The following is a 72,089-nucleotide window of genomic DNA, read 5'->3' on the forward strand; positions in this document are numbered from 1 at the left end:
AATAAATATTAAATGGTGATGATGATTTCACAATAGTGCCTTACAGTTACCTCCTAGATTTTGCAAAACTGTATAGGGTATTTCCTGATACTGTAAAATACGAGTGTAGTGCCATTTAGTAGAAAATAATGGAAAATCAATTCAGAATGAAAGTACTTTCAGTTGCTGTGGTCCTTTATGGTCTTCCAGCTTTTCTTCCCAGGCCCCATTTTAAGTCCATTAGCAGAACTTCTTTTTCAACAAAGAAAGAAAGAGAAAATGTGTGTGTGTTGGGGTGGGGGGGGGGAAGTTCTATATGCCTTTGTTAAGCAGGACTGCCAAAACTCTCATCTCTCACATAATCCCTTATAATTCACTCTTATATATGCTTAATTACATTGAAGGTAACTGTATAAATTATATAAATTGCATAAATTGTATAAATTACAATTCAAGAGGTGCCTGGGTAGCTCAGTAGGTTAATTGTCCAGTCAGCTCAGGCCATGATATGGTTTGTGGGTTCAAGCCCCATGTCAGGCTCTGTGCTGACAGCTCAGAGCCTGGAGCCTGCTTCAGATTCTGTGTCTCCTTCTCTCTGTGTCTTTCCCCGACTTGCACTCTGCCTCATTCTGTCTCTCAAAAATAAATAAATGTTAAAACACTTTTAAAAATTGCAATTCAAAGGAATCAACTCATTTTTAAATGCAAGAAAAAATGGTAAGAAATTGGATAAATCACTGATTATGAATAGTATTACGTACTCTTTGATAAACTGTAAGTATTGACAAACTTCCAGGCTAATCTCCAGATTTTGTCTCTACTATTCTACTTATCACAATGGATTAAACACCTATCTCCCTTTTAATATATAAGATGTCAACTTCTTGAAGGCAAGGCCTATATTGTACACAGTTTCACACCCATAGTACTTGGGAGCTTGTGGGTGACTAATCAGTCCCCCCTCAATCTTCCTTAAATAAATGACTTTTATTTCATAGAACTTGGAGAATAAACAAGGACCTGTGTTCTAAATTCTTTCCCACTGAATCTTTAATAGCACTAAAGGTGTTTCTCATCTTGGCAACTGGAGTGCTGAGGATTCCATTTGTTCAGCATAGGAATTCAAGAACTGAAGATTCCCACTAGGAATATAGGCCTTCCATTTGCTCCAGGACAGTGATCCTAACCTCCAGAATGTACTGTCCTGAAAACAGTACTCACCAGGTTTTCTGAATCTGGATTATTATGAATGTCCTTATGTTTATAAACTCTACAGATACAGTTTATGGACTTATGTTTATCAAGACTGCACATTTGTATAAATCTTTAAGCAAAGGGAGAGGAAAGGCAGACAAAAGGATGAGTTAATACCTTAAGTAGTATATTTGTATAAATAACATTTTGTAGTATATGGAGTAAATTTACGTATTTTACAAGAATTCTTCTTTATGTATCAACTGAATCTGTTACATAAGTCTTACAGATACTATGGCTGTATAACAAATTACCCCCAAATTTGTTGAAACACCCATTCATTATGTTCATGGAATCTATGGTTGGGAATATGGACAGGCCACAGTGGGTTCAGCTTGTCTGCTGACATCAGGGCTTTAGCTAGAAGACTTGAGGCTGGGAATGGAATAGTTTGAAGAATCATTCACTCATGTGTCTGGAAGTTGATGCTGGCATTGAGCTGGGCCTCAGTTCCTTTCCATATGGACCTTCCCACATGGAATCTCCATATGGGCTACTTTGGGACTCCTCACACTCTGATGACTGGGCCCCGTCCCTTGAAATAGCCTAGAGAGGTCATACTTGTTGTGATCTAGCATATGAAGCCATGCCTGCCACATTCTGTTCATTTTGATAGTCACAAAGTTCCCCTCAGGCTCAAGGGGAGGGAAGATAGATTTCAGGTGGTAAGTGGCAAGGTTCTGGAAGAGCATGTGAAACCATAAGTATTACTATGGCTATTTTTGAAAATGCAGTCTGCCACATAGGGAATGATATTCCCATTTTATGGAGGAGAAATTGAGACACAAAAAGTTTACGTGGTTGCTCAGAACTTTCAGTGTCTATTGTAGAAGTTCCCAAACTGCTGATTTTTAATTCACCAGTAAAGAGAACATAGCGCCTTAATTTTACCCTGGAAAAATAGAGAGTAACATGAAAATAATTTCAAAAATATCATTAACATACAGTCACATTTCATAAGGACACTAGTATCCTTTTTTGTAAGTTAATCTGAGATGCCAACATAACTTTTATTCACTGACTTCTTTATCTACATCTCTAGCTAGGTTTTCTTCAGATTCAGATTTCAGGTTCCAAAGTATACTCCTACACCTGCCTCAAGTTCAACGTTTTCCAAAGCAAACTCATTTTTCTCTCAACCTCCATAAGTTTAAGGAAGTTCCTCCATAAGGAGATTTTCCATTTCTGTTGATGTCACTGCCGTTCTTCTTATTGGCAGGAATAGGGTTTTGGGGTTGTCCTTGACTCCTCCCTGTCCTTCAATCCCACTGTGACTAGGTATTTTAGACTCTGGTTTTGTAATGCTTTTATTTATCTATCCACTAATCTAGGAAAATGGGAAAATAACCTGTTATTGGAGAAGACATTTCAATATCTCAGTCACTTTAAGATCATTTCTGTTGTCTCCTTTCAGGAGCAGGATATCATTATTTTAATGTTCTGTTTACTTGTTTGTCTCCTCCAGGAGGCTATGAAGAACTGAGAGCAGGAGTCTTACCTTATTCACCTCCAGTTTCCTAGTATCCCAGTGTAATACATGATGTAGTCAAGGTATGTTTGTAGAATTAGTAAGTGATCTACTTTATCTGTACTAGTTAGGAAAGACTATTAACTCCCATGACAAAAACCCTAAATTCAGTGGCTTAAAACAATAAATGCTTACTTCTTGCTCACATCATGTTCCAGTGGGCAACAGTGTGATAAAGGGCTCCTTTATATCTTGGCTCCACTATCTTCTAGGGAATCTTAAATTTTAACAGCCAAACCTAGAGTGCTCTTGCAGTAAATTCTGGGAAATAGAGTCCCACTGGAGATAAGTTTAGTTATCATCTAGCCAATATCACACAATCCTTTCAATGATATACTTATCTTTATAATAGTCATCTTGTAGATCTGCTGGCCCTCCCCCTCCCCCTTTATTTCCATTCTATCTCCCCGCGCCCCCCCCAACCTCATTTGGGGAGAGTTTACCTGTTTTTGGCATAAAATTGTTTGCCAAGTGTGACACAATTGGGGTTAGATCATCTTTTGGGGGGGGATTTGGGCTCAGAACCTATAGGTGGCCCACCAGTTTCTCAGTGTGATGAGATTTGTAACCTGTGAACCCAGGAATGTCAGGATATCCATCATTCACTAATCATGTGAACTGAGGACCAGAGCATGTCCACAGAAAAAGAAAAATGGAACAGATATGCATGGAGGAACTTGGATGAAAGCAAGATGGGGGAAGAGAACTGGTGGTTGCCCATCCCCGTTTCTATTCTTTCCTTAGGCTGACAACTTCCTGCCTGTACCCTTATAATGAATAATCCTTTGGAAAAATTTGGAAAAGCCAAAAAAATATGCTAATCAGAAAGACACTTTCTGCAAAGAATTTGAAGCAGGTCAAAAGGAGAACTCATATAATTAAGTTCTCTGGAAAAATCACAGAGGTATTTAAGTCTCTGTGTAGGGTCATATTTTGCTCAAAATCTCCTGGAAGTCAAAATAAATAGAAGAGATAGTTATTTATGTCACTCTCAATTTCAGAAATGAGGAAACGCATACCTGTCTTTGGATAGTAACGCTCTGGTAGCACTGTTAAGGAGGGAAAAAAATTTCCTCTACTTTACTGTGTTCTTTGGCTGATAAATTGAATTAAGACAGATTAACAGAAGAAAAACATATTTAATTACAAATGTGTGGGAGCCCCATAAGAATATGAGACCCCACAGGCAGCCAGGCAATTGAGGCTCATATACCATCCAGAGCTAAGGAGAAGGGGGTAGGGAGTCTGAGACTTCCAAGAGGAGGAAGACAATTTACAGGAAGATGGGAAAAACAAGTATTTGGTAAACAAATGTTTGCCATACCATACAAAGACAATGGGACACAGAGAGGAATTTGATCTCCAGACCAGGCTGAGCTTCCCCCAGCTTAACCACACCTAGCCCATATTCTTTGTAGTTATCTCTGGTGATAGGTCTTTCCCTGGACCAGACACTCTGTCTAAATTCTTTTAGGCAGATAAGGGAAAGGGAAAGCTTTTCTCAAGTCTTTGGACCTTGATTAACTTCAGCTCAAAATAATCCACATGCCAAATTGGCAAACTCATTCTGAAGCCCTTCAGCACTAAGCTCTAATAGTAATTTCTTAGGCAGTGGGGTATAAATGATTCATGTGGGAGAGTCCACAGCCTTCTCTCAATCCACTGAGACTATCAAAGAGGATCCCCGTTCTCAGATGTTAAGATAAAGGCCAATACTTGGAATCTTAGAACAATTGTAACTTCATTATAGCTACTATGCATGCCCTTATTGTCTAATATTTTTAATGGCTTTGACCTATTTGTATATTCTCTGATCTTGAATCTATTTTCCCCCATTTGGCCACATTTAATTTTATGCATTAGAATTCTTTACTTCTATTCTCTCTAGAACATAAAGCACCATGAGAACAGGGACCTTGTCTTGTTCACTACTTTGTTCCCAGTGCCTGCAGGCATTCCAGGCCTATAACAGATGTTCAGTAAATATTTATTGACTGTGTGAGTAGTGAGTGAATGAATGAATGATTCAATGGAGACAAGTGGAGATGGAAGAGTGCAAGAGAAGTTGGGTAAGACTGAAGTTTGGGGGCCTTGTGAAGAGAACAGCTAGAGGTGTGATGAAAACAGTTTGGAGAGAAGAGGGAATTTTAATAAGTATTGCTGAAGGTAATGTGTTTTGATCCTTGTATCATTATTTTTTAAAAGCTAAAGTAACTATTTTTTCCACTTCCCTTCCCCCATGGTCTTCTCAAGTTCTACATATGAAACCATATGATATCTGTCTTTCTCTGACTATCTTATTTCACTTAGCATAGTAGACTCCAATTCCATCCATGTTGCTGCAAAAGAGTTGGGGGGGGGGTGAAGGGGGAAGAGAAAAAGGGTGATGGGCATTGACGAGGGCACTTGTTGTGATGAGCACTGAGTGTTGTACGTAAGCAATGAATCATGGGAATTGACTCCCAAAACCAAGAGCACACTGTGTACATGTATACATTGTTTTTTATCCAACTTGACAATAAATTATATTTAAAAAATAAATAAATAAAGTTGAGCTCATATGGGCATGCATATACATAAAAAATAAATGAAAACTAAAGTAAAAAAATTTTTTTTAACTTACTGAGATATACTTCTTCTACTGATCTATTTAAAAACAAAAATTTGACTGGAGCACCTGGGTAGCTCAGTCAGTTAAGTGTCTGACTCTTGGTTTCAGCTCAGATCATGATCTTGCATTTTGTCAATTCAAACTGTGCATTGGGCTCTGGACTGACAGTGCAGAACCTCCTTGGGACTGTTCTCTCTCTCCCCCTCTCTCTGCCCCTTCCCCACTCACTCTCTCAGTCTCTCTCGAAATGAATAAGCTTAAAAAAATTTTTTTTAAATAAAAAAATTGATCAGATGAATTCCATCTCAACTAGTAAAACTCTTACCTGGTTTTCCTGGCTTATTCAGATGTCACTTAATTCATTTTGTTATTCACCATTTTGGAGGCATATATCATGTGTTGAGTTTCTATTGGATTCCAGGGAAACAACATAAATAATATATTCCTACACTCAATTAGGGCAATGATATAAGTAATCTAGTAGTATAGATCAAAACCTTTGTGGCAGCAGGGGATGGGTCTCAAACTTAGTAGGATGTGAAAGTGTCATGGGTCAGCTTCTTAGAGGTAGCTGCCTTTGCAGTCTTGGATGTATGAAAGAAGTTGCTAACTTCAAAAAGCTGTAAGCATCTGGGTATGACTATATAACAATGAATATGTATGAACAGTTGGAAAAAGAGGCTGGATCACTGTTAGATTTTTAAGTAGGAGAATAGAAATTCCATCTTTGTATTGCACTGGGGCAGAGTGATAGAGAACAGATCAGGACAGTGTTTCTCAAATTGTGGACCCAGATATCAGCATCAGCATCACTTGGGAATTTTTTAGGAATGCAGAAATCAGACCCCACTCAAGACCTACTGAATCAGAAACTCTGGGGAGTGGTGTCTGGTAGTCTGTATTGAACAAGTCCTTCAGGTTATTTTGCTGCATACTAAAGTTTGAGAATCACTCAGTGAGCATGAGGTTGAGAGGGTGAGAGACTATAGGCAGAAAGGCCTAATAGGAACTTAGAATATCCCTGGTGAGGAACAGTGAGGTCATCAACTATAGTGTTGGGTATGGTATTGGAGAGGCAGGCATAGACAGATTCAAACACATGTTTCAGATGGTCAGATAAGTCAGCACTGTAGGGAGACCAAGGAATAAGATATAGGTTGAGAGACAGACTTTAATGGAGGAAGTAACAATGACCTGTGACTTGAAATGGATCAGAAAGATAGAATGAGATGGAAAGGGGAACAAGTCAAGCAAGATCTAGTAACCAGTAACCGCAATGACTGCACAGTGTCTCTTGTTGTGACTCCACATCACCTCTGTCCATCTAAGTGGCATTCTGCCTAAGAAAGATATCCCCAAATGATGCCCTTGTCTCATCTCACAAGCCAACAGAAACTCCAAGCCTCAGAACTAAACAGCTTCCCAGCAACCCCATACCCTACAGCTAAAGAATCTGAACTCTAAATAATAATTTGCCACAATGTTGAGTTGCTTGCCAACACAATAGCCATCACCCTTCTTCCTATATCAGCAAATTAATATTGTTCTGGGTGGTCATATGCCCAGCCCTTAGGGTATGAATTATAATTGACAAGTCAACCATAACGATGGCTTTCCTTTTTCTCTGAGGTGACCTTGTTCTAGCCAATGAAATGGGAGGGTAGCTAAGTCTGCCGGGGGCTCCTGGGAAAGACTTTACTCCCTGTTAAGACAGTAAAATACCCTTTGCCCCTCCCCTGCTTTGTACTTTGGGTACTGTTGTGTGAGGGAGAGGTGCTTGAATGAAAGGACAAACGAGAGTAGAAGGCAACACATACAGGATGGCAGAGCAGAGAGATTAGAGAGAGCTTGGACTAGCCTATGTTTTGTCTTTAAGCCACTCTTAGCTGTGTTTTTAGCTACTTACAGCCAAATGCATTCCTAATTGATGACTCATTCTTCACTAGCAAACTACCGGAACTAACCTCAGTATGCCTCTCAGCTCTGTTTACCCCAGACATCTAGATTTTTTGGCCTCATTTGGAAATCTGATATCCATTCTGCCTTTTAAATTTTAATCTGGCCCTATCCCTTCCCACACTCTCTAACTTTACCTCTGTGTCCTCCGCATGCAGCTTCTGTGAACTGCAGACTCTCTGCACCCTCAACTGCTTCATCTCCTTATTCCAATAGATAGCCGATTATCCCTAAGGTCTCTGTTTCTTCCGTAGTATTCTCTAGTAGAGGCCAATTATTTTTGCTCTCATATGGGCATTCCACAGTGCTTCCAGTGTCCATGTCTTCCTCATTCTCCATTGGCATTGCCACTAATTCCTTTTTTTCCCCTAAAAAAATCACAGCTCTTTAAAGTATATGTAGTAGATGGCTTTGGACTTTACCACCTATTTCTACCCTCAGTTGTCATCTTCTATCAAATTCCAGGATACCTCTAATATTTTTTGATAACTGTGGCCTCTGGCTCATTCTTCTCTCAACCATTTTCCCTATTGTTATTTTTGGTAACCTCAGCATATTGATATATGTGGGCCTATTATTTCCTAGACTCCTCGAATTCAATGATTTGTCCTCTATCCTACTCAGCTATAACTATGAGGAGGAGAAGGACAATCAATGGGACTTGGCCAGAAGTTCTCTAGACTCCTAAACCCAGCCCTCCTTTGAACTATATCATGATGCCTTCACAGTCAGTCAGTATTTATGGGGGCATAAACTCTGACATCTCTGCATTCAGTAATGGCTAACTCCAAGAAAGATAACTGGGTGCAAGTTGTTTTGTTATTGTCTGAAGGTCAAGATATTCTGGGGGGAAGTATCATTGAAGAAAAATCAATAGCAGCCTTCATAAATGTCAGAATAAAATGCCATTCAAAACTTGTATAAAAGGTTAATGATATCTTATTTTGAGTGTTTCAAAATACATGATCAGATTAAATAGAAGCTACAATGTCATGTTTTTCCCCATGAAAAGACAAAGTAATTAGCTAAAGCTATTTAAATATCCTGATAAATATATGAAAAAGTTGTCATTGAACATTTAAATCAGGAGAGGTCAGGAAAGGGCAGAGTAAGAATCTGTGGTAAAATGCTATTTTATGGAGACATTGAGGGAGTCGCAAGTTTTCAGAGGAATTAAGCGAATACCCAGGAGACAAGTTCAGATATGCCAGGGCATCTTGAGACAAAGGCTTAATACCGATCTTGGGTTATGGTGTCTCTTTAGTAACCATGGTGAAGCTGGATGAGCTTAAATACTGTGTGTTGGAAATTCCTCGAGAATGAGTCAACAGTGAATCTCTTGCGGGTAAAATTGGGCTGAAATATTTCAAAGTCAGATTTGGAAATCTATGCTCGAAGACTTCAGAAATATCAGCTAGAGTTGGTTAAAGGACAAACCTCACAGGCCCTTATTAAAAAAAAAAAGATATTCTACAACAGGCTAGTGTGTCTCTTGAGCAACTTGTATTTCTTAATGGGATCAAATAACTGAAATCCACTGATTTCTCAAAATTATCACTGAATCCATGTGTTATAAGCAAATTTCTGCTTAGAGATGAAAGGATATGCGCAGATTCTGTGAATGAGTTCATGATTAATCATTCTAAAGAGTCATATTCTTCCAATAAGGATGATAAATGTATTGTCTCAGTTTTCTTCAGCAACTGATGTATCGTAATCTTCTTCTGAACTTTCTGGGTCAGGAAAGAAACTCTTCTGTTCTCAAGTACTCACTGCTGAGTAGGGAATAAGAGAATCAGAAGTCACCATTTTACCTTTTAATATCTAAGATGGTGGCTTCAGCAGATGGGAAAAAAACATTTCTCTTACTCTCTGTGGTGCCTTCATCATGGTTCATATTCTGGTACCTTCTCTTTCCCAGTCTAGTCCTTCCAGGGTGAGTGTCTGTCTGCTGCTAACTGTGTAGACATAGTTGTTAAATGCCTGCTATACTGAGTACAAAATGATAAGATAGATCTCTATTAGAACGTAAATGGAATTTGGACGATAAAGATTTCCATTTATTGACCCATGAGAAATTAGTAGACCCAAAGCTTATTCTTCAATGTCTACTTTTTAAGAAAAACAATGCAGGGATCCAGATAAAAACATTTATTACTTCCCTATCTTTTTTCTATTGCAAGGGGAGGATTTAACTTTGGTCCCTATATCAAGTAAACCATTGTTTAGAATTGAAGAAAATGCAAAATATAAAATGATGGTGGTGAGGGAGGGATCTCACTTTAAATGCTAAAGGAAATACTAGAAGAAAAAGAAATCTTAGAAAATCTAGTAACAATCTTAGTCTTTTGTTAAGTGTTTATACCACAAAGTATTGAAGAGACTTTGTTTTTCCAAAAAAAAAGCAAAACCAAAACTGATTAACAATTAAAAATGGCACTCATTCTCTTGTATTACATTTCATTATAGTTCATTCTCTTGTATTACAAGACCAAACTAAAAATTAAGTCGGGGTAAAGAGTAAAAACCAGTGGCTCTGTATTTCTCAGGTAAAGTAGTTTATTCTTTTAGGTAATGCCTAATATACATGCACTAACCATACATGATTAGTGAATGATGGATTTGGTCAAATTTCTTGTATGGAAATTTCTTTAAGGCTATGGGCAGACATGTAAAGTGTAGCCATGTTAATATGCAGGGGAGTTGCTTCAATTTATTCCCATATAGCCATGCCTGGGAAAGTTAACTTATTCAACTTTGCGACAAAAAAAATGGTATGGAAAATGTATTTTTTTTCATTTGAGATAAAGGTAAAAAGAGCAAGCATAAAGTGATATTTATAGACAATGATGGACATTTGTGATACAAGCATTTAAAATTGTATGTAGGATTAGATTACTCCTTTAGATAAGGTGAAATGTGTTCAAGCCCCAAAAGATACTTTTTCATGACTGGGGAAGGCATAGTGCAGAATAATGTATAAATGTATATATCTGTATGTTAGTGATAGTGTGTGAGCGGTGGGACGGGGTATGGAATTTAAGAAAAGCGCCATCAGCCAGACAATCATGAGGTGGGAAAAAAAAAAAATCCAAAGCGAACTATTTTGAGTATGTGCCAGAGAAAACCACTACTCCCACTATGATAGAAATACTTTAGACTGGAAAAAAAAAAATCTCATGATCCACTAATACCAGAAAGAATTAATCTCCCACTATTCCACACTTGCTTCCTTTTTCACATTAGGTTGCCATAAAGAATTGTTAGAAAACCAAAAAACAATTCAAGTATAAGACTAATATTTATGGGATTCATCTTCAAAGAAGATAGCTTAACTTCAGTGAAACTTCAGTGAAAATGACTTTCCTTTTCTGAAACAGAAAACTCTTGCATGAATTGAAAACCAACTTAAATGCCTTGATTTATTTAAAACTTTCCCTTCTCCATCATGAAAAGCCTAGTTTCTGTCTTGTCAGAAACAGCCTTTATTTTTGTATGAGGTTTTATCCATGGAGACAACGCCCCCTGCTGTGACAAGTGCTTAATTGCAAAAGTATTTTCCTTTTTTTTTTTTTTTTTTTCTCTCAGAAAGGCTATTAAGACTAAAGGTGCAATTGTTGAAGTGAAAATGACTTTATTTTGAATATACATATCATTCATTCAGTTTCATTTTTATATTGCATAGCCTTGTATGGAAGTATATAGGGAAAAATAAACAAATATCTAGGCATGGAAGTATACAAAGAAGACATTCAATACATATCCTTGAACAGGCTTAGTAGCGTTGTAGGACAGTATCCATTAGAAAAGAATGGGTTCATGCAACATATCTATCCAAACAATGGTAGGCAAGTGCAATCAGTACAAGTTATAGTTTTTTGGGTACAAAAAGTATACATGTTCTTTGGATTGAAAACATAATATAAATGAATGGCTTGGCTTTTATGTCTAAGCCAAAAATCATCTATAGAAGTAAGATGTGTGGATGTCACATGTGACAATAATGTGCTTAAGGCCACAGACAGAGGTCACCAGCTGACAAAGAGAATGCTGAGGTAGGGCAAGTAAAAAAAGAAGAAAAAAAAAAGAAAAGGAAAGAAAGAAAAAGAAAAAGAAAAAGAAATGCAATAAAACCACCTCTGCCTATTTTAGAAAATAGCAAAGGCATTAAAATGATAACAGCTCTCCATACTATGCTGCATTTCTATTTTCTGTCAAAACAATTCACTGTGAACCACTACAAAGTTCAGTGAATAAGATAAGGCAACAAATGTAAAGCCTTGGCATTAGGGCAAGTTTAATTTCCTTTCATTTTACACAGGAGGGGGGAAAAGAATACAGAACTAGAAAATGCGCATCTTTCCATTCAACAAAACTAATTTTTAAATGTTCATATATACTGTGTTTGGCACAAGAGGGATAGGCACATGAAGATTAATTAAATCTCAAGCTTCCACCTCCAAGATTTTACATATGGAAAGCTAAGCAAAGATAACAGTTCTTTACTGTTTTAAAAATCAAATGCTTAAGCAGGTTTTAAAAATTGAGATGAAAAATATTGATAAGGAAAAACAGCAAAGAAAGATACTGAACAAAATCTCCTGGTTTCCTTTACAGTTTCTTTTTTTCCCGTTTATTTTTTCCAAATTGCATTTTACAGCAGAAATGCAGACCACTTAGGATAGCTATGGCTCAATATTGCTTGGTGCTTTCCTCTTAAGACATCATCTTCTTACACTCCACTGAACAGAAAACCATCCCTTCTACTGGCATGAACTTCTGCCCAATGAGACACTTGCTGCAGCAGGAACACAAAAAGCACTCTGTGGACGCATGCCAGCTGAAGTTGTTATAGGTCACCCTCTGCACTTCAGGATCAATGGCATTGTGGCATCCTTGACAAACCTGTTAAGTCAATTACACAAATAAGAGAAGAGGATGAGAGATCAAACTGTGATGGTAACATTCTCATGTAGGAACAAACAACACATTTCTTTCAGATGGTAAATTTAACTGAGAATGGCCACCTCAAGAATATACAGCTGAGAGTGACCCTTCTGGTTAACCTTTTTAGCCAACTTAATTGGGGTCTAAATGTAGAGCACTGTGAGGAATAATAGGTGAAGGCCAAAAGGTGATCTGATGCTTGTAAGATATCCCATGATGTTTGAAGCAGAAAAGTCTTGATGGCAAGTTTCAAAGCAGTTTCCTTTCAGCGTATTCTACTAGACTGCATCTTAGTAATTATAAAAAGAAGTCTTACAATTTTTCTTATAATACCAAATGCTGGTGAAGATGTGGAACAACAGGAACTCTCATTCATTACTGGTGGGAATGCGAAATGTATAGCTACTCTGGGAGATATTTAACAGTTTCTTAGAAAACTAAACCTACTTTTATCATAAAATCTAAAATTGTGCTCCTTGGTATTTACCTAAAGGAGTTGAAAACTTAGACCCACAAAAACCTGCACATGGATGTTTACAGGATCTTTGTTCATAATTGCCAAAATTTGAAGCAACCAAGATTTCCTTTGGTAGGGGAAGGGATAAATACACTGTGGTACATCCAGACAATGGACTATTAACCAGTGCTAAAAAGATATGAGGTATCAAACCATGAAAAAAAAAAAAAACATGGAGGAATAAATGCATATTGCTGAGTGAAAGAAGCCAATCTAAAAAAGCAACATACTGTATGATTCCACCTGTATGACATTTGGCAAAGGCAAAACTATGGAGAAAATAAGAAGATTGTGGTTGCCAGGGGTGGGAAAGGGAGGTGGGAGACAGGAACAGGTAGAGCACAGAGGACTTTTAGGTCAGTGAAAACATTCTCGATGATATTATAATGATGGATGTGTGTCATTCGCCTGTTCTACACATTTGTCCAAACCCACAGAATATACAACACCAGGAATGAACCCTGAGGTAAACTACGGACTTTGGGTGATTATGATATGTCAATGTAGATTCATCCTTGGTAAAAAATGTAGCATTCAGGGGCGCCTGGGTGGCGCAGTCGGTTAAGCGTCCGACTTCAGCCAGGTCACGATCTCGCGGTCCGTGAGTTCGAGCCCCGCGTCAGGCTCTGGGCTGATGGCTCAGAGCCTGGAGCCTGTTTCCAATTCTGTGTCTCCCTCTCTCTCTGCCCCTTCCCCGTTCATGCTCTGTCTCTCTCTGTCCCAAAAATAAATAAAAAACGTTGAAAAAAAAATTAAAAAAAAAAAAATGTAGCATTCAGGTGAGTGATGTTGATAATGACTGATGTTATATATGTTTGAGCACAGGGGTTACACAGGAAGTTGCTGGGTCTTCCTCTCACTTATGTTTTAAAACTAAAACTGCTCTTAAAAAATAGTCTTAAAAAAAGATTTTTCCTCACTCTTTAAAGCTTTGAAGTAGTAATTTTCCTAGCTTTACCTCTGACACATGAGATTATTAACACCACTAATTTCTAGACAGTATGAAATGAAAATCATGTTCAAGGTAATTAAGGACTCAATTAAAAATACTGACAGTGTTTGAGAATAATTAGTTTGCACTAAAAATATAACTTGTAGTTAACTGGTTTCTGTTCTAAGTCATAATTTATGTATAATCTAATATTGTAAAACATTAATACTTACATTCTTTGTACCATTCAGTGTATGTTATGTACAAATAAATATATGGCATACATACACATTCACACCCAGACACATACATAATTTTCTCCTTTAGCTGAGCATGTATATGAAGAAAATACATGAACAACCCTCAGTATTATAGGAGAAAACAAAACTACCCTATTAAGACCTCCAAAACACTAGACAGACCATAGGCCTTCTTGTTTATGCATGTTCTGAATGAATGTGACCATCTAAAGGTTTTGTTTGAAGTATTTTTATAACAAGTGAAGAAAGGAATGAATTGTCCTGCATTACATAAAAATGTCTAATCTTCCGCACCTTTGGTTTCTTAATGTCTGTCAGGAATCACTGAGAGCTGACGGTAGGTCATTTAACCTGACCCTCCTTACTTAGGAAGACCTTAAAATGTGGCTACTGTTCAGTAGGGAAACTGGTTTAGGGTATGATGTGAGGCCTTGTTACAAATATCCACTTTGAACATGCAATATACTTTCCATACTTTATAGAGCTACACGGCTTCTAATTACAGAGACTATAGCTGCTTAATTCACAGGTTATGTCAACCTAGTGTTTCCTGAGAAGCAAGGGAGAGATTCTCTTTCCATGGTCAATACACTCTTCCTGAATACAACAAAAATGAGTGTTTTAATTACAAATACACTCTTAATTTGTAGCTATACCAGGAAAGCAGTTGCTTTTGCAAATATTCCTATCTTGTAGCTTTCTGTTTAGAATGTAGTTCTATGTAGTTTTTATGTTTCATATTAATTTTTCAATATTTTAAACACGCTTGTATAAAACAAGCATGTCACACTCAATTTTTTTTAATCCCTTGCTTTTAGACCAAGACATACCTTTATTTCATTCCTCTAATAATATTTGTGGATCTTTTTATAATCTTTTAAAACTCATGTTGATTTTAGAATTTTTTTATATTTATTTATTTTGAAAGAGAGAGAGAGAGAGAGAGCTTGAGTCGGGAAGGGACAGAGAGAGAGGCAGAGAGAGAATCCCAAGAAGGCTTAGCATCATCAGAGCAGAACTTGATGCGGGGCTCGATCCCATGAACTGTGAGATCATGACCTGAGCTGAAACCAAGAGTTGGACGCTGAACCCAACTGAGCCACCCAGACGCCCCTTTCATTTGTGATTTTCAAAAAGAGATAACTACTATTCAATTATATATAAAATTGACGGAATTGTTTAGATTTAAAAAAATGAACTAATGAAAGTTGCCTAGGCCTCATTGAGGGTCTGGGGATTATGGAAACAATCAGGGGATAATGTGTTTTTCACTTTCTGCTTGGCATTTGATTTTTCTGGGTTCTTAAACCTCTGATATTTCAATTAGTTCTTATATCCTTAAATTTCTCCTACTTCTTTTAGTTTATTTATACACAATGTGAAAAAGCTAAGGACACTGGTTGTAATGAGCTCTCTGGTGGGAGGTTCCTGTGAGATCTCAGAGATGTGAATTCAGGGGGTGGCCATTTGAGACCAGAATTTCAGAGACCATGCAGTGACAAACTAGGTGTATTGCCCATTACCCTCTTTCCAAGTTAATTTTTATCTCAGAAATGCCCTGTTTTGAGTTCAGTTCTTGCCTTCAGGTCTATACATAATTTGTTTGTTTGTTTGAAGATTAAAAGATTTTAGCAGACTGATGCTCTGGACTAGATAATCTTCAAAATTGTACACCATTTAGTGTGTGGCATGGGTAGCTCTTTTTGCCATGTGCTGGCTTGTTCAGGCAATGGAGAGAAATGTTCATTTTACTTTTAGACAAACGGCACCAGTGCATCTTACTGAGAAAGTAAACTTTCTAAAAGAAATCACACAATATTGTAAAGCTAAATAATTTAGACTCTCTCTCTTTTAATAATATCTGTGGTTATTAGTTACAATATAATGAAGAGAAACTTCTAACAGTTAAATAAAGCAGCTTCATCTATTTAAAGGTTTATTCAGTAAATATTTATTGAGTATCTACTATGCTGTTCTAGTGTTGGAAGTACAAAACAAAGCAAACAAAATTTCTGCCCCCATGGGGTCTGCATCCTAGTCCTTGAGACCAAGGTCACACACCCCTACAATAAAATACATATTATGGTAACCCTTTCTTTTCCTTTAGAGAAACTGTAGGAACAAAATTCAGAGAAGCAGTTTTTAGCTAAATTATGTACCAGGCCACATGGTGATTCATTATCTTTTCCCCAAGTACAATGAGGGTCCCTGTTGATCCCAAAGATAATGAGAAATATTAGAACACAAATCAGTCACTCAAACATTTCCTAAGGGCAGACATTAAGGACATGGAAATAAAAAGGCAAGCTCTATCCACCAGCTACTTATAGTCTAGGGGAGGAGACAGATGGGTGGCATTAATTACATACAGATGTGACTCATGGGAACACAAGAGAGGCATTGTGGCCAGAGAAAAGGGGTGGAGCTTGGGGCAAAAAATCAAGAAAGGTGTTCTAAAAAAAGTTAAGCCTACGTCAATTCTGGGGGAATATACAAGCATGTCAGGTAAAATAGGGAATAGGAAGGAGGGCGGATCAGACAAAGGAATTAGTGTGAATAGAAGACCAAGAACAGAAACTAGAAAAGGAGTAACTTTGAGTTAGATAACTAGTAGAAGAGGCTGGGCAGGCAAGAAAGGGCTAGATCGGTTAAGAAAAGGCTTGATGATTACGTTTGTATTTCAGAAAGATTATCTTCCATCATAACAGAAGGTGGCTTTGCACAAGGTGAAGAATGGAAGTGGGGAGACCAAATTTGAGGTCACTACAATAATCCGAATGACAAAAAATAAAGGTCTGATGTTGAGTAGTTGTAACTGTGAGGATCTGAGATTTACTGATAAGGCAGAATTGACAGAAAATGATGGACTATACTCGGGAATGTATAAAGGTTGAAAATTTTGGCACTGGCATCAAAACTAGTTACTTTATTTTCCGTAGTATCACACTCCTGGAATGATATAAATATTTCATTTTATTCTTTTATGCTTTACTTGATAGCTCATGGGAATATTTAGCTAGTGCATATTTTCCTGCTTATAAAGAAGTAAATGTCTATCATTTTAATACTGCTGGATTAAAGGGTTTACCATATATGGTCAATTTTCTTTATATACTCTTTATCTAAATTACTTATCTCTTGGCCATCATGCAATAGCAGCTCTGTGTAAGCAGGGTAGAGCTAAGAAAAAATATGTATTTATTTTTTATGTATTTTTATATTATATTTTATAAATATATTTATATTTTAAGTGTATTTATCATTAAATATTTGAATGTTTGGCTGATGCAAATAAATCTAAACACACAGGTCAAATTTTGTTATACTAAATCAATTCGCAATGAGGGTTTAAGAACTAGGCATTGTACAATCTCTAGGTTAAAAATAAAAAATGAAGCCTTAGTGGGGGGCTTTAGGAACATGAACAGAAATCATAAACACTCAAATACAGCTAAGGAATATGAACAGCCCCTAAAAATATTAATGTAAATGACTCTGATCTATATGATGAGAATCAATCAATCTCATTCCCATTAAAGAACTATTTTTTAGTGGGGATTTGATTACTAAGTAGTGCTTATAACCTACAGAATATACTGTACAGATAGAAATCTTGAGGTAGCTCACAGTGAATGTATGTATTGTTTTTGAATTACCTGAAATTTAACACCCTGTGGTCGGGATTACATGTTTCCTACTTAAGGGTATTACCGTCTGTTTCTCATTTGTGAGAGGGTCAAATAAAGGCATAATGTAAAGTCCTAAAGCAGGTCAAGGCGACCATATGCCTAGAATGCTCCTTACCACAGCATGATTCTTCACATAGCAGGGCTTACACACGGGCTTGTCATTGACCATCACGTATATTTCCCCAGCTAGGATGTTGTCACAGTCAAAGCAGCAGAAGTGTTTCAAATGCCAATTTTGGTTTTCTGCCTGGGTGTACTCATTGCTGAATATTAACTGAAAAGAGGGCAAAAATAAGATGAATCATATATTTTCCTTTTTGGTACAAACGACAAAGCCAGGTTCTTTAGATCGATAAAGGTTTTAGATCCACAGATAATATCAACCTACTTTCCTGGGCTCAAAGTCTAAAAATAACCTAAAGCTTACACTCGGCTTATTATTTAGTTTGCACAAATCAATCTTTTATGTTTCTAGACGGTCTTTCATTAGTCAACACAATTAACACGGTCACTCAGAATGACTGAAGTTAAAAGATTTTCTTTTCCACTCATCTCCTCTGCATGTAAATAAAGCAACTGATGCTTGGTTAATTCATGTCACCTTTCTGCTAAGGATGGCCTTGTTAGATGGTAAGGGGACTCTATGGAGGTACAAGAAGTAGCCTGCCTGCGGTGGCCGCAGAGAACATACCTCATCACAGCCAGCACATCGTGGTTTCTCACTGTCACAGTAATGTCTGCCACAGTATAGCTTCCCATTCTTCCAGAAATAAATCATGTCGACCAGGAGTTCCTGGCAGGCACTGCAGACGAAACAAGCCGGGTGCCACAGTTTATCGTAGCCGGCTCTTTCAGCGTAGATGGCTGGGTCACCCTCCTTCATACTCAGTTTGCAGCAGTAGCAGGACTGAAAGGGAAGCCATCCAAAACAATCTGGTCATCGTAACCTGGGCATTTCTCATCATCAGTTTACCAGGAATTCGGAGAAAAAATTTACAAGAGAGATGATTTCTACTAACATTAGTAATTTGTCCATGGAGACAACCAGGTGTTCTTACTTCCAGGAAGTGGGCTCTCTTGGCTTCCTCCAGTCTCTTCAAACCTAATTTTTGTGCCCTGCTGGTAACAGAGCACTGTTTCCTGAATTAAAGTCACTTACAGAAAAGGGCTAACAGTAATTTTCACCACAATTTTTAAGGGGTTCTCTCAAAATGATTACCTTAGAGCTTATCATTACCTTTTCTTGCTAAGCCTTATTGGTTGGATCTATGGGAAATATATTACAGTAAGTTTGGCTCTTACTTTTTGTTCATCTGTATCATAATTCTCTTCTACTTTCAAGGCATAAAAAAAAGACCTCAATTTCTCTAAGAGATTTTTTAAAAATATGATTGACTATATAGTTGACCCTTGGACAACACAGGGGTTAGGGGTGCTGACTCCCCAATGCAGTAAAAAATCCATGAATAACTTTCTTTTCCACATATAAATTTTGACTTCCTCAAAACTTAACTACTAATAGTCTACTGTTGACTGGAAGCCTTACCAATAACATAAATGGTCCATTAACACATATTTTGTATGTTGTATGTATTATAAAATGTATTCTTACAATAAACTAAACTAGAAAAAAGAAATTATTAAGAAAATCCTATGGAAGAGAAAATACATTTATAGTACTATATTGTATTAATTAAAAAAATCTGTGATAAGTGGACATGCACAGTTCAGACCCGTTTTTCAGGGTCAACTGTATACTCACATAAATTTAAATTTGAATTTTAGGCGTGTTCTCACAAGCAAAACTGAGTTAACCAAAGCATATATTATTCTTGTTTGTGGGAAGAGATAAACAATTAACACCAAAATTATGTTTAGAAATAGATTCTATATTAGTATGTCATATTCCAGCATGACACCAATGCTAACTACCATGTACACATACAACTCCCAATTATCCTTGGCAACAGATAATCAGAAAACCTCGCTTTAGACAGAGGTTTCCAACATGATGATTTGCTAAAATAAACCCAAACTGAATTTTAATTTATTTCCTTCACCTACCCTTTTGGAAAAAGAAGAATGGCTCCTCAAAAAAAATGCTCAAAGAAAGGGAAATAACCAGTAAATACACCAATTCAGCCAATGGTGTGACCTCTCTACTTACATACTGAGTTCTTTTGGGTTCGGCCGATTTGCCCTCCATGGCCCCCACTGCTGCCGTGGTGCTTCTGTCCCCTCCAGGGAGGAGCATTCTGTTGGGGCCTTGTGTGTCCATCTCACGGGGAAGTTTGACATCTCCTACTCCCAGAGCCTCACTCTTATATTTCTTCACAAACTGTTCCATCTCCTTCACCTCTTTGGGAGACAACTCATGGCACTTTGAAGGGTCTTGATCGTGTGCAGGGAGCTGCTTTGCCAGCTGCTTCTTTCGGTACTGTGCCCCCTCTGAGCCTGCCACGGGCTGCTTCTCCTTCGGCAGCATCTGCATGTATTGCCTGGCCTGAGCCACAAGGAGACCAGTGTTAACTGGGAGATGGTCTGGCCATTAGACAAGCAATATTTTGTAATACACATCAGAAGCGAGTTATTTAAGAAAGAAAAGTGTTTTATCCATTTGTAACAGTCTTCGTAATATAAATATGTTGAGATGAAAACACATTCAAAAAAGGTACAGCAAAAAGATTTAGTTCAGTAAAAATAAACACATTTTTCTCCATGATATGAAAGCTTTTTTTCAGCTTATAAAAGATTTTGCTTACTAATGTCTACTTGAGCTAAATATACAAATGTATATTTGCAAGAGAACATCAATTTTTAGAAGGCACGTTTAAATGTTTAGAATGGCCTGTATAGATCAACAGTGTTCTCACCATTATAAAAAATATTATCACAAGGTTCACTTGAATGATTTTAACTAATCTTCTTAAAAGACTTCCAAATGTCATATTTAGTTGTTATTAACAGTAAAGGGAGTTTGACACAAAATTGCCCCTTTTTTGGCCTTACATAGTAAAATATACTGTTTAACATTGTTTCATTCTAAAAAAAATGACAGAAAATTCTATTCTTTACATATTCTTTGCTATCTTAAGAGAAATCTCAAGAGTAAGCTAGAAGTTACTAGATTTATACAAAGCATCTGTTTTCATCTAATTATTAAGAATGTCAGAGCATTCGCTCAAAAAGATTAACGTATCTAAGTAGTCAAGAAATTCTATGAAGTATCTAATCTTAGTTTTAAAAAACCAATAGCAGTTGGAAGTCAAAGTAACGAGAACCCCAGAAAAATAATGGACTTGGGGTTGATTAGCTCACTAAAGGATTGCCCTAAATAAGTAGCCTCAGAACTTTAACAAAGAGATGGCCCTTCCCCTTATTATTTACCAATGCCTGATTCTGGACAGGAGGAGCCCACTCATAGGTAACTGTATTGATGGAGACGTTCTTCTTGGCAGCAACTGGATTGGTCAGTATCATAACATTGCGTTTATACATGGGAATTCCATCTGTTTTTAGCTTGGCAATCAGGGTGGTATATTTGGTGTCTTCAAAAAGTTTTCCCACTTTTCGATCCTCTTCATTGCTCAAGAGGACGTCATGCTCTTCTTGGCCACACTTGCAGTTACGACATATTTTTCTATAAGTTTGGAGATAAGTAAGCAATAACTAATTATACCTAGTCAATAAGTAAATATACTCAAATATTTATAGTTTATAAAATACTTTTATATGCATTCCATATAATGGTACAGAAAGGCAAGCCACTGGGTGGGGATTCTAAGTACCTATCCATAAATTTAAGCAAGGAAACATAAAAATGTACCTTCACTTTATAAAACCTTAAAAAGTTAGGTTTTGATTAAGTGTATGCTCAAGGGGGCATGTCTGAACATTACTCATTTTCTTAAATAGATAAGTAAATAAAATCACCAAAAACACTATCATAGAAAGAGGTTTCATATTTTATTGCATGGTAACATTTATTTCATAGTCATTACCCAAGTTTTTTGTTTTTTTGTTTTTTTTTTAAGTGAGAGGGAGGCTGATATAACTTTTCTGATTAAGGACTATTATCCTAGATTTAGCTTTAGCTTCCGTCATTTCCTTTCCTGTCCCCTTTCTATTTCCTTTCCTCTCCTTTTTCATTTCCTGTTTCCTTTTTCCTTTCTCTTTCTTTCTTTTCCTTTCTTTTACTTCTTCAAACACTCAGTGACCACTTACTATGTGCTTTCTTATGTATAAAAAAAAAGATAAATGAAAGTCTCTGGACTTTTCAAGAAATGAAATGAAAGATACCACTAAATGAAAGACACCGCTCCCCTTCCCCAATCTGGTCTAGCAGGTAATCATTCTTTAATGCAACACATATGAGTGTCCATGTGCTAAACAATGTGCTTTATTGATATGCCCTTTTACTGCATTTGTGATAGGAAAGAAAAGTACAAGGCACTTTGAGAGGGTATAATTTTGACTTGGAACTGGTGAGAAAAGGACTCCATAAAAACAATATTCCATAAGAAAGTAATATATTTAGGTTGAGGTCTGAAGGATGTATAAAACAAGCATGAAATATGTGTGTGTGTGTGTGTGTGTGTGTGTGTGTGTGTGTGTGTGTATTTGAGATGGGGTAAAGAAAGAAGAAGAAAAGCCTCCAGATATTGAGTAGAAAGAGTATTTGTGGTGGTCCTGAATTAGGAAAGAGCTTGTGCCCTTAGGTCCCATGGTCTGAGAGGGCTGGTATGATTGCAGTGAGGTAAATAAATGGGGAGTGACAAGGTTGGAGAGGTAGGCAGGCATGAGATCATGCAGGGACTTGTAGGATACATTAAAGAATTTGGCTTTCACTATAACAATAAGCAGGAAGCACTGAAGGCTTTTAGGTAATGGATAACACAATTAGATCTATCATTTTCAAAAACTGTAATACTTATAATATGGAGAATGGATTAGGGGTAGACATAATTGGAAGTAGGGAGACCAATTAACATGTCAGTGGTGCATCCGGTTTGCAATGGCACGGTTCTAAGTAACAGGGACTACTTCACAAGTGGAATTTATCTCTTGGATGGTTGTTGTTGTAGTCTACATAAGATGTGTTATAGCTTGGACTAGAGTATTTAACAGGGCAGATTAAAAAAAAAAGTAACAGATTTAAGATCTCCTTGAATGTAAAACTGACTAAACTTTGTGGTTCATTTGGATGTAGTGATGGTAAAGGGAAGGCCCAGTCTGTCAAAAAATGAACCCAGGTTTCCAAGATGAGTAAGCTGGTAGAAGAAATGTAACTTATTAAGACAATGAATGTAAAAGAAGAATAGATCTTAGGTATTAGGGGAAGGTTGATGAAAGTCCTCCAAAATTCAACTACTGAAAAGTTTGAAATGCCTATGAAACAGTATAAAGGTATCAAGTAGATTGTAGGATATAGAGATCTAGTGTTAAAAACTGTAGCCTGGTAGAAAATATAAATTTGGGAGTCAGGGTATGACACATTTGCATATAAGTTGAATAGATCACTTTCATCTCCTGGGCAAGAATAGAGGGAAAAGGTAGAGGACTGGAGGAAGGAAGGAGTCTGGCAAAGAAGCAGAAGCTGGAGAAGGTGACAGAGGAAAACAGTGAAGTAGAGAGACTTTGTGGTGTTAAAAACCTAAGCTGGAAGTAAATATAGGGCAAAAAGAATATACAAATCAGAGGGAGGACGTGAGAGTTTTATTTTTTTTTTAAATTTTTTTTTTTTCAACATTTTTTATTTATTTTTGGGACAGAGAGAGACAGAGCATGAACGGGGGAGGGGCAGAGAGAGAGGGAGACACAGAATCGGAAACAGGCTCCAGGCTCCGAGCCATCAGCCCAGAGCCTGACGCGGGGCTCGAACTCACAGACAGCGAGATCGTGACCTGGCTGAAGTCAGACGCTTAACCGACTGCGCCACCCAGGCGCCCCGGACGTGAGAGTTTTAAAAGCCATTCGAATATTCTTACATTGTTCAGGAAGATATTGAAGATGTAGATTAACATTAGATGTTGTTAAAGCATGTGTTTTAAACTATCTAGAAAACTAAAGAAGGAAATACTACATATAATTTCAAACATATAGAGAAAATGGAATGACAATATAAAACTCAATTAATTAAACAGAAGGCAGTAAGAGAGGAGGAAAAAAAGAAACTTAGGACATTAGGACATTTAGAAAGCACAAATTAAGATGGTTGATATAATCCAAATATACCAAAAGTCACAATAAACAGACTCAATTCTCCAGTTAAAAGACAAAGGATTTCAGGCTGGATAATACAACAAAATCAAACTATACACAACTCGGAAGAAGCACTTAAAATTTAAGGACACAGAAAGGATGAAAGTGTAAAGATGTAAAAAGATACATCAGGCAAATACCAACAAAAGGTAAGTTAGGCACCTATATTAAAATCATGCACTTTGGACTTTAATGCTTTCATCTAATCTGTAGTAAAGAGTGTGCCGGGGCGCCTGGGTGGTGCAGTTGGTTAAGCGTCCGACTTCAGCCAGGTCACGATCTCGCGGTCCGTGAGTTCGAGCCCCGCGTCAGGCTCTGGGCTGATGGCTCGGAGCCTGGAGCCTGTTTCCGATTCTGTGTCTCCCTCTCTCTCTGCCCCTCCCCCGTTCATGCTCTGTCTCTCTCTGTCCCAAAAATAAATAAAAAATGTTGAAAAAAAAATTTTTTAAAAGAGTGTGCCTACATAGTGACAGAAGTTTAAAACCACCTCTATGCTGTAACGATTCTAAAATTAATATAGTCTAATAACCTAAATTCAAATTATATAAGCAAGACACCAAAACTTTAAGAAATAGACAAACTTATTATAGTAATGCTAAAAAATTAGAAATAAAGATTTGAGTAACACAATAAGCCTGATCAAGCAGACACATAAAAAATATCTTATCCAGTGACTGGGGAACACATTCTTTTGGGGAACATTTGAAACACTTCAGAAAACTGAACACATACTGTGCCATAGACAAAGTCTCAAATGCCCAGGAGGGGGCGCCTGCATGGCTCAGTCAGTTGAGTTTCTGACGTCAGCTCAGGTCATGATGTCATGGTTCATGAGTTCAAGCCCCATATCAGACTCTGTGCTGACAGCTCGGAGCCTGAAGCCTGCTTCGGATTCTGCGTCTCCCTCTCTCTCTGCCCCTCCCCCACTCACGCTCTGTTTCTCTCTCAAAAATAAATAAACATTTAAAAAATAAAAAAATAAAAAAATAAATGCCCAAGGAATCACCATCAACCATATTATCTGAACAGAATATAATTATGCTAGACATCAACAGCAAAAAAGTAACTAGAAAGTAATTTTGGGGTGCCTGGGTGGCTCAGTTAAGCATCTGACTTCAGCTCAGGACACAATCTTACGGTTCGTGGGTTTGACCCCCACATTAGGCTCTGTGCTGACAGCATGGGGCCTGCTTGGGATTCTCTGTCTCCCTCCCTCTCTGCCCCTCCCCTGATCTCTCTCTCTTTCTCTTTTTGTCTCTCTCTCAAAATAAATAAACTTAAAAAAAAGAAAATACTTTTAAAAGACTCCTAAAAAATTTAATATTGAAACAATCACAATAGAAATGAAAAGAAATAGCATTTTTGGGAAAAAAGAAAACAAAACTATTACTTCTTGAAATGCAGAACACAACTAAAGGGGTGCTTAGGAGAAAAGGGACAGCTAACATGCTCAAGTTAGAAAGAAGAGAGAATAAAATTAATTAACTCAGGAAGTTAAAAAAAAAAATTAGAAAAAATAAGCCTGAAGTACATGGAAGGAAAATAAAGATAATAGCAGAAACTAATAAAGCAAATGTTTGTTTCTTGTAAGATGCAGGAAAAAAAACATTCAGTACATTTCAACATCCCTTCTGATTATATTTTGTTTATTCATTTTAGCTATAGAAGGAAACTAGACAGGATTTTAGAAAGGGTTTCTGGAAAAAAGCTCAAACTCAGCACACATCATGAGTGCATTCATTTTAGGATGTGAAGCAAGGAAGCAACCTTGCCATCACTTCATTCACAGTCCTGTGGGTACTAATCAGAGAAGTAAGAAAAATCAAATAGAAGTAATAAGGATTCATCAGAAAGGAAAAGTTAAACCGTTGTTAATCACAGATGCAATGATTGATCAAACAAATGTGTTAACATCAGTAAGAGTTTAAGAAGCATTCTGGATTTAAAATGAATAAAATTGGATTTCTCTACACCAAAAAAACTAGGAAAAACAACTAAATATTTACTAGATTGATCTCTTTACTAGATAACAAATTATTAAATAATTACAGATTTTTGTGTCCTGTTTTCTTAAGGTGAGGTGTCCAAACCAAAAATATCAGATCTGACATGTGCAGTCCCAGAAAGAGATTGAGACAGAGAGGGACAGAGTCAGAGATATAAGTCAAACTAATTTCCTTGTGCACAAATTGGTCAGAAATCTTTATTTGGTAAGCATCTGAAGAGTCTGCAGATTCTAGTTCAGCTATAAAAGACGCTTATATCTGGTTATCTCATACTCCCACCCAGTGGAAAGGAGTACATTGTTCTATTACAGTATGTTCTTCATTCTTGTTCATCAGTTAACAAAAATGATATAATTATTTATAAAACCATCACATTACTTTTGGATCAAGTTTAAAATCATACTTTACTGAGGGGAAAATGGCAGGGTGGGAATTTAGTTCCTAATATAGATAAATAGATCCTTATATGGCTGTGAACTATAGCATGCATCCTAATAATTAGTAAAGTGACTATCGGAGGAAGTAATAATGTTACAAGGATATGTGATGAGAGGTATGGATTTCCTCTGGAACTGTTTATTATCCAGTTCTACTCCAGAACAACATGTACACCAGAAAATAAGGGGAACTAGATTTTAGAATTTGAAAGACAAAAAAGCACCCGAAAAAGAAAGCCTTCTGGTTTTTAATTCACAAGCTATGACAAACTGTAACATGAGTAAATAAATTATATTTACTATGAAAATGTTATACATAGAAAGGTATATTAACCAATGATATAAGAGCCATCTCTATACTTTTTCTTATTACTTATATCAGCTATTTTTGGGAGATTTACATTCTGAGACTATATATATTTTCCCCATCCACCCCTCACCAACCCAACATACCTTATTAAGCAAGTAAAATCGGTTAAAGCAATATACCAATAGCAGCAGGAAAAAGAAGTTTTCAGCTTTCAAAGTGGGGAAAACCTGATTGATTCATGATAGCTTTTAAAATCACAAGTACATTATAAACCCCATCTGCATCCTTGCCGCAACATGGTGGTCTGTGGTAAAGAGCACTTGGCGGGAATGTGACTCAGCAGGGGTGGGATGGTTTTTCAGTTAGAGTTGTCATCATGACAACAGCTGGAGTGACCACAACTCTTCCAGACCCCTTACCCTGGAGCTCCATTTTTACAACAAAAAGGGATAGCCACAAACCACAATTCAAGAAAGAAACCTATAAAATCTGGGCCAGGTGCCAGGAACTATCCATTACCGAAACGTATACTATTTAATACTTAAATCTATGCTATTTACTAGTTTAAATTTTTTTTTTTAATAATTAATTTTGGGGGTTTTTAGTCTACAGTGTTTTACATTTGAATCGCCCATATTTAAATTGGAAAACCTTATTTTTACAAATATCTTTTAGGAACTTTTAAACTCATTAGGAAGACATCCTGTAAGTTAATTGAGAGGAAAATTCTGTTGAGGAATTGGGGGATTTTCTTGGTATCCAAGAAAAAGCATAAGAATGAGTAGGATATTTATCACATAATTAATTTCAACCTGAAATAATGCAGATTCCATCCTTAAGAAAACGAAGAACTTTAAAAAACTGGTTTTATGCCAACTTATAACAAGACAACAATGGCATGGGTGAGCACAGTACTCACGTTGCTGGGGTATGTACAAACATGTATGGTTTGTTTAGTATCTTTCCTCAGATGCTCCACCAGTAATTTTTGATGATATATGCAGACAGATAGCCTGTTTACTACATTTATTTGATAGCAGTTTTGGGGGGAGTTGTAAGTCAGTTACCATACTTAGCACAGTCGCCAAATCTCTAAATCTTCTAAACTGTCCTAGAGCACTTGTCCCCAAATTCTCCATAGGATGTTAATAAAAGTTATGTGGGGGAAGAAAGAAGGGAGGCGAATTCAGAATCAAGTTTATTTAAAATGATCTTTTTTATGACTTTTTAAAAAGATGCAAATGTAGTCTGAGAGAGTGAGAAGGGGAGGAGGATTATTTGTATGAAAAAGTTCTCTGTAAAAAAAAAGTTGAGCGTGTTAAGACACACACACGCAAAGGTTAATATGAATGACAAATCAGGACTGTAAACTCAGATTTTTACATTACAACTTCAGATTTCTTGAGCTAAATCCAGGAGAGGGAATGCCAAACTGTACCAAAGGTACTGCCTCAGAAAAATACATAGATTTACAGTTTCACGCTGAAAGCAGGCAAGAAACTATCCTCCATCCCCAACCCCAAAGAGAAATTATTTTTGTATCACTATTTGTAAAATATATATATATTTTTTTTGTTTTTACAAGGCAAGTAGTAGCAACTGGAGTGCTCTGACATGCTGCCAGCACTCACAATGATTTAAAGGTATGGTCATGGCACTACTACAAACCATATTTTAAAAGGGCTGGAAGCTGCCCGTTTATAAGAGGGATATACTTATATGGACTTAAGCATGGGCCTCTTGTTACAGAATTCAACACAAGGATTAATCCATTTATGGTGTGGAATTTTTAGTTTTCAGTCAGCCCTAAGCCAATCGGAAATTCTCTGAACAGATGTATGCTATATTCAAGTAACATTTTTCTTTTAAGATGCTACTGTTTTATTAGATGGATTTATGGAAGATAAGACAAAAGAATAATTTTATTGCTTATGTAATAAATGATCTATTTTTCCAAATAATATTACTATACTTTCATATGAAATAATTGATTATAAACTTGAAATCTTGGGTTTGCATCTTAACATTTCATAAATATTTGTTAGCTCTAAATATTACTTTTACTTGACAGTGTGTCCAGAAGATAGTATAGCTCTTATTTGGTAAGTATCAGGCATCCTCAACCTTTTATTTTCCCCTAGTTTTGTAATTATTGATGGAGTGAAGAAAGAGTGCTCACAGATAAAGCATCATTGTCCAAAAAAGACATATATGTCACAAAAGCACCACACTGTAGAGAAGAGAGCCTGGTGCAGTCCAAAGTTCACTGGTCATGAGCGTGTAAACATGGGTTCTAGTTTCTGTTCTGCTGTCTAGAGAGATGGTGAGGAGGAAGGTTTTGGCAAGCTTTGAGTCCAAATTCTAGCTCTGCCACCTATAAGCCTTGCCTTTGGTAAGTCATTTAACTTCCCTAAGTGTTTGATTTCTCATATATAAAATGGGAATACTATCACTTATCCCAAAGGATAGTATGAAGATTAGTAACAACCAAGTACGTAAAGTGCTATGATAAGCAGAAGTTTAAGACAGCCCCTATGACCTGCATTCTCTGGTGTTAATCTCATGATTATGTTACTATGGTATGGCAAAGAGAAATTATCTAGGTGTGCCAAATCTCATCACATGAGCCCTTAAAAAAACGTAAGTTTTCTCTGGCTGGGAGCAGAAGAGGAAGTCGGAGAGATTTAAGGCACAGAAAGGATTCCAAGCACGTTATTGACTTTGAAGACAGAGATGGCCATGTGCCAAGGAATGTGAGTGGCTTCTAGAAGCTGGGAACAGCCCCTGACTGACAGCCAGCAAATAAACAGGAACCTCATGCCTACAACCACAGGAAATGAAGGAAATGAATTCTACCAACATTACAAATGAGTCTGGAAGCAGATTCTTCTCCCAATTTCCAGATTAGACCTCAATCTGGCCAAAACCTTGATTTCAGCCTTTTGAAATCCTAAGCAGAGCATCCAGTTAAGCCTGCCTTGACTTCTGACCTAATGCATAAATGGATGTTTAGTCAATTAACAGGTGTTGTTTTAACCTGCTAATTTGGAGTAATTTGTTGTGCAGCATAGAAAATCATTACAAGTGCTTATTAGCATGTGACACATAGGACATTTTTATAAATTATATTTCTTATTAATAATTAATAGGCTCAAATAAGTCATTTTAACTTCCTTGGGTTTTAGGTCATTGATCTATAAAATGAGGTTTGGCTAACTGAGTTCCAAGTTTTACTCTAAACTTCCATAAGTTTAAGAATTTATTTTTAGTTTTTTATAACTGTTGTGACACACCTTGACAGGCAGCCATGCCTACTGAATCTCTTCCATTCACTCTCTACATTCATTCCGCACCCTTCTGCATGGTACCCTGGGCCATGCTATAGGAGGCTGACCCCTAAGGACTGCAGCAGTGGGCTACCTTGTCCCCAGCAATGGAAGATGCCAACAGGAAATCTGAATGATGAAGACAGTAAGGTCTTGTTTATTTGCTGGCTCCTACAAATATATAAGGTGCCAAGGCCAAAAATGACCCTTTACTTGGGGGTATGCAGAAGTAGGAAGAGGGTGGTAAGGACTGAATTGTGTCCCCCCAAATTCATATGTTGTAGCTCTAACCCTCCATGTGACTGTATTTGTAGATAGAGCTTTTAGAAGATAAAGTTAAATGAGGTCATAAGAGTCGGGTCCTAATCTGATAGGACTGGCGGCCTTCAAGAAGAAGAGAGAAGATATCTTTCTCTCTCCATATGCATGCACAGAGAAAAGGACATGTGAGGACACAGAGAGAAGCTGGCCATCTGCAAACCAGGAAGAGGTTTCTTACCAGAACCCAACCATGCCGATACTGAACTTCTTGAACTTCTGGTCTCCAGAACTAGAAGACAATAAATATCTGTTGTTTAAGCCACCCAGTCTATGGTATTTTGCTATGGAAACCTGAGCTAATACAGGGATCAAGGAAGAGTTCTCAGAGGTAATGCTTGACAGAGACTTGAAGAATAGGAAGGACTTTTGTTTCATCATAGTGAAATGTAGGGTTTTTCTAGCTGACGGAAACATACCAAAAAACACACAAATTCCAGGGAGCAGCATATATCTCAGCAGTTAAAACAGAGGCTACTTGGAAGAGAAGTGGGAGAGGAGACTGGACAAGCAAGCAGGAGTAGAAAGCAGTGAGGGTTCTTAAGCTATTGGGAAGTACACAACAGTATCCATTTTCAAGACCATTCTTGTGGCTGAATAGAAGTCAGGCTGGTAAAATGTGGAGAATAATTTAGCTCTGATTTTCACAATGTGCCCCATGAAGCCCTTAGAGTCCTAGAAGTCAAGGGTTACCATGAAGATAGAGGAGGAAGCTAAGTGGACAGGATCCTGGGACTCCATGTCCACTGCAGTCACAGCAGTCTGTGGCCTTGGACCAGACCTGGGATCTTCATTACACTCAAGACAACCAGACTTCAAAGACTATACTGAAAATGGCTATCTGGAGGTCAAAAGCACCTGCCCTCCAGCCTTCCAGCTGTGGTGAAAAATTCAGAGAATTACCAAGAATTCTGAGGGAGAGATGTGTCCAGATTCATGCCAGGAAGAAGACAGATTTACTAAGTAATATCACCTGAATGAAGCATATAAACTCAAGCTAGGTTGGAGGCTGTGGCAAAACCATAGTCTTTTATGGCTCTTAACAGATTTTCAGAGTCTATCAAGGTAAGTAAATGAAAAAAATTAAAATTAAAAAGTGATTTTCATGCCACAGAAATCTGCTCTTCTCTGACATTTTTTTAAATCTGAAAATCTCAGATTATAGTGATCTGTAATAAAAAAATAATACAGCACAAACAATAATTACTCTAAACCAACCTTCTGCTTTAGAGAAAAGATGCTATCACTTAGGAATGAGCTTTAAAAATCTCATTAGCAGTTTTTGGCAACTGTATGGTCAAACTAAAAAGGTTTTTAAAGATTTTTTAAGATTTTTAAAGATTGTACAGTTAGAACCATGCCCAGCAGAGGGCACTGCAACTCTCTCCACAGCCCACTGTGAGCACCACTGAATGGTGTGCACATCAGGAGCTGAAATATTCTAGTCCATGAAAACTATTTTGTGTCTAGTGACTTAACGTTTCAAAACCACAACAGACATGTTGCCTAACTTCTATGTCCCTTAAAAAGGTGGCACAGGGAAGAGCCATGAAAGTCTTGTAATTAAAAAACTCCCTGAAAAATTTGAGCTCCCTACAAATAAAGAACTGTACCATCATTTCTGCACGGGCTGAGGTTTCCACTACCTTCATTATTTGAAACAACTGCCGTTGTTTCCTAAAACTTGCTAAATAAAGTAGCTTTTAAAAGAACCTAATATCTCAAATTTTAATTGTTTATATTCTCCTATAACTTACATTGTACACAATCCCAATAGCTGATGAAATTTTTTATTCTAGGGAGTTTTCCATGGAAATATGCAGCACAGAAATTGTTCTCGAGTAAGATTTATTCTAACCAGGCATCTGACATCCTAATAATGTATAGTTGATCACTTTAACGTTTTTCTTCTAACAATGATGTGCTGATTCTAATTTGAACAGACTTAGATCAACTACCATTATAGTCTTGACAGCCATTGATGAACAAAATTTACATTCTTCATAAGAACAGGTTTAAAATACCAATTTTTAGGTTTATATAACATACACTATTACTTTAAAATATGTAAATAAGATCTACACAAAATTCACATTTTGATCCACCAACATTTGTTCTCCATATATTTGAACTTGATACAAGCCAATGATGGCAATGAATTATTTTTTTAATTCAAGTGTTAAAGCTAAAAATTTCGAAGAGTCCTTAGATACCAGTCTATGTCCTGACAACCAGCACATGAGTGCTTAATCATATTTATTGTTTATTGCAAATATATAGGTAAAATGTGCAAAGTTATCAATTTTTAAGAAAAGAATTATAATTAATAAACAGTCCTAGAAGATCACCATAAACTTATCTGCCACTCAGGAAAGAGACATAAATTCAGTATTCTAGACTCATAGGAAATCTGAAGGACAGCAAATAAACAATTTCAAATATAGTTACAATGGTCCAATTAGCTCAGTCACACTTAATGGTAGGAAAACAGAATAGCTTTAGCCTTTATTTTTTAGAAAAGAATATGACAGATCTACAACTTAACAACCATGCTAGAGAATTTATAAGAGATCGCCACTGTCTGAGGAAGCAGTGCCAAAGAGCAGAAATTACTAATGTGGCTGTCATTTTCAAAACATTACCTCCAGAAGTGTAGTTCGAATCCTTCACATTTTTCTTTGCATTTTAAACAGGGAGCTCCAAATCCTTGCTCATGACCTAAGCCCATCTGTTAAGTAGAAAACAATGTGTGTTATAACATTTTTTAAAAATCTGAAAAATTCAATAAACTGTCCTTCTAATTCTACTAACCACTCCTGTTTTTTTTTTAATTAAAAATTTTTAAGATTTCTTAAAATTTAAATCCAAGTTAGCTAACACATAGTGTAATAATGACTTCCGGAATAGAATTTACTGATTCATCGCTTACATATAACACCTGGTGCTCACCCCAACAAGTGTCCTCCTTAATGCCCATTACCCATTTAGCCCATTCCCCCCACCCAATACTGCTCCAGCAACCCTCAGTTTGTTCTCTGCATTTAAGAGTCTCTTTGGTTTGTCTCCCTCTCTGTATTTATCTTAATTTTGCTTCTCTTCCCCTACGTTTATCTGTTTTGATTCTTAAATTCCACATATGACCAGTCCTGTTGATAGAAGTTTCAAACAAATCTTTTATGAGTATCACATTGTTTGGTCAATGAGGACACTTAGGTATGGATATGGGGACTCCAAATACCTACCCAACATACCTTGTATTCTTACTGATTTTTTCATGAAAGGAAAAGCATCAGAATACAACTGTTTAGAGGACTACAAATACTGCAAGTTGCAAAAAGTCATGAATTTATTTCTTTGGTCACTAAATGCCCTGTATGCAATAGGAACAGGGAGTTGAAGAGCCAGAGCTTGGGAAGCAAGCCTGTCCCCAAATGACATATTTTTTTTAGCAAACAAGGAATATAAAAAAGACTTTAGGAATTATGATTCAAATAATTTTATTTCATTTATTATTTATTATTCATTTATTTTATTAACATATGGTCAATTTTGTTCATTATTTCTATGTTTAGTATATTCAAAATGTTATTATTTATAAGTATAATAGCAATAACATATGTTGAATGCAAGGAATAGAGGTAAGCACTTATCAAAACCTTATAAAATCTCATAAGCAATATTATTCTCTATTTTAGAGATGACAACTGAAATTCAGGAAGGTTACAGAACTTGCTTAAGACCAACATGTAAATAAATGGTAGAGAAGTGATCTGAGTCCAGGTCTTTCTGACACCAAAGCCTGTGCTTTTATGCCTGGGGTGGGAATAGAGGGGGTGTACTACTGCCCTAATTATAACAATCTATTTTTTAATCATAATAAACAACAATCCTTGGGAACTTACTGAGACATGACTTAATAAACAAAAGAGGAAAGAGTGCAGATGAGGGAAGGACCCAAGAAGGCAATGTAAGCTCTTTTACCCAACTATTGATATTAAAGATCAGCCCACTTTATATCATCCCATCGGCAAATCACCAGCGACCAGGCTACTCTGTTTTAAATATCACATCAGTGACTCCCGACAAATTCCTTAGCAGCTAGTGCCTGGGGTAAGAGTTCAAGCTGGACAAACAATAGATTTTCTACCATGGCACCCTTTTGTAACTTTGCCAAGTTGTGTTTTTGCTACGTAATCTAAACCACACTGTAATTTGTTCCTTGAAAGCTCAGTCTGACCATGCCCTGAAGTTTAGATGAAGCCCTTCCTTTTTTTCTCTGAAGAAAATGACCACATCCTCTTACCATAACGAAGATCTACCCAGCTGCTCAGGGGAACCCACATTATTTTTAAGTCAGACCATCTCAAACTGTCCAGTATTAACTAAATTTCATCACCTTTGCCATGCCCCCATTACCAATTTTCAAAAGATGTTGAAATTATATACTTTAATACTAGATGGCACTTTATTATTATTATTTTAAGGAATTAAATTGTTTCCTTGTCGCTAGTGATCACAGCTCATACTACGGAAGTAAAATGGGTTAAGCAAAAGAGAGAGAGGAACGGATTATTTGAATTTTCTGGTCTTTTGTAAGGAATGTAATTAAAGAATTTTCTCCATTACGATATCCAGACTAAAATGAACAGCAAATCTAAAAAAGTGTATTCTTTTTCAAGCTCTTTCAAGTTTTCCATTACAGGAGAGTTAAGAATCCTGAATCCACCTGGTGTATGGATTTCCTTCATACGGTGTTCCATTCATCTCCTGCCAAACTCTGCTCCCACATGAAAATTAAGATGACGTTATTAAGACTTAATCACATAGCTTAGCTCAAATCAGCTGCTTCTAAACTCTCCTGTGCATCATTCACAGTAAGAAATACATTTATCTCATGACAGATATATGCACACACATATGGAATTAAATTAATAATGAACAAATTCTTACCTGCCTTCAAATCTGAATCACCTGGTCTGAGCAATACTGGCCTTAATAAAATACAGCAAGCACAGTGGAAAAATACCATCTCGTTCTCGAATTCTGAATGAATTTTGGAAGCTTAGCTAATATAACCAGAACCCTACTTGGTCAGCAGAGATATGACAGTAAGGCCCAGCGTAGTTCATTGCCAACATAAAGTCAGCATTGGAAAGGGCCAAATTGTTTCCTTCCTACCTGCTTTTTATTCCTCTTAGTTATCAGTTTATCTATTAGGATTATTAGAACTGGTGATGTTTCATGAACATGTCTTTTAAAGTGGCCCACATGCTCTGACTGCTGGACAGGCCTGGGCATCCCCCCTGGTGTAAGAGGCCGGGAAAGGAAAATCAAGAGAGCAGTTCTGCCCTGGCTGTGCAGCTAGTCAACAGCACGCTGATCTCACACCCCATGTGTGGCAGGCCCTCCACTCAGTGCCTTGGTGGAACTTCCCTGCGGCTTCCAAAGATTTCCTGGCCCATCTCTGTTTACAGGGAAAGGGCTACAAATGCAGGTGCCTGAGCGCTCTAGATCGGGAAGATATGAATCTGTCAGGAAGGTTAGGAAGGCTGTTTTGAACAAATATTGCTTGAACTGCGCTGAAAGGATGAGCGGCTCCTAACTCAGTGGGGAGGGGGAGGGGGAGGGGGAGGAAGCACATTCAAGGTGAGGGGACAGTTATGCGAAGGTCTGTGGCAGAAGCCGGAATTGTTAGAGCAGGGACACCTCAGAGCACTCAAAAGGTGATAGGACCAGACTTGCCACAGGCAGAGTGGGGTTTTGTTTTCACCTCATCTTTTCCTTTTCCCAAGGAAAAAATAATCTTCCAAGGATGAGACTGGTAAGGAAGAAGCACTAGAGAAAGGCACTGGGTGGGGAGTTGGGGAGCAAGAGCACCCACCCCTCAAGCTCTGCTGGCCAAGCCACAGAGGGGACCCCTCAGGGAGATTAGAACACCTGACTCTGAAAGAAGAAGTAATCTGAGAAAATGGCTCTGCAGCCTGCCGGGAGAATTCAGAAAGCACTGCTCCCGTGTTCTTCCACCCACTCTGGCTTGCCTGGAAAGCCAGCTAAGTCTCCATACAGGTTCCTCCTACCACGGTTTATGACCACCTGAAGAAAGTTTCCCTCCCACCTCTCCACACACACACACTTTCATCTTCCCCAAACACTCAGACGCAAGTTGTGAGGGGACTCTGAAAGTATCATAGAGAGGGAACAGGAGCATGAAGGAGAGTGGAATGAGATCATGGCAGTATGATACACTCTCCTGCCACAATTCAATGAAAGCAGTTCTACTTAAAAATAAACCCACAATAAAAAAGACACCTAGTTTTTAAAACCATTGTCCGCAGCTATCATGATTAGTAAGTTTCACACTGGGAATGAACTTGTTTTCCTAGAGGAATTTCATTAAAAGAAATTATTTTTATAGCTATAAATATATAGGTATAAAAAAACCTGCTTGATTCCCAGCAATGAAGATCTCTAACCCATGCCACTTACTGGGTGAGAACTTCTTCCACATTCTTACCCTCTTTATAAACCTCTGTTAGGAGAAAAAAGCATAGTGCCACTAATAACAAAGAAATGTGGTTCACACTCTAGTGTGTGCCTAGTTCCACATCTAGAATGCAATGTGTTCTCTAATCCTGTTAAATCCAATTTATATGATAAAATTGTACCAGAGCAGACATATTTCTACTGGTATGAGGCAAATTTCTTCCGTTTCTGTTTCTGCCACAACTTAGGCATCTAGGCATCTGTTATCCTTCCTTTCCCAAGTCAAACATATCACGTGAAGGCAAGTGTACAAATTCCACTCTATAGTAAAATGAGTTTCAGAGCCAGAGCTGCCTCGAGCAGTTTCTCTCCTATTCCAGACCTTTTTGGTCAGAGGTCACAGAAGCTGAGATTCCCTGGCTCTTCCAGTGCAAGAGTATGGAACTCTATTTACCCTAAGGGCTCAGCCAATTTCTCTCCCTCCTTCACTTCTGTATTGAGGATTCCCTGAAGTGCAGGACCCAGGACTCTTCTGCCTAGACTTCTTCCCTCCCCTTTATTCTTAGCACAGGCTGAACCCTCTGGTTAGCATCCTTCTTTCCTCAAGAGCCTTGGTGGTTACTCTCAGACATCCAGATCTTATAGGTTGTTCTCTGCCCAGGTGTCCGCGCTTGAGAATTCTTGGTGAGGCGTAAGAACAGACAAGGTGTTACTTGATGACACCCAGAGTGTGTGCAGGGGAGGGAGGGCCCAGAAAGTGCTGGCAACCTGGCTGTTTAGAAAGTGAAGTCCAGATCCCTGGACTAATATAAACACCAAGATATGTGTGCTCATAGGTAGTATGTTGTGAGAATTAGTCATCCCAGGTATTAAGGAAATGATCAAGAACGACTTGGCTAAAAAGAGAACTGTGAAAATGTAGAAAGAGCACTCAAGGGAGTTGGAAAACTGTGGTCTGGTCCCCAGGTGTTACTACTAGGCCTAGGGATTTCAGAAGTCATTTTCTTCTCTGGATTTCCTCATGTGGATAATGAAATGAAGGGATTGAGTTAGAATAACTCTAACAAACTTTTTAATTCTAAAATTATGACTGTAAATCATGTTTCAGATTAACTTTACCTGAGTTTGTTATTCGGCATAGTCATCTGCTCAACATCTAAACACTAAATAGACAGTAGTCATTTGAGAAAGCTAATAGATTATTGCCTCTTATTGGTCAGAATCCTTTGGAATTCAGTGTGGAGGAGTTGTTTATATAGGAAACAAAAAAAATTAAGTTCTGAGAGCTGAGATACAGTTCTGTTACATGTAATCATTTTAGTAGCAAATGTGATATGGTATTCCCTGCAGAATCAACACTTGGTGCCTAAAAACACATGTTTTTCATGAGCACACAGGTCCCAGAGCTCTCTACCTACTTCATATAATTTTAGTAACACATTCTGGCCAGCGTCAATACAAGGATATGACAGATTAATTTTTCTTCTTCAGTGTCCAAAAAAACAGATCCTTTGGATTGACTATATTTGGAAAAGCTATGGTCAGGCTTTAGGAATACCTACCAAGTCAATTGAAAAAATAAAAATGACTATAGTATTTATCCTGAAATGCTAGTCCTAGACAAGTAAGATTTTTAAAATATCCTTAACTATAGGCTCCAGAACTTACATTACCATGATCTGTGCCTCCAAACACCCCTTGTCCCCTGCTTAGTATTCTAGGATAAGAAATGGGATCAATTTCTCTGTATTCATAATTTCAGGTAACCAGATAGGTTGGCAACATTTCAAGTGACCCTTCTGACCCAGGAAAGGCTATTGCATGTCAGATACTTTAAAGAAAAAGGAAAGAAGGTTACGGAACATCTGGTATTTCAAACATGGTCTGAGTTGATTTGGAGATAATTTGAATCTGGAAGATATTATGCAGCATTCAGGGTGAGATCATCTGATTCATGCTGTTTTCATAACCAAATTTCCCTCTGGAGCAAAGAATCATATGTGGTTACTAAACAAGCAAGTGTTACTAAGACTTCTTTAATCATTTTGGAATGAAGCAGACCAAGGTAGATTATATGAAATATACATAAATTCTCTCTCTCTGTACATGTACATGCCTATTTACCTACTTATCACATATGATATATATATATATATATATATATATACATATATTCATATTATATTCTTAAAGAGCATTTTAGATCTTGTTTATATAAATGAATATTCTGAACAAAGGAACTACATTTCCAAAAAATGATCTCTCTCAGCACATAGCTCTTTTAGAAAACTGATCTGTGATCTGTGAAGTTCTCCCCACCTGAATCAATTCATTTTGATTAATTTGTGACACAAAAACTTAAAATGTTTTCCATTTTTTGTTCTTTGGCTGCTTTCCAAGCTCTGTCAACAATGGCAATACCCACCTCCACTCCCAGAAAAAGGCTAGGTTACACAGAAAACCAGACTTAAATATAAAAATAGAGGTATCCTTCAGCTTTTATAGTTTGGCAAATTTCTTAGATGAGAATACAAAGAGATAATTTATTATGATTAAGAGCTACTATTAATCATTTCTAATAAAATTGCTCTATCTTTTTCTTTGCTTATAAGAACAAAAACTGTGCATCTCTCACTAAAGTTTGAAATACATAAGAGGAAGAATGAAGAAAGAGACATCACCACTCACCTAGTCACACAAACTGGGGCCCAGAGTCCTCCTTATCTCTGTCTAGCCATGTTTACTATGCTCCAAGTCTCGCTGGTCTGTCCTCTAAGAACTACATGGTTTGTTTCCTCACCTCCACTCCACTGCTCAATGTTCAAACTTCTATCAGGTCAGCCTGGGACCACACTTTCCTAGCTGACCACTCCATTTGAAAGCATCCTATTGCCACTCTCAAAATTATTTTAATAAAACCTAAAGATGATCACCACATTCCACTTGTTAGATGAGTTCAATGAATTCAATGAGTTCAATGAATTCGACATGCCTTAGCATTGCAGAGAAGTTGGTTTTCAACCCACACCTCCCTTGCAAACCTCTGCTTCCAGAAAAGCTTTTCCCTTTGCTGGATCTCATTCCCTTTCCCCTCCATCTGGCAAAATCCTACTTTCTATAGACCTAATCCAAACATCAGTTACTGCGTGATCCCCTTGTTGGACTATTCTCAGCCAAGTTCTAAATTCCTATCAGTCTATTATTTAGTCCCTTTCCACTATGCTATGACTATTTACACATCAGTTTACCCCATTAGACTACAAGTTTCTTGCTCATATTTGAACTCCTGATGCTTGTCATAGAGGCTGAGCTTGACAGAAATGCCAGAAAGTTTTATTTATTTATTTATTTATTTATTTATTTATTTATTTATTTAATACTGGTCTTAATTATCTAATGACCTTTTAACATGATACTTTTACTCCAGGAACTCCCATTGCTTTTCAAAAAAATAAAAATTAAAATAATAAAATTTTTTTAAAAAAGAAGAAGAAGAAGAAAGCTGTGGTAGGGGTGGTTTTTGCCAGGCACGGTTCTAAGATTTTTACACGGATCATCTCATTTTATCTTCACAGCAAACCTATGAAAGTCTGAAGTACTATTAATTATTATGTGCGTTTTCATACAGATGAAAAGCTGGAGCAGAGAATTGTTAACTGCCTCAGGTCAGCTGTATTGCAGAAGGCCCATTCTTAACCACTAATGCCTAAATGTAGGTCATGAACATGGAAAGATCTTGGATTAGATAAAGAGTAAATTAGTTTTTTGAAAATAGCAATCAATATAATTTTTAACTTGACACCAAGGATTATAGCTCAAGAATAGAATAATCAATTAACAGTCTTCAGCTGTCAATAGCACTTACAAATGGGAATAAAACTCTTCACTGTAGATTCCACAATTCATTTCCACATTCCTTCAGTTTTTCAGTCCCATAACTTTCAAAGCCAGAGCCCTACATGAATCTATATCATAAAATCCACTGTGAGCCAAATGGAGTGACATCTTTTTGTTCGCACACAGTAGTAAACCATCACACAGATTATTGTATTAGGAGAAAAGGAAACAAGTGATCTTTCAGCCTAAATAGTTTATAATAAATTCTATTCTGGAGGTACTGTGTCAGTCTTCCTGGAACTTTAATAAATTAAATAGATAACTCCCACTCAATCTGTCCCTACATTTCTTAAGGCAGTACCAGTATCAAGTAAGTGACACAGGGACTGTCACCAAAGCAATTTGTCTATTTTCAGTCTGAGATGCAGCAGATTGCCTAAGACATCTGTACAACTTCAGTAATTATGGTAAATTTTTGACAAGATCAGAAGTAGATCCTGCTGCTTTCTTCTACAAATCAATAATGAATTTTAGTTCTGGTATGATATCTTGAAACATTTCTAATTATGTATTTTTTTATACTTAATGACAGTGGTATTTATACCTCCACCACCACCAATTGTTAAGATGTTACTACTTCCAGGCACAATACAGACACCATTTCATTTAATTCACAAGACAACCTATGGGAAAGGTTAATCTTCCCAATTTCACACACGAGGAAACGGATTTGGACAGATTGAGTAATTTGTCTAAGACTGCCCCGCTAGCAAGTGGCAGAAGTGAGATTTGAATCTTAGCAATTATAACTCCAAATCCTGAGCTCTTAACTACAAAGTAATCGTTTTTTCTTCTCCAAAATGAGAGTTTGAAGACAAATAATAATTTAAATGAGTAATATTCCTCATCTGTAACTCCTCTGGAACAATAGGTTTTGATCTCAAAGACTGCCTATTCGTCACTAGCCGGAGCTCCTCCTTCTTAGACAAATGTGAGACTGATGACAAGGAACCTGAATGTCTGGACACCAGCTGCACTAACGCTAAAGGCCCTGAGGTGATTATTCACACATGCAAGAGGACCCTCAAAAGAATAGGGTGTGGGTCAAGGAAAATCTCCAGGATCCTGATGCAAAATAGGATTCTTCCAATGGTATAACAAGAGAGAAAATGTTTTAAAAGAAACAATGAATCCCAAGTATTTTTATATAACCCCCTGGAAAAAATAAAAGTGAAAAATAAAAACAAAAAGAAACAGTGAAATACAAATGAAAAAGTTAAATCTCAAACTTGAAAGATCTTTATTCAAAATATGTAGACTTATCATCAATACTAAAAATTATTTGCTATGTTATGTATTTATACATCATATAAAAGATTCCATATAATGCCCAGGGGTGATATAATGAGGCAAAAACTGAAGTAATACTTGTCATGTTTTTCAAATCACGAAATTTCTACATTTATAATGGAAAATCTCTGTATTGGTTACAAATTACCCCCAAAAGTTAGGGGCTGAAAATAAACATTTATGATCTCACAGTCAGCCAGCTGGGAGTGGCTTAATGAGGTGGACTGGCTCAGGGCCTCTTCCTACATTGCAATCAAGGGTCAGCCAGGGATGCAGGCATCACAAAGCTTGACTGGGGCCAAGACACACTTTTAAGCTGTCTCACAGGGGTGCCTCATGACATGGCAGCTGGTTTTTCCCAGGGCAAATGATCCCAGAGAGAGTGAGAGCACCCAAGATGGAAGCTGTGGCCTTTAATCTCGGAAGGGACATACCATCACTTCTGCCATGTCACACTCTTTGGCAGCAACTGACCAGGTCCGGCCCACTCAAGGGGAGGGGAATAGACAAAAGTATGAATTCTAGGAGTTGGGAATCAATGGTGGCCATCTTAGAAGCTTCCTTCCACAACCTCTTTTCTGTTTTGATTTTAAATCCAAAGACTAAGTGATCTGTGATGAGACAGACATATTACAAAGTGAAGGGGTATAGGGTGTGCTTATCTACCGCTCTTGTCTTTATTTTTTTCCATTTCAAATATTTAAATGTCTCTTCAGTCAAATGGGCATAGTAACACAGAGCTTTGCTCCTTGCATATAAATATTCTTATTCCTCTCAGTCTGTTAGCTATTTACTCAGTCAGGCCCAGGGAACAGTCTTCCGGAAGACAGGGTAGAATATGATTTTTAGTCTCTCAGTCTTATTTTCCATCAATCTCAGCACATGTACACACTTGCGTAGTACATATATACACACATATTTCTTGTGTTTTAGAACACAATCATAAAATAGAATACAGAATATCAGGTTTGATTAGCAAGAAATTTTCAAAAATATGTTTAAGACAAAAAATTCACTATTTTTATAATATGCCATAGTCCTCCTCCACATTAAAAATGGAAAAAGATTTATATAAACTTTGTTCTATTACATAAATCTATCTGGTGATGGAATTAAGTAAAAGAAAAAAATATATAGCCCTTCTTTGTGATGTCAGGATGCAAATTACTTAATTCCAATTAGGTAATATTTATAGTCAGCAATTCCTAACTATTTTTCTAGTACTGCTTACCTATTGAAACCCAATGTATCCTCACAGTTTTACTATGGAAAAAATAATTTAGGTTTTTAAAAAAATCTACACTCATTTTAGGTAAGCAAATGATTTAAAAATGTATTGTCTGTTCAGTTTATGCTGGTTCCTTATAAACATGTTTCGAGCTGACTACTATCAAATTATTTCTATTCTATTGCTTAAAGGAAGTTGCTTGAAATATTCACCAATAGAATACCTCCTTTGTAGACTCTACTCAAAAAAGGCCTTCTCTCAATCCGTTACTTTGAGAAAGACAATGCAGGCTATAAAAATGTCACAATTAATAGGTTATGATTGCGGCTGAAATAGTTTTTTAACAGGATTGGCTGAGCTCCGGCTCCCTGGAAGGACTCTGCAATGGCATGTGCTTTTATACACAGCCCTCAAAGCTTCCCAATTATTAGCTATAAAAGGCATTTTAAAAATCTGAGTCCAAAAGGCGTCTGTAGTAGTCCCTTGAAAGAATTTAGATCAAACAAACAATCCTAATTTGGTCTTGTGTCACTACCTCAACAGCTGACTGTAAAGAGTGTATCCCACACATAGCTGTATATTGAGAGGCCTTTATTAAGACTCTGTATATCCTAAAACTTGAATATTGGCATCATTTTTGCCAGGCCTAAAGGCTAGAGTATCATTTCTTTAGGAGTCACCTGTTACAACAGATGAGTGAGGGCGTGGGGAAGATGACTATGCACTTGTGTTATTTATTGCCACTAGCTGCTTATCTAATCAGAGCACAGGCAGGGAGAGAGCAGTGCAGGTGTGTCCTCCCAGAGCAGAGAAGGGGAGGCTTGTGGCACTGGCTGAGAGCGCCATTCCAGGAGGCTGCCCAGGAAAGCCAGAGGATCCAAGGGAACACGGAAAGTAAAGGCCAGTGGAGAGAAGGCATAGGAATGGCAACGAGGAGTGGGGGAGGATAAAAAGTACAAAATGACAGGATTCGCATTTTCTACTTTTGCCCAGGATTGGCGTCAGGGGCCTTTAGAACAAAAACAAAGTCTAACAGCACAGATTGGGGGCCTCGGAACCTGGGAAAGGCAGGGAGAGATGTAGGAAACCCTAATTCCAGATGCTGCATGCATATTTACTTATTGTCTATAGTCTTTTCACACCATCCCTTACTCTGGAAAAACAAGAGAATTATGTTCATGTGGTGTTCTGTGTAAACATAAGAGCCTTAACTAATTTTTGACCCATTTTTTTCTTTTCTTTTTTAAAAATGTTTATGTATTTTGAAAGAGAGAGTGAGAGTGAGCGAGCATGTGCAGGGGAGGGGTAGAGACAGGGGGAGAGAGAATCCCAAGCAGGCTCCTCACTGTCAGCACAGAGGGGCTCGATCCCACAAACCATGAGATTATGACCTGAGCAGAAATTAAGAATCAGTTGCTTAACTGACTGACCCACCCGGGCACCCCTGACTGGTTTTTGATGTTTGATCCATTAGAGAAATGGTATGGATTCACATGCTTTTTATTTTATAGTTAGACCACAGTCCAAAGATTTCTGCACTACAAAAGGTACACAGACATCATTTTAAATTTGTCTAGGGTTCAGGGTTTTGAAAAAGACCACTTTCAAAACATGCATATACCACCTTTTTACAATTAGGATCAAATGTCAGTTGCAGATGAATTTGTTTCCTTTATCTTGATAAACAGAACAATTAGTAAAGAAATAAAATGTAGATCTGACTATATTAGAAACAGCCTATTCTGAAGTGACCAGTGATGTCAGGGAAGCTACAGTGTCCTGATTCTTTTTTTTTTTTCCACACATACAGAGGGCTATGAAGATAACTCAGAGTGAGAAAGCCTTTTCTAAGACCCTTCCTGTAGCTTTCAGTGTGGGAGGCTGAGAAGACTTACATTCTAACAATAGAGGGTGTGTAAATTATGATTGACTGCCTAGCAGTACTTAAATATACTGGCTTAAAATAACCATTCGTTCTGAAGTTTATGATCATAATATTCTGCTCGTGGCTTTTCCAGTTTGGCACTTTGGACTGGGTTTAGCTGGATGGTTTTTCTAGTCTCAGCGAGGTTCACCGCATCTGCCGTCACTTTTCAGGTCAACTAGGGACAGCTGGCCTAGAGGAGCCTCAGCTGAGATATTTCATCTGTTACATGTGGTCTTTGATCCCCCAGCAGGCTGGGGTAGGCTAGCTCCATAGTAGCAGCAAGGTTCCATGAAAGTAGAAGGAGACAAGGCCTGTTGACGTCCAAGCTTGGAGCACACACAACATCACTGCTACCATACTTTTTTGGCGGCCCAGAGTCAAAGGTAGGAAAATAGATTCCATTTTTTAATGGGAAGTGTTGCAAAGTATTGTGGCTATTTTTGCAATTTATCACAAAATCTCTGAGGAAGATTCTGTTTAGGAAAACATAATACCTAGTCATGTTAAATCAAATGCCCCCTCCTGAGAGCCTCATTGATATAGCTTTGAATCTTTTCTATAGTGACTAGCACATGGTGCCTGCTCAAACAAGTACTAGGAACGATTACTTAAAAAATCTTTACTTTTGGGGTGCCTAGGTGGCTCAGCCAGTTAAGTGCCCAACTTCAGCTCAGGTCATGATCTCACCATTTGTGGGTTCGAGCCATATCAGGCTCTATGCTGACAGCTCTGAGCCTGGAGCCTGCTTCAGATTCTGTATCTCCCTCTCTGCCCCTCCCCCACTCATATTCTGTCATTCTCTCTCTCAAAAATAAATAAACATGAATAAATTTTTTAAAAAATTTTACTTTTAGGGGCGCCTGGGTGGCTCAGTTTGTTAGGCGTCCGACTTCGGCTCAGGTCATGATCTCACGGTCCATGAGTTCGAGCCCCGCGTCAGGCTCTGTGCTGACAGCTCAGAGCCTGGAGCCTGTTTCGGATTCTGTGTCTCCCTCTCTCTCTGACCATCCCCCATTCATGCTCTGTCTCTCTCTGTCTCAAAAAAAATAAATAAATAAACGTTAAAAAATTTACTTTTATTATAAAAATTAAAATCAAAATTTAAAAATTACAAAAAGGAAACAAACTAAATGCAATAATATAATACATCCCAATTATTGAACTTTAGATATTTTTTTGTGTCCAACAAAACACCAAGTATCAATTTTATCCTGAGAGCGTGCTGTCATAAAATTCTTGATGATATATTCAGGTGCTTATTAAATGGTTTGAAGATCTATGCAGGATTTTCTTCCTTCTAGATTGTATTTATTGATAATGATCATGATACATCTATTTATTGTTCAGGCACCATACTTTGTGCTTTAAAATGTTCATTTCAATCATCCTTACACCCCTGTGAGACAGATAATTGTAACCCATTTTCTGATCAAGATCCCGAGGTTTAGAATGTTAAGTAACTTTGCCAAATGCACACAGCTTGTAAGTGCCAGGGCAAAGAACTGAATCCAGGATTGTAAAGCTGATAACCACTGCAATTCGGTTCTCCCAACATTTACTCATTGATGCCAAAGTCTACTTAACTAAAACAAACAAACAAACAAAAAACTGATCAGGGAACATTAACAACATTAATAATTAACACTGATTGGGGCACTGGGTGGCTCAGTTGGTTAAGCATCCAACTTCGGCTCAGGTCATGATTTAACATTTTGAGCCCCACATGCAGGTCTGTGCTAACAGCTCAGAGCTTGGAGCCTGCTTTGGTTTCTGTGTCTCCCTCTCTCTCTGCCCCTCTCTCGCTCACCCTGTCTCTCTCAAGAACAAATAAACACTAAAAAAAAAAATGTTTTTTTAATTAACACTGATAAAGCAATTGCTAACACCATTCTAAGTATTTACAAGATATGCTTTATTTAGTTATACAATAACCCAAAAAGGAAGTAATATCCATGTTTTATAGATAAGCTCTCCTGAAGCCAAGAAAACTAAGAAACTTGTCCAAATTTCTAGGGGACTATCAAATTGGGATTCAAACTTATGTCTGGAGACATCAAAGTCTGTTCTGCTCCCTCTAAAGTCTCTGTGTTCAGTGCAGTGAGCAACAGTGGCCCACAGGATGATCCCATCCTCTGCCTTGACTTCATCTTGATCCAGGAGAAAAGTACTAACAAACAACATCTCTATTGTTTTTCCCTGGGACATCTTAAAAGCAATATGGATATTAAGCCATCAAAATCTGTCTTACCTCCCTCACCTTTCTTTAATTTCTGCCAATTTCTCTTCAGTTAATTTTCTATTCTGCCACCCCTGGCACAGTTTAACACATAGCAACATTTGAACATTTGTGAAATCTATTTTCCATTTGTCACAGTATTTAAAAGGTCAGGATTTGTAGCCACCCCCCCCCTCCTTAAAAACCGTTGGCAACTTGCCATTTTCTAGAAAAAATTAGTTCTATATTTCTTCACATGGAGACCGTATGACTTAGCTGGAGTGAATTTGGAGAGCTCTGAGTCTAAAAGCTAACAGAAGAATGACAAGGATAAAAACAAGGATGCTCAGGGTGCCTAGGTAACTCAGTAGGTTAAGTGTTTGACTTCAGCTCAGGTCATGATCTCACAGTTTGTGAGTTTGCGCCCCACATTGGACTCTGTGGTTACAGCTCAGAGCCTGGAGCCTGCTTCAGGTTCTGTGTCTCCCTCTCACTCTGCCCCTCCTCTGCTAATGCTCTGTCTCTCTCTCTCAAAAATAAATGAGCGTTAAAAAAAATGCTCTAAAAATAAAATAAGGGATACTTCAAGGTTAATTTTCCTTTATAATTTTTCAGAAGAGCCTCTGAAAAATCAGTAGACTGTGATACTGTGTAGACTGCTGATACATGAGGTATCTTCAGAAAAGTATACTTCAGCCTGCAATATTCAACAATCCCACTGTGGTATGTGTGGCGGACTGAAGTAATAATCCCAGTTCTTCATTTCCAGGTATTAAACATTCACACCCCTGCCACAGCCTCATAGTCACTAGACTGGACTTCTCTTCTTGATGTCAGATATGACTGCTGTGGCACAAGCAGATGCTTAAAATGGGTTCCTACAGTTGGGCATGCCCGCTACTGTTCCAGCCTTTTGCTTAAGATATTCAATGATCTAAGGAGGATGAAAGGTCTGTGGAGTCAATGTAGTCCCAACCCACAACTTGGAGCCAAATCCAGACTACACAAAATAGACTCCGGTGTGAAATTTCCTCCTGGACTTCAAGAGATGACATAGTGTAATAAATAAGAATCAGGGCTAGGATAGAGAAATAGATCCTTAGCAGTAGGCGTCTGTACTAGCTCAGTGACACAATTCCCCGATTCAAACCTGTAACCTAGTAGAATTAGAAACCACTGTAGATCATGTACCTTGACTTTATTTTAGAAGAGTCAAACTGAAAATGTTAATGGTATGACTATCAAAGGCTTACTGACTTTTCACAGCTGTGTTCCTTTGGTTCATGCTATTTATTCTTCCTGCAGGGCCTTCTTTGCCTAATGGAACCTTATTTATCCTATAGGAGTTAGTTTGGATGTTGTTTCCTCCATAAAATGCTCCCAAATCCACCCAATTCAAGTTAATTACTTCTGCTTCTGAGACTTCTTACTAGTCGTCTGTATTCCGATTATTGCAGTGCTACTCAAAAATGTGGCAATCTGCAAAGTCTTGGATATCAGTCTGTAAAGAGACATATAAAGAAACTGAAAGTAAGCTATGAGGAATTATTAGCAATTTGACAGAAATTTTATGTCAGATGCCCCTAATAATGTAAAAAAAATTTTTAAATGCTTATTTATTTTTGAGAGAGAAAGAGTGCAAGCAGGGGAGGGGCGGAAAGAGAGGGAGACACAGAATCCAAAGTAGGCTCCAGGCTAGGAGCTTTCAGCCGAGAGCCCGACATGAGGCTCGAACCCACAAACCATGAGATCATGACCTGAGCCAAAGTCAGATGCTTAACCAACTGAGCCACCCAGGTGCCCCTCCCCTTAATAATTTCTTAATTGGCCTTGTATTTGCCTTTTTTTTCTTTTAGTAATTCATTTTTATGGTGTTTTCTTAAAAGTATTGGTCCATGGGGCGCATAGGTGGCTCAGCTGGTTAAGCGTTCGACTCTTGATTTCATGGGTTTGTGAGATGGATCCCTGTGTCGGGCTCACCACTGACAGCAGAGCCTACTTGGGATTCTCTCCCTCTCTCTCTCTGCCCCTCTCTAGCTCATACTTGCATGCTCTCTCTCTCTCTCTCTCTCTCAAAATAAATAAACATTTAAATAATATTGGCCCATGACAGATTCTACAGTGACAGCTATTTTGAGCAACACTGTGTTATAGCACTTCTTTGCTTCTATCCAGTGTTGTAGTTAACTTACATATCTGTCTTACAGATCAGTTTAGTTTGCCTGCCTGCCTTGTTTTATCCACCAAAACTGCTATCACAGTGTTTTGTGGAATATAAAACTCAACAGGTGATATTGATAGAAATGGAATTTACTTTTTGTAATCTTACATTTAAATTGCCCTTTTAATATTCTCTATGAAAAACAAAGGGTAACTTTGTTTTGTTTAACTCCCAATTATTTTTATTGTAGGCCACTACCCCATGAAGGAAGAAATATTCTTTACCTTTACTTTGTGACTCATTCTATCAACACTTTCAGATATCATACTCAGAGAAACAAAAATCCACCTAACATATGCATGATCATTTTGCAATGAAACATGATATCACTTTATCTTCAGTCAAGGGAAGGGCAAATTCACTGTAGCTACACACTTACTAATGGAGTCAGCGCCAAGGCATGTGTGCTGAGCTTTCAGCCTCTTTTTTTGCAAGGCTCACTGTTTAGATAAGAAACTATGCAAACGACAACCTGAACCTCTTTTACAGTTTTGCATGGTGGTCAGAATGTCACAATAATAAGCACAGCTGAATCACTTGTAATCTAAGGACGATCCAGCATTTCAGAGATTTAACATATTCGTATAGCAGTAGTCTTGCTGTCATTTGGCAGATGAGATCTCAGCGGTCCTCGCTGCCTGGCTTTTCATACAGCTCCCCCTTCAAGCCTGGCCCAAACCCAAGCAGTCCTGCATTCTTGCAGAATACCTAAGGACCAGACAAATTGGAAATCTTAAACTATGCTCTTCTCCTTTTTAAAATATGACCAGAATGAAAGTCACAATACCTGGAACCAACCAATTTTTATACCTATGTACTCAGTGTGATAGGAACAAAGAACCTTCCATAGCATGTTCCCCAAATATACTGCATGGGTTTCTTGTGGTTCTTTTTTCAATCACCTTCTGTTCTTTCCTAACATTTTTGTCAGAGGCAATGAGTAGTGATTATAGTGGTTGATGAGAAGGAAGAAAGAGAAAAGCAATTAAGTCATTTTTGGGTCACAGCATGAACTTGCATTAGAAAATTATAATCATGCATACTCTTATCTCCCCAATTCTCTATTATTTAAGTAGGAAGTTGAGTAGATTGGGCACTTAAGAAAAAACAGGTGAAATAACTCTAAATATGACTACAGCTCTTTTACAGGAAAGTCAAAGACTAGAGCTGGATAACTGAAAAGCATAACCTTTACATTTAATCCCCTAATAACAATGTTCAAGGCCAATTTTAATACAAAGAGCAGAGGTGAACTTATCAGTTCACCTTAAATCTTGAAAATGTATGAGGTTTTGAAACCTGTTTTCAATTGGTTAGTTTTTTCTGTTTTCGTCTCCTTGAAAAAGTTGATTTCATAATTCACGATTTATATAACGTTCTCTGAATGTCACCACCCTGTAAAGAGCAAAATAATTTCCTACCATATATTAATGATCTAACGAGAGATTTTTTAAAAAATCATAGTTTCATGGCAGTAGTTACCAAACAAAGGCACAACCAGAAAACAGAACCCAGGAATGACTCTTGTAGGGCATTTGTAACCAGGAAGAACTTAGTTTGTGTAACTTCATAGGCATAAAATTGTAACTAATTATAGCATTGTCCATTCATGAGCTTTTTCACATTCTAACACATAAGAGCTGCTTTCTCATTTATTTTCCATTTGCCAATAAGATAAATAAAGAAGAATTCCTAATTACAAAGTTTACAAGACCAGGAACCGATACTAAGAATTACCACTAAAACTGCACATTCTCTATGTCAGAAATCTAGTGTACTGCTGACCTGTAAGGAGTTCACTAAGGGGTATAATCCCAGTTGTGCTTTTTATCGTTTATTTTGTCATTTACTTTGCTGTCTAATTCCTTTTAGCAGTGTAAATTCTGTGATACAAGATACCATATCTTTTCTGTTCATGCTACACCCACAGAGTCTAGAGCAGTGCTTGACACATAAAATACTAATAATTTTGGAATAAATCATCTTATTTTAGGAGAGAGAACTTTTAAAGACAATAAAAAAATCCATTATTTTTCACTTACCTGTAATTAAATACCAAGGAAAGTGATATATCACATCTAGAATTATTTGATCTATGGTAAAGGAGCAGTTTATTATGCATTTGAAGCTTCCTATTACACATTTAAATCAATCAAATTTAATGTATTCAAATATCTCACAAATATTAAAAAGGCAAATTAAGTAAAAACAAGTTGAAAAATAGCTAAGATTTAAAAAAAATGTTTAATGTATAGGTTTCCTCATGGAATTCACAGAACTACCTAAACATTATACACTGTACTATTTTATTAAAATCACACATATTTATATATTCTTGGCTTGTGTGATTTTTAGGCACCATGGAACTTTGTCTACTTGGTAGGCTACTGCTAATATTTATCACAGTTAAAAAGAATCACAGTTCCCCTATTAATTTTTATAGATATGGAAACTGAGATCCAAAGTGGCCAACATCACAAAACCTAGAGTGGACCAAGATCTACTAACTCAGCTCAGAGTGATTTTATCAACATCACACTGATAAGCAGAAGTGAGAAAGCTGATATACTATATTTCTTTCTATACCCTATAGGCCTTTACATTTACTGGGACTTATTGACCTTTTCTATTTTCTGAATACACTGTGGTAATATGGTTTGAAAAAAATTTATATTCAAATTAGCATGGGGCCAAACTGTATTCCTACTTATAATTCTCAGAAAAAAAGAACATAGGAAGGAGTCCTCTTTTGCCAATTTATCATTCTCTTTCTACTAAGTAGGGCCCTCACAGTAACCCTTGTTGTTCTCTGATGGTCCATGAAGTCAATGCCATGCTCACAATGCTGGTATAATCAATCCTATAGCTCAGGGAGAGCCTCATGAAATCACTGATCATTTTGGTGTTTCCCATTGCTTCTTAAAAGATCTTCTTGAATCAAGAATGGGAAATTTAAAACAATGACAACAACAACAACAACATTCTTAGCTCTCTGGTCTGCTGTGCCAGTGGCCCTCTGAGCACTTTGCTACTAGGGGATAGAAAGGTTTAGCCTACCATACTATAAGTAAGGCTTTCTATCACCTCAGATATTCAGCAGGGAGAACGGACTCTTCTACAGCCCATCCCATGAGTGCTTCTATACAGTTCCAGATGTCACTGAAATCCCAAAGCAGAGAGTCAAATGCAGGGTTACTGTTGTTCAAGGACCATATTAAGCTACTAGGAGAAGTTGGAAGAATCCTAGAGGATACAGTCCAGAATATGATTGGCACTTGTAAAATTTCTTTGTAAAAGTCTCCAAGAAGTCCCTTTTTACAATACTTTTACTTTATTTGGGCTTTGTCTTTGTCCAAAGAAGGTCTATGACAAATTACACGAAAGGGCAAACATATAACACAGATAAAGTATAAATAAATATAGAAAACCAGTAGGGTGGTAATTTTATTGGAATAGAAAACACTTCTTCCAAATAATTCCTTTAAACAAAAATGTTGAAATGTGTTTTAGGTTATTCCTCTTTTTATATAAGGGTAATTCATTCAGCATATATTTAGCAAACAAGGCAAGTATATAAGAGGACTCAAGGGCTAGAGGGCATGATGCAGGAGCATGGGTTCTGAAGACTATAGTTCAAGATCATACTTAGGTTCATCTGAAACTGCCAGAACCTATCTACACCTGTTTCTTTATCCTTAAAATGAGGCTAAGGTCTACTTCACAAGATTGCTTTAAACAACAAACAAAACTATACAAGCGTAAATAGAATAAGAATTCATTGCCCAAGCTTGAAATTTAGGAAAGAAGAAAATCATAATCTAGAAGAAGAAACGAATGAGGGTACTAAGAGTTACAGAGAACAAGCTTTGGGAATTCAGAAGAAAGATTTTGCATCTAGCTAGAACAAGAAGAAAGATTTTCTGGAGGATAGCATGTGGGGTGGGGGGAGAAGGGGAGTGTCTTGAAGGATGAGTAATATTTAGTATTGTAGATGAGAAAGCGAAGTCAAGGAGTAAGGTGATGGGACATGGTAACAGCCAGCAGAGATATAAATCCCCAATTCTACTTCATAGGATAGCACAAAGGAACAAAATCAATAGAAAGCCTACTACAGTTCTATTCAAACCAATATTCAGGGCAAGTTAGAGAAAGTGACTTTTCATATCCAATTAATGTAATGAATCACACCATGGGTTAGAAGAGATAAAAGCCCAGCTGAGGACCACTTCACTTTCTTCTATACTCGTTCTGAGGGACAGAGTAACTGCCTCTAAGGCAAAGCCCTGGCAGTACCTTGCCCTCCCATTACCCCCAGCTTTGCCAATGATTCTCACAGCAAGGATGGCTTCAAGCCGAGAATCCAACTGTAGATTTGAACATCCAGGTCACCGTTTACTTACCTTTTCTACTTCAATCAAGGGCCACCTATGAGAAAAGTCTCATTCTAATTCCTAATGGAAATAATCTTTGTGGTTCAGTAGTCTTGCCAACTGCCATCGTGTGGTTTTACTATTTTTCTTTGGCTAATGACAGAAGCTTTTAAAACAAGTTTGGGTGCTGAGAAAGGGGATTTTTAGTGACCTGTAATTGTTAAAGTGCATCTCATCTTTTTTTTAAAATAAAATTAAAGAAACAAAGAAGAGAGTCCTAAGAAAAACAGGTATGGTGTTAGGAAGGATCAAAAGACAAAGGTTAGAAAAGGAGGTGAAAACTAAGATGTAAAATTAAAAGCCCTGCAGCAATTCCAGGCAGCATAAGGGAAATTATTGGAGTTCTCTTTCTCTCTGGTATGTTTTTAAAGGGAAAAAAGTGATTCTCATGGGAGAGTAACATAGCAAAGAAAGAGGAAAACAGCTGGCTCTGGGCCATGATTTACCATTCACCACAAAATGAGACTCTGTTTCTGCTTCTCAAAGGCCATTGTTTTTTCCAAGCAGACACAGGCTCTACTCACACGAAGTCAATTATAATGAAGAGACATAAGACATAAGGAAGAGATCTAGCTAGACAAATAACTTAGAAGCAGGGCACAGACATAAGGAAGTCAAATTCTACTCCAAAATATTATTAAAACAAAAACTCTGTACAACCAAACTAGCTCTACATCCTAGCAACAGCTCGCCTGCTTCAAACAAAGCAAAATATAGCAAAATCTAATTATAAAAATCCTTTGTCTTTGGGATGGTGGGACTGGTAATTAATACAAATCTGGGCAAATGATGTGGACACCAAGTTCTTCTTTTATAAACCAAGAATCCTGTAATAGTATCATCTGCCTAAGTTTTTGTGGAATCAAGACAACCCTTTTTAATTCTTTTTATACAAAATGTTAATGGGGAAAAAAAGGTAACATTTTTCATATGCCTGGGGAAAATTCCTTATGAAATCAACAGTATAAGGGTTTTAGAGAGAAAAAAATACCACGTATCTTAAAACAGATGTCAAGTTTAGTTTTATTTAAGTGGTTGTGTCTTTGTTTTAACTTCCAACCTGACTTTTTTTAAAAGTCTCTTCAAACTATTACTTTATTTTGTACACCCAAGCCAAAAAGAAGGGAGACTTGAGAACTAGGTGGCAAAACAGGGTGAGAAGGCTCTGCTAGTAGATCAGAGATAATCTTGTAATGTTTCCTTCCAGAATGTTAGAGAACAATTTCTAAAGGCAATGCAAGTCTCTTTTTGAGATTATGGCTACAGTTATGAATTGTATTGCTAGGATCGCCAAACTCTGTACTGGGAAACTTTTGTCGAATCCACAGGATATCAAGTCTGTCAAGGGTCCTACAAAGGCACAGAGAGGGTAGGGCTGGTGGTCAAATTGGACATTTTGGGGTCTTTTAATAGTTTCCAATTTATGGGTTGAGGACTCTTCCCTGAGAATCAGCAGTGATGACAAGGTAGTGAAACAAGGATTTGTTACCATCATGGCATTGTAAGAGCTTTAAATTTATAGAACCTTTTTTGCTTTGGGGTGGAGGAAGGAGAAGAGGAGGATTAGAGAAAAGGATAAGGTTCTTGGTTGAAAAGGTTACACCACATATCAAAGGGCATTTTTTATCATAATCCACATTTTGCAACTAAGGAAATTGTTTCTAAATAATGTCTGGATGTTTTCCTTGTAAGGACACTAATTCTTAACTTTGGACTTTCTCCCTCAGAATTACTTCCTCTTTGTCCCAATTAATTTCAAAATCACTTTTAAATGTTGACTCCTCCTCCCCGTTTTAAGTACATATCCTTTTCCAGAGCACAAGGTATGGAGTTCCCATATACCTCCCTATACCTACCCCCCCAAATCCTCCTGCTGTACTAATATCCCACACCAAAGTGGTACCTTTGTTACAAACCAATGAACCTACAGTGACACATCATTATCCCCCAAAGTTCAGAGTTTATATTAGGGTTCACGCTTGGTGTTGTTCATTCTATGCATTTTTACAAATATATAATGACATGTATCAACCATGGAGGTGGTGTACAGAATAGTCTCATTACCCTAAAAAGAATCCTCTGTGCTTCACCTATTCAGCCCTCCCTCCCAAAAGGATGCCGAATTTTTAAAAAGTAGTTTTTGTACCAATATTTATAAGCACAGTCAAGACCCCACCTCAAATTTTAGACATGAGTAGTTCTTACCCACTTGAAAAAATAAGCAGTGTTCATCAACAGAACGCTAACTAAGCAGCAAACAAAATGCTTTTCTAGTGGCAAGCAAGATTAACAAAAAATATTAGTGTCATTTAAAAGTGAAGAATAAGACACCAAACAGGAAGAGAATAGAGGGCAGTCACATTAATAATTTACATTATGTTTTCCTGTCCTTATATTCCTTTTTGAGGGCTGGTTCTAGTCCTAAGTGATGAACTGTTTTTCTACTGCAAGTTTTCATTTTGCAACATCTTCCTAACCTAATATTTTGCATTTGACTACATTTTCAAAAATCCATTTCTGGCAATGAAACAGAATTAATGCTCAAGTCAGGAACTTTGTTTTTAGAAGATGAAATAATGCAATATTGACAACCACAGTGGGCAAGAGAAGCAAATTCAGTTCTTTTTCCCCCCTTCCTCTCACTCTGCAGAACTTCCTTCCCTATTTGATAAAGGGCAGCTAGCTTAAATTTACCGCAAAGTAAACAGGACCAATTCTCTGGAACCAGACCTTTCACAAAGAATGTTACACTGGAATGTGACATCAGCATTCCTTCTGAGTCACAGTTTGGTGCCCACCCTTTTCTCCCAGGAGACGTGAAGCTCCCATAACAGGGAGCAGCTCAGGTAGGGCTGTGGATCATGAAGTCCCAGGGGCGGCAGAAGGGGCGCGGTGGACAGCCTTGCGGAAACGTCTCCTTATGCTAAACCAGTAGTGACAATCTCTCCTTAGGGGCTAGCTGCCAAAATGGAAGAACATTTTCTTTGAGAGATAAAGCACTAAGAGGGAGGCAGTGCTTTAGAAGTCAATAATGAACAAAAAAAGAAAAAAAATCACTTGTCACGTTATCACTAGCCTCGAGTAGGAAGGAAATGCATGAAATCAGCACTCACTTTTGAGAGACACACTCCGCCAAGATGGGAGGGAAGGAGGTCTGAACTGTCAAAGTCACATCAGTGCTCCTAAACCACAAAGGCTTAATAAAGTTGAACTTCCTGAGACAGGAAGAAGTGTCATGATCTCGCCCGAACTTGCCCTGCCCTCATCCTTTTTTTTTTTAGGTAGGCACAGGCGCAGCTGAAACAGACTAAAGGAAAGTTTCAAACACCTTCAACCGTTGGACTTGGTTAGACTGGAAGAAATGTCCCGCGCCCGGTCTAGCTCTCGCGCCGGACTCTCTGTCGCTCCCGGATTTCAGGAGTTAGTGGGGCTGCCAGGCACCCCCGCTGCCTGCGGGAGAGACCGGCACCTGGGCCAGCCCACAGGGGACCCGGAGCCAGCTCGCGCCGGGCAGCCCGTGCACCCCACCCGCTGCCCGCAGCCAGGGGGCGGCACCCTGCGCAGGTGAAGCGGCTGCTGCCCGCCTTCCGCGCCCCCCTACCTTCTTCACTTTGGCCTCCAGATCCATGTTTGTGTGTCAAAGGAGGTCCTCCTCCTGTCCGCGATCTCACTCCCAGGATCGCCTGGCCTCTGGCTCCGCTTCGGGTACTGGGGGAGGATCTGCAGGGACTCCAGTTACCGGAGCCGCTCCACCGGCTCCGTCAAACTTCCGCTGCCCAGTCCTCCGCAGCCTTCCTGCTGCGGGACCCGGGAACAAAGAGGCCCAGGCAGCCAATGGCAGCCGGGCACTGCCGGGCGGCCGCCAATCACCGAGCGCCGCACGCACCTTCGCAGCCAAGCTGGTCGCAGGCAAGGTGAGGGGCGGGGCCGAGTTCGGGAAACTCAGACCTGGTCTCTGTGGGTGCATTGAGCTTCTGCAGATTCTCTCGCAAAGGAATTGGGGTCCACCCAGCCCCTAGCTGAAGATGAGGAAGACCCCTTTCCATTCTGGCAGCTTGTACCTGTGTTTGCCTGAGACCTTAGATATGTGTCCTGGGGAGTACTTATCTCACTGTTAGCTTCTTGGTTTATTTTTGGGAGCAAAGAGAAAGACAAGAGATAGTGGAGACTTTTAGGGATTTCTGTGATGGGCGTTGCACCCTAATTTCGCTATTGAGTTGTAGAGGTGACCATGTCTCAAATGCTTTTGTCCATAACCCCAAGCACTGGCAAAGAACTTCATCTCACAGCCCTGATCTATAAACAGAATTGTATGTATGTTTTCCTAGCATTCAATTGTTCAAAAACAAGGATGATGTGAATCGCTTCAGAGACAGGTTGTGCCATTCCTTTGGAAGTAGAGGTTTGCCCTTTGTCCCTGCTACCTGAAATGGTGTGAGGCTGCTCATGTTCTCAGGCCTTGATGAAGTTTCATAGGCATAGCAAGCAGCACTAGAGCAGCAGAGCTATTTCTTGGCCTCATGCCAGAGTGATCACAATGAATACCATCGGATTGGTGGGTCTGGAAAGGAGCCTAGGGATTACTGAGTATAGCTTTCTAATTGTTCTGGGAACTGAGGACCACAGAGGCCTAAGGATCTGCCCAAGTTCTTAGTGTCTTGGAGGCAGAGCTAGTGCTCATGAGTCTAAGCAATGCCTCCAGCATGTTTGGCAGCATAAACGCAGTATGCTAAGTAAAAGACAAGAGCCCATTTCTTTTTCAGTTTGTGGTAATGACAAAAAATTATAAAGTGCAGACAAAAGGTGACCTAACCGAGCATCTATTTTTAAAAAGAAAAATTCCCCCAAATGTAGGTATCTGGGTACAGATGTCTTTTCCTTTGCTCTGAAAATTTGGTATGGAAAACACCCAAAACTCATTTTAGCCAACACTCTGAAACCTTTACTTACTTGGCTATTTGTTAACATTGTTCAACAGAGCATTGATGTATAATGTGTATGTTTTCCTTACCCTATTAATAAACTAAAGTGGAATGACCAAAATGATTTGTGAATATTTCATTCTAACTCAGTTCAAGTAAAACTTTTCCATCCCGCTTCCCAAACCATCCTAAAATATTTGGGCCTTTACAAAGTGTACTTGGTATAAGCTCCCTGAACATGAAGCTTAGCTATGACAAGGCAATTTGGTCTCTTTCTGGGAGCTTACCAGATGGAAAATGTCCAATAAAACAGTTTAAATAAGACATCAAACAAATGTCATGACATAAGCCCATTTGGGTCCTATTTGGTGAGATTTCGGAGGTGACACTAAGGAAAGATCTGAAGACTTTTTTTTTTTTTTTCCTAACCATCGAATTCTGCCTTCTCTCTCTCTTTCTTCCCAACCCTCCAAGGTCATTTTGTGTTTGTATTATTAGCAAGGATGGAAGTTGATTTCCATCTGGAATCTACTGTGCCAATATTATAGAAGATAAAATTGAAGTGGATAGGCATTAATTTAGGAGGATTATATTGTGAGTCCTTATTTAGCAATTCAAGTGTTAAGCTAGAGAAGGAGTTAGAACTGGCACTGTTTACTAGACATAATTGATGACAGAGAAATCAGTAGAGGACAGCACACATGTTTCTGGTTTGATCACCTATGTAGATGTTTCAGGAAAAGATAAAATATAGGATGAAGGGCAGGATTTTGTTTAGTTGTACTTTCATTTGGGGATGGTGGAGATAAGTTCCATTCTGAATATATTGGGTTTGAGGTTGGGATGTTGAAGTGAAGTATCCAAAGAGAAATCTTGGAGATAAGAGCTGGACTGAAATGGTGATTTAGAACTCAGCATCCTACGCAGTTAAATGATCTGAAAGCCATGGATAGAGTAAGATCAGCATAGGAGATTGCAAAATAAAAGACAGTATCAACGAATACAATTGAGCAAAGCTGAGAAACAGAATCATAGAAAGGAGATGAGAGCCAGTTAGAGTGTAAGAAGAAAAGATTTTCAAGTAGAGTTTCAGCAACCAAGATGGGAAATTCAAGAAGGAATTAGTCAACAATGTCAAATTATAGAGAAGGGTTGAATCCCCATTGGATTTAACAAAAAGGAAATCATTGGTAAACTTGGGAAATGCTAGCTATATCCCACTTGAAATAGGATGAGGGCCAAAATAAGGCAGTAGCAATGGTTATGGAGAATTGGAAGGAATAATCAATGATACTAAGGAGGTAGAAAATATTGGAAAATGGGGCGCCTGGGTGGCGCAGTCGGTTAAGCGTCCGACTTCAGCCAGGTCACAATCTCGCGGTCCGTGAGTTCGAGCCCCGCGTCGGGCTCTGGGCTGATGGCTCGGAGCCTGGAGCCTGTTTCCGATTCTGTGTCTCCCTCTCTCTCTGCCCCTCCCCCGTTCATGCTCTGTCTCTCTCTGTCCCAAAAATAAATAAAAAACGTTGAAAAAAAAAAAAAAGAAAATATTGGAATTGATTGGTTTGAAAAGAGGGAAGATAAGAATTCCAGAATGACTCTTAGGAATGTATTTTAGGTGAATGGTGTGGTAGATATAACTCACTCCATAAGGTAAGAAACAGAAGAGAAGGAAGATTGAGAAAGATAATGGATTTAGTTTTGAATGTGTTGATTTTTTGAGGGCAGTTGGATTGAGTCTGGGGGTCCAAAGAAAGATGTGGGCTACAGATCCAGATGGCTGATCATAAATACACAGGTACATGCACATACATATACACATATACATATATGCCTATAAATAAGCACACACAGTAAACATTCTAGAAACACTAGGGAAAGGAAAGTTTCTACATAAGTGAGGTAAAATTTCTAGATACAGTTGATTATACCTATCTCCTCATTTATTAATGTTGTCCCAGAAGTCCTCTTTAGAAATGTTAATCGTCTATTAACATGTGTTAGAGGAACTCCTGTGCTCCTGAGATACCTATTATTGCTCATTAGCAGCTTGTACAGGATTACACATTGTTCTGTAGGGATATACCAACATCTCTCAGAAAAAACTATTCCCTGTAGGATTTTTTTTTACATTGACCAAACATTGGGCATTGGCTAAGTTAGTAATGGATGATCCATATGATAGATTTCTTATAGGTTCTACATGATAATACTTAAGAATTTTTGTAATAATGAACAATTATTATGAGAACCAAAAAAATAGGGTTATATATACACTATACTCACAACTATGCAAAAATACCTTGAACAGAAAAGGAACATGAGGAAAATCCCCTAAAATGTCAGTAGTGTTTGTCTTTGATTGGTGAGTCCATGGGGATTCCTTTCTTCCTTAAAAAAAAAATTCCATGATGAGCATGACATATTTCTTAATGGAAAAAACCTTATTTAAAAATACGTTATTAAAAGCATTTTAGGAAGATGGAACAGTGGAAGCATAATTTTCAATCTCTCTGAAAACCCACATTAAAAAACAAAACAAAAAACCCAACTAGTTAGCAAAACCAAAAGCCTACAGACAACCTTTACAATAAAACTAGGTGATAAGGTATCAGCAAAATAAAGCAGTCAGGACAAACCACCAAGAGCCAGAAGACATGTATGTATAAACAGGTCTGTGGGGTGGAGGGAGGGAAGCAAGAGGGTAGTGTCTTATAGACAGAAGAATTCAAGATGTTCTCCCCCAGTTATTCATTTGAAAACATGGCAGGCCTATTATAACAGCAACTGACACAGTAAGAGTGATTAGAGGGGCTGATGCAGTCTCACCCTTGTAAGATTTCAAAACTGACCCTCCAAGGCTCCCTTATAGAAAGACTCACGATAAGACACTGCATTGAGGGAAATCAAAATTGAGTGGAACAGGGCAGAACAGATATAGGAAAGTAAAAGGCTAGAGGAGCACTCTCTAATATGGTAGCCAGTAACCACATGTGGTTTAATTAATTTAATTAACTAACATTAATTAAAATTTAAAATTCAGCTTCTTGGTCACACTAACCATATGTTAGATGCCCAACATCCAGAGAGGGGAACAGAATCAAGAAATCCCAAAAGCACTGCTGTATTTTTTAACACTTCATAAAAATGAGGAAAGATGGAGCTCTCTGAATTGGGACATAATTTTCTGAACCCTGCCTCATTGTAGAAGTTTAGGAAAATTAATATCACATAAAAACGAGCAACAGTAAATTATCAAGGTCGAATTCAATACAACGTTATCATAAGAAAAAAGAGAAAATGAAGCAGAATAACTTCCCTACCAATAATGAGGGAACATCAGAAAGATGTGTCCACGAAACAGAACACAACTGTAAGCTATTATTTTAAAACAAGCTAAAAGACATTAAAAAGTTAACACATGTCAGGAAAGAGACACACAAAGGAGAATTAGAAAAACTCAGAAGAGAGGTGATTAGAACTCAGAAAGGAGTTAGAAATGAAGAAAATAATGTTACATAAAGACTAAGCAGAAAAGAATACAAAGGCAAAACTGATGATACCTAAGAAAAATAGGTAAAAAAAAAGAATTTTTATTTCTAAAAAATCAAAAGGAAATGAAGAAAAAAAGAGAAAATATTCTAGAGACAGTAACAAACTGTAATTGAGGAAACTTTCCTAAATTAAGAAATATATATTTGGAACTGGATACTGACAGATCATACTGTACCCCTGAATTAACTCAAAATAACTGACACTAAGACATATTTTTGTAAAATTACTAGACTTTGAAGAATAGTGAGAAAAAATTCCTTGGGATATGTAGATTTAAAAAGCACAGGACTTACAAGGAGAAGAAAATTATATTATCATCAGAATTCTTCTATAGAAATCTAGATCAGAAGAAACAGTAACATATTAAAGATATTCCAGAAAGATTGTGTGAGCCAAGGATTGTATATGAAGTGACTTTCAAGTTTAAAGGTCACAAACTTATTAACATAGAACCTAGGAAATGTAGTTCTCATGAACCCTTCCGGAGGAATCTTCACATGGCTATTTTCTGTGTGTGTGCGTGTGTGTGTGTGTGTGTGTGTGTACCTCACTCTTCTTTCTTTTGTGAAGTCATTGGATTTAGGGCCCACCCTGATCAAATATGATTTCATGTTGACTAATTACAGATGCAAAAATCTTATTTCCAAATAAGATCACATTCTGAGGTTTCAGGTGGATATGAATTTTGGAGGCACACTATTTGACCTACTAAGGTGGGGAACAAAAGCAACAGGCCACAATAAAACTCCTACTTGGAAAACAAACAAACAAAATCTATCTGTGGCCATTGTTCCACAGCAAATACTATTCCTGCAGAAGTGGGAATACAATGATTTTACTGTTAGCAACTTTAAGTTTACTTGCATTTCAGATACAGTGGATTATTGCTTCTGGGAGGCTCTTCCTTATCCATTGTCCCCTAAGGTGAAATTCTTAAAAGGCATTGTTTAAGATATTCTTTCTGGAGAGCTGTCCTACCATAAGAGCACCTTTGTGGAGGATTGGAGTATTTAGGACAACATAAGGGAAGGAGTGATAGGGCCCTTTTGTCAGACTTATTTCAGGGGAACTTTAAATCAGTATTTCTCAATCATGATACCAATGACATTTGGGGCCAGATAATTCTTTGTTGAAGGGGGCTGTCCTGTGTATTGCAGAATGTTTAACACTATTCCAGGTCTTGACCTACTAGATGCTAGTACCACCCTGCCCCAGTTGTGACAACCAAAAATGTCTCCAGATATTGCCAAATGTCTTATGTGGAGCTAAATCATTCTCAGTTGAGAACCATTTCTTTCAGTGATTCCAGAAATCTATTATTTACTGTTGTACAACAAGCCACCCCAAAACTTACTGGCTTCAAACAATAAAAAAAAAACATTTATTTTGTTTACAAATCTACAGTTTGAGCAGGAAAGGCAAGGGTCCTTTGTCTCTGCTGCATATGACGTCAGCTGAGATGGCTGAACTGGGGCACTGCAAGATGGCTTCACATGACTGGCGTGTTGGTGCTGGCTGTCAGCTGGGACCTCAAAGACATTTGTTGGTGGGAGGCCCCAGTTCCTCTCTAGCTAGGCCTCTCTCAGCTGCTTGGATTTCTTTACAATATATTGGCTGGGTTTCAAAAACTCATGTGTGGAATCTAAAAAACAAATAAATGAATAAAGAAGCAAAAGGGAGAATCAGAACAATAAATACCGAGGGAAGGAGGATGGAGGGTGGGTAAAATGGGTGAAGGGAGTAGGAGATACAGGCTTCCAGTTATGGAGTGAATAAGTCATGGAGATAAATGTACAGCATAGGGAATGTAGTCAGTGCTATTGCAATAGTGGTGTATGATGACAGATGGTACCTACACTTGTGGTTAGCACAGCATAGTATATGAAAAAGTTGAACCATTTTGTTGTATATCTGAAATGAATGTAATGCTACGTGTCAACCATACTCAAATTAAAAAACTAAAAATAAATCAACAGCAACAAAAGCACCACCAACAACAAAAGCAAGTGTTCTAGGAGAGTGAAGTGGAATTTACAGCTTTTTAATGATCTGGCTTGGAAAGTCATACAGTATCATTTCCATCATGTTCTATTGTTTGAGATAGTTGCAAAGATCTGCCTTTAGTTTAATAGCAGGAGACATAGACCCCACCTTGATAAGAGGAGTGTCAAAATCACAGTTTAAGAAGAGTACGTGGGATGGGAAATCTTGTTGCAATCTTTGGAAAATATAATCTTCTACCACCTACCCTATTGTCACAAAAATTCACATCCCTTCCACATGCCAAATATAATTATTTCACCATCTAAGATCTTCAAGGCTCCTCAGTTCGAAGTCTAGTATCTGGTTTAGTCTAAACCAAGTCCAGGTGTGGATGATGCTCCGCAGGTGTGGTTAAATGATTATAGCTCTTTGAATACTATTCTTGTTCTGAAAGACTCTGGACTAACGAAACAAGTTATCTGTCTCTCACACATACGCAATATATAGTTGGGCAGTCCTAGAATATCTGCTATAGACAATTCTTTTAAAAAATGGTTAAAACAGAAAGCACATAAACAGGCCCTGTTCCATAGCAATTCTGAAAGTCAGCTAGTCATGTGTTGTTACTTTCTTGATTAGGACTCATTTCTACTTGTTATTCTTCGCAGATCTTGGCTCCAACTTCTGAGATCTTGGTCCTGCTCGCTGAATCATTCTTCCTTTTCCATTAAAACTAATTCATGTTTGCTTCTGTGTCATTTTCACAACCTGCTCCCTACATGCAAAAGTTGGAAGTCCAAAGCCCTTTTTGCATTTTGTACTCACACTGTCCCTTTGAGCCCAGGCTTTTATAACTTGGAAACCAAGGGTTTAGGGATTCTCTCCTAGCATCCAGTTAGAGTCAGTCTTATTTTTGGAATGTGCAGGGTTTGAACAACTCAGGTCTGCAGGATTATCCCTCTACTCAGCACAAGGCTAGTTCAGAGAGATGTCATGCATTTCCACTTTGTTCTTTGCCATCTTAGAATTCAGCTATCATGCTGTGAGGAAGTTCAAACTGGTCCTGAAGAAAAAACACATGGACAGCACATACATAGATATTTTTAATGACAGTTCTGCTCAAAGCTATCATCAACCAAACACACTGAAGCATTTCCAGAGGGTTTTGACCCCAAGCCATTTTGTAACTCCCAACCTTCAATGCTTCCAGCTAAAGCCCCAGGTATCATGGAACAAGAGTCTCCCATTATTATCTTTCCAAATTCCTGGCCCACACAATTTCTAAACCTACTAAAATGACAGTTTTATGCCAATAGCTGTGGGGTGGTGTGTTATTAAACAACAAATACCACATCTGCTTTTGAGTAGGGTGCTGCTAAAAAATCAATAACAACAACAAACAATAAAAACCCAAACTATGTGGCGTTGGCTTTGGGCAGAAGTGAGAAGAAATTCAAAGGGACTTGAGGATACTACTTGAAAATCTAATGGGCTTCTAGGAGACAGTAGAAATTAAAGGACTTTAAGAAGGCCATCAGCAAGGGCTTAAAGAAAAGTTTGCAAATCTTACTAGAAGCTGGAGAAGAGGGAGAAATTGTTAAGTAGTAATAGACAATTTGCCAAAACTGTTGTCTGAAGTAATGCATAAAATAGAAAATACCTAGAACTTGGTGACTGCAGAATACTGAAAGTGCCACCTGGCTTCTTTTTACTGCCTACGGTAAAATATGAGAGGGGAGATGAACTAAAGAGACACTGTTGCTTTAAAAAGGACTGGTACTTCCTAGGTTAAAAAGTAAAACTGTTTCTTGTATCCAGCATTTCCATATGGCAAATGATTTTTAAATTGAGAATTAAGAGAAGACTTCTAGAAAAAAGATCAAATCCCCAATGGTGTGTAGGAACCTTTGTTAAGACCTGACAGAGTGATTCATATATAACCTTTTACAGAAGAAGGCCCCCTAAGGATCTTAAGATTATGGTTCATAAATCTTCTGTTCCATTATGTCTGGAGCTTCTGCTGGAAGACCTGAAAACCTCGGGGTGACTCAATGGTTGGGAGCTACAATCATCTGAAGTTACCTTCATCTGTCTGGTTGGTGATGGCCATTGAAAAGGACTATCAGCAGGAGCATCTACAAATGGCTTCTCCATGTATTCTTTCAGCATAGGTTAGTTTGAAAGGCTTCACATATGGAATCTGGGTTCCAAGAATAAATATCCCAAGAGAACAGGGTGGAAGTGAATAGCATTTTCTGGACTAGCCTCATAAGTCTCATGGCATAACTATGATTAAATTCTGTTGGTTAAGGTAGTCACAAAGGTGGACAAGGTGGACAAAAGTGGACAAAGGTCCACTCAGGATCAAGGGGATATAGACCTCACTATGCAATAGGAAGAATGTCAATATCACATAGTAAGAATGTAGCATGGAAGATATTTTTGTGGCCATCTTTGGAAAATACAATCTGCTATATTTGTCATGTAAAATTTTTGTATCTCTAGCCTATAGGCACAGATTTTAATCCTTAGCAACCAGTTTGAATCTTTACCCGCTCTATCCTCAATTTAATTGCCCTTTCTGGGCCACTGTCTTAGAATAGCCAGAGATAGTAAAATCTTCACCCTGTCGCTGGGCTGGTTCCACGTTACTGTATTTTGAAATGAACATTTTTGGGGGCACCTGGGTGGCGTAGTTGGTTAAACATCCAACTCTTGATCTTGGCTCAGGTCATGATCTCACGGTTTGTGGCTTCGAGGCCTGCATTGGGCTCTGCACTGATGGTGTGGAACCTACTTGGGATTCTGTCTCTCCTTCTCTCTGCCCCTCCCCCATTTGTTCCCTCTCTTTCTCCCTCTCTCTCTCCCTCTCTCTCAAAATAAATACATAAACTTAAAAACATTAAAAAAAGAAAAAGAAATGAGCACTTTGAAGAGACAGTTAGGCAGGGAGTACACAGCAGATCATTTGGTGAATCATGGGAGATTAAACCTCCCCCTTTTCTCTGACTCCTCTAAAAGCACCACTCCAAGCCAACAAACTATTTAGTAAAAGACAAAATGTTCGGTCTTCATTAACCGCAAAACATGATTTTTTGACCTTCAAGTACATTAGATTTCTGGCCACTGGTGGAAAGGGCTTCTCTTAACAAAACTGTTGCTTGATCCCAGTGGACCTTTTCCTGTTAGATGAGCCAGCTTGAATCTTAGCTTGTTTCTGTCTTGTAACTTATTGGAGGCTGTAAGAAGTCACCAACACCCTCCAATACCCTGACATTTGCTATGTAATCCTCCTAAGTAACAGCTTTGGTGTACATGGCCTGTGTCCTAACAGAAAACTGGAAAGAAGAATTTAACCAAATCTCTCTTTTTTAAAAGTTTATTTAAAGTTTGAGAGAGAGAGAGAGAGAGAGAGAGAGAGAGAGAGAAAGCAGGGAAAGGGCAGAGAGAGAGGGAGAGAGAATCCCAAGCAGGCTCCTCACTGTCAGGGCAGAGCACAAAGCCAGGGATCATGACATGAGCTGAAATCAAGAGTTGAATGCTTAGCAGACTGAGCCACCCAGGCGCCCCTAACTAAGTCTCTTAATATCATTTTCAAAGGATTGCTATCTCATCATAGCATCCCTTGTCCAGCAGAATCACATTTTAAGGTTTTCCTTTGCAATACCACACTTTTGGATAGTAGCTTCCCAGTGTCTTGTCATTTTCTGGTTGCATATGACAGAAACACAATCTGACTAGTTTAAGCCAATTGGGTTTATTGACTTTATTAGAATTCTCCTCTCTCTCTCTCTCTCTCTCCTCTCTCCCTGTTTCTCTCTGTCTCTTCCCTTCCACATTCTCTCCACTCTCTCTTTCTCTTCTCTCTCTTTCTCTTTCTCAAGACTTCAGATTCATTCTCTCGGACCACTTTCTCCATGTCATGGAGGACATGGCTACAGACAGTTCCAGGTCACATCTTTCATAACCAAATAAAAGCAGGTTCTTCTTTACAAATTCAAGTTTGGGAAACCCTGGAGTGATCTGTGATCAATCGAGTTTTCTCTTTTTATTAAAATGAGGAGTCATAGGTATCATTATTTCTGTTCTTTATAATATAAACTGAATACCGACACAAAAACACTCAACTTCATAGTCTAGGAACAAAATTTTGTTGTTATTTTCATTGAGAAAACTCCATAATAATGCAAGAAATATAGTAAGATTTATTTTAAACCTAAATCTAGATCACTGAATAATCCTTTTTGAATTGCTGGATGAATTTAGAAATGACGTAAATAGTAGAAAGGAAAGATACAGTCTGTTTTTCCCACAAGTCACTGTGAAATGTTAACAATAATGGTAAGTATGCTCTAACTACTTTCCTAGGCAAACAAGGAAAATGTGATGTAAAAAATAGCATTGTAAAATAAAAGTATGAGACTTTATAGCATTGCAGTTTATTGAGGTAATTGGCTAGGAATCTTTGTGTGTCTTGGGATGGAGAATTTCACATCATTTTTAAAACAAATATTTCCTTGTGGGCAAATGCAGGGAGTGCTGAGTGATATTTTTGGAATGATTGTCATTGCAGCCTGCTCCCTGGGTAGAATGATACCTTTTAGGAATAAGCAATTAGGACATTTTTGGTTTTGCTCATTAATCAAAACAGCTATAGAAACATTCTGTGAACAAAGAATCATGAGCACTGCCACAGATTGAATGTTTGTGTGCCCCTAAAATTCATATGTGGATACCTAATCTCAGTGTGATGGTATTAGAGGGTGGGCCTTTGGGAGGTGATTAGGTCATGAGGGCAGAGCTCTCATGAATGGGATTAATGTCCTTAAAAAAGAGAGCCCAAAGAGCTCCTTTGCTGCTTCCACCATGTGAGGACACAGAGGAAAAACTATTAACTACGAAACATAAAGCAGGCTCTCACCAGACACCTAATCTGCCAGTGCCTTGATCTTAGGCTTCCCAGTATCCAGAACTGTGAGAAATAAATTGTTGTTTAAGCCACCCAGTGTATGGTATTTTTGTCACAGCAGCCAGAAACAACTAAGATAAGCACCAGGAAAAAATTAAGCAAATATCACTCTCTTAAATTCTTTTAGCTATTGTAGCAATTTGTTTTCTAAACAATGTAATTAATGTTTTTTTTTCTAGTAAGTAGCTGGTGCAGTGTTGTAGTATAGAAAAAGAGAAACTGGGACACCTGGGTGGCTCAGTTGGTTAAGTGCTTGACTTTTAATTTCCGCTCAGGTCATGATCTCGCTGTTCCTGAGATCAAACCCCACGTTGGGTTCTGTGCTGACTACATGGAGCCTGCTTGGGATTCTCTCTCTCCCTCTTTCTCTTTCCCTCCCTCATTCATGCTCACTCTTTCTCTCAAAATAGATAAATAAGCATTTTTAAAAAAAGAAAAAGAAACTGACTTGAATGTGAGACACAGTGCTATGTACCATTCCTACAGACTCCAAATTCATAGACATTTTTTAAAAGTTTATTTATTTATTTTGAGAGAAGACAGAGAAAGAGCTCTGTCAAGGCAGAGTACAACACGGGGCTTGACCTCACAGACATGAGATCATGACCTGAGCAGAAATCAAGAGTAGGACGCTTAACCCACTGAGCCCCCCAGGTGCCCCAAAGTTCATAGACATGTTAATTTCACATTAATTATAACATAACGCCTTACTTTAATTACTACTTAATAGTAAAACTGTAATTTTACTTTATAGTAAAACATTCTTCTATCCATTATCTTGTCATTTAATTAAATTTACCTTAAAAAATTTAAACAAGATCTCATTGTTTAAACTGCTTTTTCTCGGGTATACCATTTCCTGAGAGCTTGGTATGTTACAGCTAATAGAAATGTTGCACTTTGAAGATTTCCTCTTAACTGTAATGTAAATATGAGTCTCTGGTAAGTCTCAGTGTGGACAAAAGGTACTAATTTATTTTTCATAAGTTGAATCAGTCCTAAAAAGGGATGGTACCAGCCTTTTGGTGACTATTTTAGTGTAGTGCTTAGTATAAGAGCTGGGTAAAGAGGAAAATCAATTATAACTCTGAAAGAGATGTAGATTTTGTTCACTTAAAACACAGCCTTTTAATCCTTGGATTAAAACCTAGTCTGGAATTTGTCTGAAAGGCACTTGCTTCTACCATAAGTGGATGTAGTAACTCCAGGCACCTATCATTTAAACAAATGGATTAGTCAAAATAATGATGTGAGAGATACTCCGAATAAGGCCAACATGTTCTTTTTGGATATGCGAAAAGTAAATTGTGCAATAGAATTTCTATCATATTTTATCTGTTTTCAATAGGTCACACAAGTTGTATCAGTATTCATATGCATATGAAAAATTCTAAGAGTATCAAAGGCAATGAATTAATTGACTGTACCACTTTTTAAGATTTAATTTCTCTGTAACCTTAAAAAGTAAAGACCTATACATATCCAAAATATGTATACGGTTAATTTTATGCTGTTGCTTCTGCATTTGGTAAAGTAATGGGAAATAAACTGTTTATTTCATGTTACATTTCACTGCCGGCAGCCGACTACTAACTCCATTCAATTTAGCTCAACTCAATTTATTTCATCTAAGAGCTGATTTCCCTCCTACTCAATATTGTATATAACCCAAAGATGTAACATTATTTTCTGTTGGGTCCTACTGTGAAAAGAGTAAGTAGTGGAAAATAGTTAAAGAGCAACTTATTTATTCAAGTAATCCAAGTTAAAACTGATAGGCAGTAAGTGCTAGAGACTTTAAAAATAAGATGTGTATAAACATGTTTACAATAGCTCTCTTCATAATTGCAAAAACACTGGAAATAACCAAAATGCTCATTTTCATTAGAGAAGATAAAGAAGTTGTTTATATTCACTCAGTAAAATGCAACCTTTAAGAGGAATGAACTGTAGGTATATGCATCAACATTGATGGATCTTTTATATAACGTTGGGTTGGAACAATTAGGTAGCTGCATTTAAAAAAAGATAAAGTTAGGTCCAGTCATACTATACACTGATATGAACTCAAAGATTTAAATGAAATCATTTAGGTACTGGAAGAAAACTTAGAAAAATTTCTTTATAAAATTAGATTAGGAAAGTACTTTCTAATTTTGAAAATCCAGAGTGATTTTAAAACATATAAAACTAATCATATTGAAAAGAAAAACTTCTTTGTGGCCAAATTACCAGACTCAAAGTCAAAAGACAAATTACAAATAGAGAAAAATTCCTACTCATGTAATTAGAATAAATAATATGCTAGGAATTGTTTTTTTTAATATCAATAATCTGAGTGGAAAAATTCAAAGGACATGAAAAACTAGCTCACAGAAAAGGCAAATGACCTTAAACACAAAAACATACACAACCTCACTTATAATGATAGTACAACGAGATGCATTTTCCATCTATTAGATTAGCAAAAATCTAAGTTTAATGAGGCAGGGGGAAACAGGTACTTATATCATCATGAATATCAAATAGTGTATCCTTTCTGAAGGGCAATTTGGTAACACCATCAAAATTACAGTCATATTTCCCCTTTAACCCAGAAGCCCCACTCATAAGAATTTATCCTGCAGAAACACATGCACACA

At 37.7% G+C, this 72,089-nt stretch overlaps 1 protein-coding gene across 2 annotated transcripts; it reads right to left on the reverse strand.

Annotated features, from left to right (window-relative positions):
* Window positions 1-10,942: 10,942 nt before the first annotated feature.
* On the reverse strand, window positions 10,943-57,762 carry TES (testin LIM domain protein). 2 transcript variants are annotated; one of them, XM_058724519.1, is made up of 7 exons: window positions 57,623-57,762; window positions 32,973-33,058; window positions 21,060-21,312; window positions 19,840-20,175; window positions 18,364-18,579; window positions 17,788-17,946; window positions 10,943-12,233 (listed from the first exon to the last, which is right to left on the reverse strand). In XM_058724519.1, the coding sequence occupies exons 1-7, from the start codon at window positions 57,647-57,649 to the stop codon at window positions 12,045-12,047; spliced, it is 1,266 nt and encodes a 421-aa protein (XP_058580502.1). In that variant the 5' UTR covers window positions 57,650-57,762; the 3' UTR covers window positions 10,943-12,044. The 2 variants fall into 2 exon arrangements, with proteins under 2 accessions (XP_058580502.1, XP_058580504.1); XM_058724521.1 differs by lacking the exon at window positions 57,623-57,762 and adding an exon at window positions 57,135-57,257.
* Between the last annotated feature and the right edge of the window lie 14,327 nt (window positions 57,763-72,089).

This window comes from Neofelis nebulosa, chromosome 4 (assembly GCF_028018385.1).
Source record: "Neofelis nebulosa isolate mNeoNeb1 chromosome 4, mNeoNeb1.pri, whole genome shotgun sequence".
Lineage (NCBI taxonomy): Eukaryota > Metazoa > Chordata > Mammalia > Carnivora > Felidae > Neofelis > Neofelis nebulosa.

What these genes read in the sequence shown, in the direction of transcription:
- TES (XM_058724519.1), bottom strand. Translation starts at nt 57,649, where the DNA reads ATGGATCTGGAGGCCAAAGTGAAGAAG. An exon ending in AACCCAAAAGAACTCAGTAT is followed by an intron (nt 18,580 to 19,839) that starts GTAAGTAGAGAG and finishes CTTCCCTTTCAG; the next exon opens with TCCTGCTACTGCTGCAAACT. An exon ending in ATGTGAAGAATCATGCTGTG is followed by an intron (nt 12,234 to 17,787) that starts GTAAGGAGCATT and finishes TTGACTTAACAG; the next exon opens with GTTTGTCAAGGATGCCACAA.